Source organism: Manis pentadactyla, chromosome 17 (assembly GCF_030020395.1).
Source record: "Manis pentadactyla isolate mManPen7 chromosome 17, mManPen7.hap1, whole genome shotgun sequence".
NCBI lineage: Eukaryota > Metazoa > Chordata > Mammalia > Pholidota > Manidae > Manis > Manis pentadactyla.
The window spans coordinates 58999045-59071133 of NC_080035.1; the positions used below are offsets into that span (position 1 = coordinate 58999045).

A 72089-nucleotide genomic window follows, 5' to 3' on the forward strand; every position below is an offset into this window, starting at 1 on the left:
ACCAAAGGACATAGAAAAGTGTGTGGAAAATCATACACTAGCAGGTATAAATGAAAAATGGTGTAGCTATGTAAGTATCCAGACAAGATAGATTTAAAGGCAAAACCATTATTAGAGATGAAGAATGGCAGTATAAGCATTCAATTCACTGGGAAGAAATTAAACTGTTCTTAATTTATAAGCACCTAATGTCTTAGCCACAAAATATGTCAGGCTAAAAAATAACAATATCACAAGCAGAAGTTGATAAATCACCACTCTAGTAAAATAGTTCAACACAACCCTCTCATTAATTGTGTGATTGACTTCAGTATAGTTAAACATTTAATAATGTACATATCTGGAATCCTTTTTCCAGTAATTAGAGAATGGCCATATTTCTCAAGCCCTTGTCGGACACTACAGTCATTAAGTACACATGACAACAGGAGAGCAAGTCTCAAAGGTAATGAAAACATGATTAAGCATAGGTGTATTTATAGCATTAAATTCTTAAATCATAGAGGAAACAGAGAACGTTTGGTAAATTGCCTAACTTTTGACTTTAGAAAAGGAACAACACGCTCCACCCACAGGAAAAAAAGAAGGAAGCAAAATGGTTTTCCCAAAGCCTTTTTTTGGTACTAGGTAGGAGGTGTGTGGCTCCCGGATGGCCCCTGGTCCTGGTTTCTGCTGGGCAGTCTCAGTTTATGCCTGTTGTCTTCTGTAATCATTAATAATGCACTCTTGCATTCTCAAAGAATGTTCTGGTTAGGGAAATAAACACAAAGGACAACGGAGAATTGAGGCGGGGTAGAGGAGGCCATGGCACAGTGAAGGCTAATAGTAATGCGGGGGTTTCCCAGCTGGAGTGTTTACGACTTTGGAAGCCAGAAGTGACCATCCTGAGTGGGGAGTCCCATTCTCATGGACTCCAGTAGCTGAGCCAGATTCAGACGGCATCCTCAGATAGCCTGGCGAAGGTGGTCACCTCGGCAGGGCCGGAGCTGCGTTGCCCACGATGCCCCTGAGCACTTGAGTGGGTGCCTGAGGGGAGAGGGTTTGAGGTGGACTCAGGTTTGGGGTGGTGGCTGTGAGCCTGCGGAATCTGAGCAATGATGTCATCAGGAACTAGACCCTTAACAGGCTAGTCAAGGTAGAGGCTTGGATTTCAAATCCTGTATCAGAATTGACAGCAGGATTAAGTGAGGGGAGAATGGTATTTCCTCACGTATCCCTTGAAACAAAGCAGGTACTTAACTTTTTGTTTTTCTTGTCTATTTCTCTCCATTCTCTCTAAATCAAGGGCTTAAATGAGCACTACAGAAATAATTAATTTAGGACTTTAAGTAGAAAATCCAGAATTTGTTTAAGAGGAAAATATATTTTCTTAATTGGGGATGTGTGTTTCAGAGGACATAATTCTAGACTTCATTATTTACCATCTTAGAAGATGAAAGTAAATTTAGCTAGTAAATGTGGTCAGATGGTGTTTTCTTGAACATTATAAGGTGAGAGGTAAAGAAAGTTTAAAAGATGAGCTCTTATATTATTGAGATATACAGACTTTTTACAAAGGGATGGAGTGGGTAGGAAAAAATTGGAACCTATCAAACAATAGAACAATAAAATGAAATATATTTAAAAAATTGAACACCAAACTTCTCCAAGTATGTGAGCAAACAGAGTCTTGCCAAATAAAAAAGGGACAAATGAGAGATGCCTAATCCTGTTAATCTTCCATCAATGGAGAAGTTGGAAGGGAGGAAACATTTTCCTGGTTGCACTCAGAGTTCAGGAGCAGCTCCCGGCGACATGCTGAAGGGTGATCTGATCGAATTACTTAGACTAAAAGACCATGAAAAGAATTTCACACTCTGTCTGGCTAAGAAAACAGTTTTATCAAGCTCATGATCTTAAATGTGTTGAGATTTCTTTTTTTTCTTTTCCGTTTTCCCTGTCCTGCTTCGGTGTGCTACCTGGAAAAATGAAAGGCACTGTTGATGAGAGTCCTTGATTTAAGTGGAGGGACGTACAAGGCATGGCGTTAATGTGTTGAGTGCTGAGTCTGGGAAGATACTGAAAAATCTGAGCTTTTAAGAGGGTTGGCATATTTAAAATTTAGCATTTCTATTCACTTTCCCATGATAGTTCTAATTTTCATAATTTTATTCTTTTGGTGTGTGTGTGAGTGTTAAATCGATGTTCATAAACGGACACTAGACATTCTAGAAATGCCTTTAAAGTGTGTGCAAAATATATATTTGCATGTGTGCAGTTTTTTTTTCCTGGATGCAAGGAAGATGGTAGTTTTCAGATTCTCAACTTTTTTATGACTAAAAAATTGTTGAAACACATCATTGTGGGGTGTTGTCTGGCTGCACTTTGATTAGAAGCCTTTCTGCCTCTTGCCTTCCTGCTCCCCTGGGTCAAACCCATGTCTTTTCCCCCCACCAGTAAGTAGAGCTATCAGAGGATACAACAAATATTCACAGAAAGCTAGGAGGGAAGTTCAAGAGAAGGAAAAAATTCATCCTGATCAGTAGATAGGTCTTTGCTGAGAAGTACCTAGGAGCTGGCTGCAGCCTATCTGACCTTGACATTCAGAAGGAGCTCCCTCTCCTCTTACACAGAGACACACTTTTGTGCTGCTTAGACAAGGATGAATGCCTCTATCATGTCCAAGAAGAGTAACCATGTAGGAGGAATAAGGTTAGGATTTTTTTCTTTCTGAAATCCTGCAAGGATCAGAGAATGGCAAATGCATCCCCTTCACGGGCATTCCTGCCTGGGAATGTGGCTGCATCTTCGTGGCCAGGTGGGACTGGAGCAGTGTGGTCACCTCCACAGTGTGTCACTGCAGAATGCTAACTGAAAAGAGAAGCAGCAAATTCACAAACCAGAGCAAAGAAAAAGACTGCTTCTCAATCATCAGAAAGACAAAAATGAGAGTAATTACAGAGAAAGCATTAAAATAGCAAAAGCCCTCTCCAGATTATAAAACAAAACAAAGCATGTTTTCTAAGTAACCATGCTCTCTTCTCTAGCCCTCCTCCCTCACCCCCAGTCAGGGGAAGACTAGAGACCAGAGAGAGTAGGTGATAAAATTTCTCCTGTTTACAAAATTAGTCACTGTGAGCAAATCAACAGATCCCAGAATGGAAAGCAATTTTTCTTTTACCTTCCTTTAAAGCTATCAGTGTCTGAGTTTTATCTGTCTTCTACTTATGACCTGTCTTCTTTTCATTATCATTCAGTTTAAAATTTTTTTGTAATTTTCACTGGCATTTCCTATTTGACTCAGGTTATTTAGAAATACATTGCTTGAATTCCAACATATTTGCTTTTTTTCCCATTTCCCTTGCTGTGCTGCTTGTTATTGATTCTAAGCTAAATGTTGCCATGGTCCAAATATATCCTGTTTGTGATTGCAGTTCTGTAAACTTTGTGAGACCAATTTTATGACCTTGCATATGTTTAATTTTTGTATATGTTTCACCTGCCCCTGGAAATTATGCATAGAATGTACTTGCTACGAGACAGTGGGATTAATCACTATGTTTAAGTGTTCTGTATCCTTATGGAATTGATTTTTATTTGGCTTGCTAGCAGTTACTAAAAGAAGTATATGAAAATATCCTACTATTTTAATGGGTTTCTCTGTTTTTCCTTTTACTTTCAACCCTTTAAATATTTTTAACTTGTTATTAGTTGCATGGGTGTTTAGAAGTTTTACATCTAAACTTCTAAACTGACATCTTTATTACTGTTATTTGTTTCTCTATTTTCAGTAATGTTTCTTTCCTTTAAGTCTAATTGTTATTAGCATACCTATATCGGCTTTCTTTTGGTTGCATTTGCATGGCATTATTTTCTCATACTTAAAAACTTCTGTTTCCTAAAGTTTAAGGCTTTTTTTTGTATGCAGTTTATATTTGAAGGGTTTTTTAAATCCAGAATGATAATTTTTTAATACTTTAAATTAAAAAAATTTAATGTGGTTTCTGATATATTTGGATTTAATACTATTATACTATTTTCTGCTTTTCTCACATGTTCTCTATTCATTTTTATTCCTATTCTTGCTTTCTTTTTGATGAATCAAGATTTTTTTCCCATTTTTTTCTGTTAGGTAATTAGTTACATAATTTCTTGACTATTTTTGGTGGTTATCCTAGAATTGACAACATTAATGTAGATAATAATCTTGACCATTAATGTCTGAATGAATTACTACATTTGCTACTTCTAAAACAATAAAAGAAACTTAGAACTGTTAAAATTTATTTAACCTCTCCATTTGCTGTTATTTCTGTTATGTGTTTTATCTGTAAAAATTTAAACCCCAAACTATTATTGTTTTTAACAAATGTTTTCTATAATCAATATTCATATTAATTCTTCCACATATTTACCCTTTGGTTTTCTATTAACCTTTATTTTTTCCTTCATTTTTAAGCTTTGCCCTGAGGTCATATTCCTTGTGCATGAAATTTTTTTTAGTATGTCTTTCAATGTGATCAGCTGGAAATGAATTTTCTCAATTTTGTTTACAAATATCTTTATTTATAGACTTGATTTTTTATAGGTATTTTTGAAGGTATTTGAGTTCAAGGTAGGCATTAATATTCCCTGAACTTCAATAATTTATCCTATTGTGGGTTATGCCCCCTCCCCACTTTTTTTTTTGTGAACAACTCAGGTTTCAGCATTATTTTTCATCCTGTGAAGACAATGACTTTTTTTGATTCTTGCTTCTCTTAATATTTCTCTTTGTCTTTGATTTCATTTCATTGCTGTGAAGTGTCTAAGTATGGTTTTGTCTTGCCCTGCTTGAGGTTGGCTGTAATTCTTGAATCACTGAGTTGATATCCTTTATATAAGTTCTGGAAAAGTCTCATTCATTATTTCTTCAAATATTGCTATTGGCCCACATGTACCTCTTTTCTCCTATGAGACTCTAATTATTATTTAGACCTTTTAAATGAGTCCCATTTGTTTTCTAAGCTTCTTTTTTGAATTTCATTTCATTTTATCTCTGGCCATTAGCCTTCGACCTACAATTCAGATTATCGGTCCACCTTTTAGCTATGTCTGATGAACTCTTATTTTTAGTTCTTATTTTCAGTCCCTACATTTTCAGTACTAGAATTTTAAATTGATCCCTTTTAAAATATTTTAGTTTCTGATAAATTTTTTTCCCTTTTGTTTTATAGAATGTGTTAATCAAAAGTCATGTTTGATAATTCCAACATCCTGTGGGTGTATTCATAATGTTCATTTTTTCCCTTGGTTCCATCTTGATTAATAATGTTTTATTATCAATGAAAGTTGTGTATTTAAAAATTGTCCAAGTTCTAGATAATGTTATCTTCCTCCAGAAATGTTTTCCTTTAGCTTCTGGTAGGCAAGCAAAGTAAGAGAAAATTGCTTTAATTACATGATGGATCAAGGTGATTTAACACTGCATTTCAATCTTTGTAAGTCTGTTCTATTTCTTATTAGCCTTCATTCTGGATATAATACTTTAGGGCTTGTAATTGAAACTCGGCAGTGTTTTCCAGGTCCCCTCCACCTTGGTTGGTCTTAAACGCCAATTTTTCTTTCCCTCAGCATCTGGAAACTGGTCATTCTTCTTCAATTCTTAGTCTGACAGCAGCAGCTTTCTGCCTTTCTGAATCTTGACCCATCACATCCTTGCTACCCTTAAAACCCTCTGATGTTATCAAACAAGAGTTTTAAAAAGTTTTATGCAGTTTTTCTAGCTTTTTGGAGAGAGGATCGGTCTGCTATGAAGTATTGCATCATACCTTGGGTAGGAAGCGTGTGCTTTCCATCTAAATTACGTACAGATCAGTGTGTCTAGAATCAGTCGGTATAATCTCCCTTTTGAAGTAATACAGCACTTAGTTTTAAAATGTTACCTTTCCCTCTCCCACTGTATCTCTTCTTTCTTAGGTTTTTATTTAAAATTTCCTGAAGATTCAGGGCATATTTAAATGCAAACATATATGTTTCTCCCCACCTTGCTCATAACTTTTTCCATTTATATTATTGTTGCCTCTTTAATATTTACTTTTTTGTTTTTCAGTAGCATTTTTTTCTAGAAATGGTTATGAATGAAAAATGTCCTAGTCCTTTTAAAATATTTTAAAACATTTAATATTGTCACAGTTAAATCCTAGTTTAGATGGACATGAATTTTTTGTTCAAAATAGTTTTTCCTCAGAAGTTTGAAAACATTGTTTTATTTTCTTTTATTACTCATGTTGCTTTTTGTTACTCATGATGAAAAGTTCAATGTTAAATTTCACCCATTTTTTTTGGAGGCACTGTTTTTCAAGTTGGAAAGTTTAAAATTTTAAAGCATTTAAAATGTAATTCACATAGCATAAAATTCCTTTTAGAGTGTAGAGTTCAGTGTTTTAGCATATTTAGTATATATAGTTTAAGTATTATATATTAGCATAAAAATAAAAATATCTTTAGAGTCTTCATAAAATATTTAGTATATTCGCAAGGTCATGCAATCTTTGCCACTATTTCCGGAGTATTTTCACCAATCCAAAAAGAAACCCCGCCCTTATTAGTAACACTCCCTATTCCTTACTTCCTTCGGCCCCTAGAAACCCCTGATGTACTTTCTGTCTCTGTTGACTTCCCTATTCTGGGCATGTCATGTAAGTAAAAACATACGGTATGTGCCTGTTGGTGTCTGTGTCTGGCTTCTTTCAGTTAGCACAGTGTTTTCAAGGTTTATCTGTGTTATAGCACATGGCAGTATGTCATTCTTTTCTTGTGGCTGAGTAATATTCCATTATATGGATAAACCACATTTTGTTTATCCATTTATCATTTCATGGGCATTTGGACTGTTTACATTTTTTGACTATTATGAATAATGCTGCCAGAAACTTTCTTGTGTAAATTTTGTGTAGAGATAATGTTTTTAATTTTCTTAAGTATATACCTAAGAGGAGAATTCTGGGTTATTTGGCAAACTGATTTCCAAAGCTCCTGTACCATTTTACATTCCCAACTGCAATCTATGTAGATTCCAACTTTCCACATTCTTGTTAATGCTTGTTATTACCTGGTTTCGTTTTTGTTTTTTTTGCAATCCTAGCATGTGTGAAGTGGTATTTCATATATCTTCTTTGCATTTCCTGAATGGGTACTGATGCTGAAGAACTCTTCAGGGGTTTATTGGCCATTCTTATAATTGAATTGTCTGATCAAATCCTCTGCCCATTTTTAATTGGGTTATTCATCATTTTATGGTTGAGTTGTAAGACTTCATTATATATTCTGGATACTAGACCCTTATCAGATAAATGATTTGTAAATACTTTTTCCCATTCTGTGAGTTATCTTGTTACTTTATTGTTAGCACCTTTTGACAGAATACTTTTATTTGATGAAGTCTATTTTATCTGCTTTATCTCTGTTTGCTTATACTTATTTAAGAAATCACTGCCAAATATGGGGCCATGGAGATTTGCCTTTGTGCAATTTTCTAAGAGTTAGTTGTAGCTCTTACATTTAGATCTTTGAACAAGTTTGGATTAATTTTTGTGTATGGTGTGATGTAAGGGTCCATTTTCACTGTTTTGCATGTGGCCAGCTATCTGTTTCAGCTCCATGCAGTGAAAAGACAAATCCTTTCCCATTGTCTTGGCACCTTTGTGGAAAAAAAAACAATTGACTGAAAATTTCAGGACTTATTTCTAGATTTTAGATTCTGTTGCATTTATCCTTATGACAGCACCACATCATATTTATTGCCATAGTGTTTTATTAAGTTATGAAGTCAATGAGTGTGAGTCCTCCAACTTTTTACTTCTTTTTGAAGATTGTTTTGGCTATTCTAGATCCCTTGAATTTTCATATGATCTTTAGAATCAGCTTGCTAATTTATGCAAGAAAAAAAAGGCAGCTGAGATTTTGGTAGTATTGAGTTTGGAGAGTATATCATTTTAATAATAATAAGTCTTCCAATCCATTGATGTGGATTTCTATTTATTTAGTTTTCAATGTATAAGTCATACCGCTTTGTTAAACTTACATATTTTTTAATGGCATTGTAAATGTGAAATTGTTTTCTTGATTTCTTTTCAGAATGTTCGTTGTTATTTTGAACAATATAATGTTCATTATATTGCATGTAAATGCAGTTGATTTTTGTGTGCTGATTTTGTATCCTGTCACACTGCTGACCTGGCTTATTAGCTCTAAAAGTATTTTTGTGGATTCATTAGGATTTTCTGTGCACATAGTCATGTCATCTGTAAATATAGTTTTTTAAAAGTATATATTTATATATATTTATTTAATTTTTCCAATCTGATATGTCATTTATTTTTCTTATTTAAGTGCCCTGGCTGGTTGGGAAGTCTTAAAGATATTTTTTCTTTCTCCTTATATCTTTGGCAGTTTATCAGCATGTGTTTAAATGTGGAAATGTGGAGTGTGTGTGTGTGTGTGTGTGTGTGTGTGTGTGTAAATCAGTCCTCTTTCACTCAGTGTTTTCTTGGACATTGCAAGGCTTGAGCATTTCATTAGCTTTCAGACATTTTCCTCTTCTTCCTATTTGCGACCCCTCTTAAACACATGTTGGGCATTAAAAAAATTATTCTCTTCTGTTTCTTTCTTTTCTCTCTTCTTTTGCATCTCTTTATCCTATAATCCTGCTTCTACTTCGGTGTTCTGATTTTCAGCTCCGAGTTGCTGTTCTGTCCATCAATTAAGTTTGTATTTTTTCATTTACATTTAACAAGAGTTCTGAAGTTTTCCTTTCTGTAGCAACCTGCTTTCAGTGGTTTTTATGTCCTTTGAAATCTCTCTGAGGATATTACTTACAATCATGTTGAAGTTTTCTTCTCCTTATATTTTTTAGATCTGTCATATATTGAGTTTTTCAATGTTTTGTTTTCTTTTTTGATAACATTTTAAATGGGAGTCTGACTTAAACAAAATTAATAACTGCAAGTGTATTTCCTGAGACTAAATATAATTATGTTTGCCTGGTTGTTAAAGCAGCTTCGGATTACAGTAGTTTCTTTCTCGTGATTACTCAGGGGATTTGTGGGGATTGTGACTAAATAGAGTTTATTCCTAGTTTCTTTTCTGGAGAGGGTGGTTTCCACCCCTGCAGACTGAAGTAAGATCCTTAATACATTGGGTCTAGGGTTCCATTTGGAGAAAACTTAGTGTCACTGGGTACAGAGAGTGGTGCATGGCTCATAGGCTACATCCTAATGAACGACCACTGCATTGCATATTATCTACTCCTCATAGCTCGTTCTGCCATTTTGGGGGATTATTCCAAAATTTTGCTCAGAAAGTTCTTTAAAAATTTTTTTTTAACATTCTTACCTCCACGGAGTTTGTAGATTCTTCAGCTGACTTGATCTTCACTTTCTTTCTGTTCCCATTTGCTTTATGCCTCTTAAAAACTATTTGCATCTGTGATCTGCTGATAGACTGTTTCTTGTTTTTTCCTCCATTCTCATAAACTGACATTTATGTTCACTTTTTGTACATTTTTTTTCTGCCTTTGAATGGAGTTGTTAGGTGGGAAAGAAGAAAGCATGTTGTTGAGCCAGCTATCTTGAGTGAGGTGGTATGCCTACACCTTTTCAACGCATGTTTTCTGTGCCAGAAAGGCACGGCTGTATGAAAACACTAGCCTGGCAGGTTTGTAATTAATTACACCTAAAAATCTAAAAATCACCTCCTGTATAACAAAATAAAAGTTTATTTGCAGATGACATTGAAGTATTCTTATCAGAAGTCCCTCAATCCTGTCACAGTCTGTCCAGTTTCACAGACCTGAACAAATGGGCTTCTCACCAGATTCTTCAGAGAGAACATGTGAGCCCAGTGGAGGAATATTTCTACAGTGCAGCTCTTCATTTACTGTTTTTACTTTCAGAAAAAGAATTATTATAAAATATATATAATTCTAGTCACATTCTTTCTGCTATAACTGGTCACAATTAAAAATATTGTTTACATGACGGAACAAGATTCTGTGTTGCCCTTAGAGATGCCTTAGAGAATAACTGAGGGCACAGGTCCCGCCGCAGAGAGATGGCGGCTCTAAGGCCCCCGCCAGTGCCCAGTCTTCACAGAACCTCTGCTCCTGCCTGGCAGAAGCCCTGACGTGCAGACCTCCCTCCCTACAGTCTCTGTCGTCATCCTGTCCTTGGGTGTCCAACCACAGTGGCTTGAGGAGCCACATCCATAAGCCACCATCCATGGGAAGCCCTGTTTCCTCACTTTTTTTTCAGGGTCACCTTCTTTGCTTCCTTATAAGCAAAATAAATGATTATTAACTGTTCAGTCATTGGTTTGAATGGCTTGTCATGCAACAGTAGTAGCTGGAGCTCATTATTTTGCAAAGACATTTAATTGGTTTTGTTTAAACGTCCCCCTTCTAGGCTATGCCCAGGGATGCCCGTCCTGTCAGAAAGGCTTGTGAATGTGTTGCCTTCAATGAGCAAGGCTTTGACTTCTGAATGTGTCTCCCTCCTAGAAGATGGGCAGCGTTTCCCTTCCTGTCTCTCCCCTTCTCCTTCCTCCCCCCCCTTTCCCCCGTGTCTCATCTCTCTCTCTCTCTCTCTCTCTCTTTAGAATGCTGACTGATTTAGCCAGCTCAGGAGTTACCTCTTGTTCATTCCTGATGAAACAAATTATAATCAAACCAAAAATGTGGAGAAATCTACCCAGATATTTAGGCTTTGAGTTTTTGTTTTTAATTTCAGTGCCCAAACTTAACTGATCCTGGCACTGGTGAGGCTAATTTTTTACAAGACAGATTGAGACCAGACACCACAAAGCCTAGACATGTACATCTTGTGACCCACTTAGACTGCCCACCTATGCATTGCTGTTGGCAGATTCTATGCAAGGAGGACAGGAAGAAAGAATAGAGTATGTGTTGCATCTGGTTGTTTATGTACCTCTTACAGCTTAAATGCTCCAGAGTTATGGAAGGGTGAAAGCCGAAGTGGGGTTCCCTGGATTCCTCCTGGATTACTCCCATCACATTCAGGATGGGGCACATAATTGATGTGCAAAGGAGAATATCCAGGGTAATTATTTCATAGGGTCAGTCTTCACACAATTCACTTCATAATTTTCATCGATGGAAAGGGCCTTGGGCCAGGTTAAGAATCCTGTTCATGAATTCCCTGATACTGTTTCATTGCAGTGCTGTGAGGTAGGCTTTATAGGCATTAAGGATCTATGACACCTTTAGGAATAAAGGAGAATTTATTTTTATTAGTCAGTTCTGATCAAGTTTTGTTTCTCAAAACCCAACATGCCAATAGTCCTGAAGCAAAACAAAAGAAAAAAAAGGTTTTAGACAAAAGAACCAAGACCTCACTTAGTATTAAGCAAAGCAAGGAGAAAATTGGAATGGACAAATGATGAAGGGGAGCTAAGCTGAGACTTTTCATGTTCATTTCTATAATTTTTTGTAAAAGGAAAAGGGTTGGGGCTAAGAACTGGGAAATTATGAGAAGAATTACTGATCTGGGTCGCTGGAATGAAGAGGCATACATTTTCTTCTTCAGTTAATTATACTTCTTTTTAAACTTTTTTAGAAAGAGAGAGGGTTTGAAGGAATTAGTTCACATGATTGTGGGGTCCAGCAAGTGTTAAGTTAATACTGCAAAGCAGCAGACTAGAATTCCAGGGTCAAGTGGATACTGAAGTCTTGGCTCAGGATTCCTGAGGGCAGCAGACTGGAAAGTCAGGCAAGGATTCTATGTTGCAGTCTTGAAAAGAATTCCTTCTACATCTGGGAACCTCAGTCTTCTAGGTCTTCAACTGATTGGAAAGGGGCCCACCTACATTATAGAGGTTAATTTGCTTTATTCAGTGTGTATTGACTTAAATGTTCATCACATCTAAAAAGTGTCTTTGCAGAAACATCTAGATTGGGATTTGGCCAAACTGCTAGGCATTATTGCCTAAGTCAATTTGACTCATAGTTAATAACCATCACACTAGTCTTTAGAGGGGGCTACATTCAAACCATCCTAGAATTGTGATCATCTGTTCAATTTCTAAAACCTTTTGAGAAAGTTACATTATAGACTTTCTTGCATTCCAGATCGAATTTAAATTTCCTCTGTTAAGTCTCCATCCTAACGTTTACTTTTTAAATCCACTTGTCTTTGCACTCTCTCTAGTAGAAATGGACAATAGATAATTTATCCAGTTCCTATTAAATTAATATGCTTCTATAAGCAACATAAAAATAATCCTCCAACAGATGATGTTGATATGCTGGGAGGCGCCAATGACACTGTTTACACGGCTTTCCGTCTGGCTTGAAACGCTCAGGTGTAGTTTGCTTGAAACAGTTTTGTTGAGGTATAGTTCATGTATCTTACAAATCATTCATTTAAAGTAAGTAACTCAGTGACTTAGTAAATTCACAGAGCTGTACAGTCACCACCACAATCAGTTTTAGAACATTTCCTTTACCCCAAAGGAGAATTCCTGTATCAGTCACTCCCCATTTCCTCTTGATCCCCTCCTCCCCAGCCCTTGGCACCTCTAATCCACTTCCTATGGATTTGCCTATTCAGGATATTTTATACAAATGGAATCTTATGATTAATATTGGCCATTTGTGACTTGTCAAGCCTAGTTTTAAAATTTGAACTTCGTTAAGTCCCTCAAAACATAGATGATTCTAAGAGGATAACTGAGAGGAGGTGGAGCAATATTATTTCTGAAAGTGAGTTACCACTACAGTGGACCTGGATATCTGATTTTCTTCTTTTTTTTTTTTTTCTTGTGTTTTAACCTGATCACCATCAAAGTCCTTGTTTGGTGAATTCTGGATTAAGGCCCGATTGTCTGACACCAATGTGTGACTCATTCGCGTTCCCTGTAACCCAGCCTCCCTCCTCTTGGAGACCTGGAGATGGTCTAACAGCCTCCTGATGAGGGGCCAGTTGCTTCCTAAAGCAGCGCCGAAGCTCCGGGCTGGTCTTAGGTCGCTGACTCTCAGTTCCTGACCCCAGTCCTGTGGGAGCTACGTCTGGCACATTCTCATTTCCATTTTATACTTAAATTGTCATTATAGACTTTCAGCTCATTGTAATTAATTCTAAATATAAAAATTGTCACTCAATTACTTATTCTCGATGAAGTTGTCCTATTTCCTCCATGTTGTCTTACTTTGTATTGGCTATTTACACCTATATATTATCCCAAAATGATTGTCAACATTTATTGGTAAAATCTGGGTTGTATCTGTAATTATTTGCTTTGAATACAAAATGATAGTTCTCTCAACTGATTTTCAGAGAAAGAACTTTTTTTCATAATCATGAAGCAATCTCTTCCTATTATGTGTAGATATTTAAAAAACTAAATATGGCAGTCAAGTAGAAACTCATCAGTATATAACTAATGCTATAATACCATGTAAAGTACATGAAAGATACTTCTTAGTATTAGCTTGTGTATACACACATATATATCATATACTATTAGATTATATATACATACATATATGATGTGATATGTATATTTTGGGGGGTTTCATTTCCCTACAACCACCTCACTCTTTTTTGAAGAGGATGGGTGTATAAATTATAGGTACATAGTAATAATTTTCCTACACATGGCTATCCAGAAACTTTATTTCCAACTATATTTTATCAGTCAGCCAATACCATGAAAATGAATACACACAATACGACTATGAAGTCATATACTGGTGACACCCCCGTGTCTGGAGTATAAGTAGGGGAGTGGACTAGAGGATGTATTATTTGGCTAATGCATTGATATAATGGTCGAACTTTCTGTACATTGATAGTTGTGCTTATTAACATATCATCTCATTTTATTTATGAAGAAACAGCAGTGGATATATAGGCTATAGATCCTAAAATCTTTGTTCGTTTATGTGTTCACTCAGTCACTCCTTCCTGAATGCCTACATTGCCCCGGGATCTGTTTGGTGCTGGAAACCCAGGCTGAACTGATGGAACTTGCCTTCAGAAAACGTACAGTCTCCTGGGGGAGGTGGGCATTAGCCAAACATTCGGGCAAATCAATGCAAAACTGCAGCTGCTGTAAGTGCTGAAAGGGAGAAGCATGCAATTTTTCACCGTCTTTGACCCAGGGAAAATATAACACATTCTGGCTTTAAGCGAGTGAGTGTTGCTTGTTTTATTTTGTTTTTAAAATGTTACCAGCTGGTACAGTAAAACAATATTTTTTTCTTTTCAGCATCATATTGACAAGGTCCAGTCAATTCTGTTGGCGTTCCTCCCTTGATTGACTGTAAAGATTGCATTTTCATGCCAGGAGAAGGGCAGAACGTGAGAGGATGGAGGGCAGGAGAGGCGTGTCACCATTTGCCCGGACGGGAGTAGTTGCGCTGCAGTCCTCCCTTCGTGTGTGCTGTTCCCTGTGAGGGCTGCGGGTTCGGCTCAGCGATCAGCCCCAGAGCACGTCTTTGGACCTGCTTGTTTCGGAGGGCGGAGGGACAGGCAGGGCCTACTTAGGGCCTTGGTTGTGTGGCAGATGGCCACCTGCCCTGCTGCCCTGGGTTTGGGCTAGTTCTTTTTTTTTTTCTTTATAATGTAATATATGAAGCAACAAAGTAGCTTAGGAACATATATATTATTTACAAAGCTTAATAATAGACTATATGCCTTTCAGCTCTCCACCAACTCAGGCTCTAAAACAATGCAAAATGACATTGGATCTACTTAAGTTTTCATCCCTGGCGACATCTCTCTGCCTTTCCCCAGAGATAACCGTGCTGCTGTTTTTTTGTCTGTATCCTTCTCTTGCTTTTTACGATGACAAATGGTTCTCTCAAAAATCTTGCTTAGCCCTCTGCCTTTGTGTGTGCTTTATTCCCTGGATGCTTGTCACTCTCCCACTCCCAGGGGGTCTCTCGGAGAATATAAGCTCAGTCTTAAAAGAGGGGCAGCATGATTTTGAAAAGGGAAGTTGTGAGAGCCTGCTCAGCAATTCTCTGGGGACATAGAGCATAGAACAGTGCACAGGTTGAAAAAGGACATAAAAGGCAAGAGGTCATGAAGTTTAATATTTCAGAAACTTGGCTAGTAAGACAAATAAAAGACATAAACAGATAGCATGGCAGGAAATGGTGAAAGCTCTAGAATGAGGCAAGCCTGGGTTTGAATCCCAGGTTTTTCAGTTAGGAGCTGGGAGGCCCCAAGGAGTTGATGTACCTGCCAAGCCTGGGTTTCCCCAGTGGGAAGGGGGGTTAAGGATGCTTCTCTTGCCGGTTGTGAAGATTTGGAACCTAGGAATCCTTCACTAAATATCAGTTTGTTTTCCTTGTATAAGACCCACTTAAGCCAGAATTCCACTCATTGCCTCTCTTTCTCATTTGTCTTTTGAATAAGTTAGGGTCTTTGTCTTGAATTTGTCATGTTTGACTGTTTGCACTGCCAGATCACAGTATTGTATTAATTTTATCCAATTCTTTCTTCCTTAGCAAAACTTCCCCCTAAGTCTTAGATTTTTAGTTTACTCTGTCATCTTGCCTCTTAGTTTGGTTTAATCTTTTTGGCATTTTTGCTGTTTCTCAAAAATAAAATCTTAGTGTTCTCTTACATCCTAAGTAACCCACAGCAACGATGCTTAGAGCCTGTGTATTTCAGCAGGAGTTGGACAGGCCCTGCAGCATCCGATTGGCCCGCTGGGACCAAGAGCCCGGCAGGACCTGGTCATACTTTTCCGGTCAGTCACTGTGGTCTCAGGCTGCTGTGAACTTGATCTGTGGAACGGTGTGGCTATATCTCCTCATGCTGTGTTTTATAGAGAACTGTGGCTGGTCTACCTCTCCTACCAAGCCTTGCACACAGTGAGCTGATCTACTGACCTGGTAGGTGACTGACTGATGTGGAAATCTGAGATTCAGAGGAGGGTGCAGATCTGACACACAAAATGATGATTATTTCCTATTTGCAACAAGAGCTGCATTAGCAAGAGAAAAGTGAAAATATGGTGATGTGTCAGAAAAATGTTGGCAAGAGACTTGGGGAATAGAGTTGTCCTCAATATGTTTTCTCATATGTAGTTGTACTTGCATCAGCAAATTCTTAACAAAAAATCAGTAGATGACAAATTTTGTTGGTCAAATGTCAATATTGATAAAAATATTAGAAGGTGCAATAGTCTTCAAGGACATGTGTTATTGATTCATTTTATTGAGTTTCTACAGGTCTGTTAGAGCTATTCCTTGGTGGGTGTTTTACATCTAAAAGCACAATTAAAATCTATTAATAATATCTGTTCAAATAAAACATCTGCAGATAACAGTCTCAGGGTTTCCTTCCAAACCCTGAACACACAGGTTTGACTGGGTTCATGTGCAACTTGTCTTACTTAGGCACCTGGCAGAAGGTTGAAAATCAGTTACCAAGGGTAGAGGGTAGTAGGAGGGAAGACACTGGGCTTTCAAATAAAGGTCAGATGAAACTGGAAGCCTTAGGGATTTTTTGAAGTAGTTCTAAAGCCGGGAGGTTTCTTACTGTAGGTGGCCCAGGGCTTCCTGGGGATTATAGCACACTTACGTAATTTAACTCTAGTTATTCGAGGAAGTGTGCTGCTTAGGAAGTAAATACACCACAGGTTGCAAAAACTTGAACATATAGGAACCTAGAAAATTAAATATTCAAATCACTAGTCAGTTTATGGCCTCACTGAAGATGCTTGGACATGATATACGATATATCACACTTGCCTCATGGAGGTGCTTCATGTGAGGTGATGCATCCACTCTGACCTGTACCCTAACCTGGGTGTTTCCTTTAGGGGGACTATGTACTCCATTAATGAATATCCTGGAATGCATAATTTCTCAACAAAGTTCATAGGAATTTAAGAAGTTGGGGAGAATGTAAACTGAATCAATACAGGAGATAGATGAAATGAGTATCTACAATAGGCTTGGCAAGGACGAAGCATTTACTTCTCTTAAAAGCATTGATAGTTGGCAGAGTAGGTGACTGATGCTCAAGCATGATGCAGTTTTTCATCTTTATCCTCTGTCAATATTAGTGCCAGAGACATGGGCTAAGACCAGAAGTTAGACTAAATTCTAGCACCAGCCCGCCTCCAAATTCCTTGGTTTCCTTAATTTTCTTTTCCATCATATGAAAGTTGAAGTACATCATTTAATATTTTTTAAGAAGAACATCTCAAACATTACTGAAAAGCTACATATTCCCAGGCTAGTAAGTGACACTTAAATGAGATAAATTTTTCTGAGTCACTTGGCTTGCTGATTGACTGTATGTGAGCTATGCCCAAATCATGAATTAAAGCCATGCTCCTCTGAGCCCAGGCAAACAGGGGCTCAGGGCATATCCCTTGGCTTAATCATCAGAAACCTGCCCAATATGTTCACAGTTAGATTTCTGACTATGACGTTCAAATACTAGGCAATATGGTAGAAAACTATCCCTAGAAGTAGTCAGAGTTGGAAAAGAAATCTACTTTTCCATCATCAGCTTCTGCTTTATTTAAATCCAACCTTTTCTAAAGGTTGGATAGATGGTGAAGTATAACAAGGAATTAAAACTATGACTAATGATATGAATATAATTAAGTAATATTGATTCAGATTCAAATTACCCTCTTTATGAGGTTTTGGGGTTCTTTTTCATATTATAAGTGCTTAGAATGCAGAGCATGTAATCTTGACTCTCACCTAGTCCCTTCTGCCATGTCTGCCATATCATGTTTTCAATCCCAGCCTTTTTTTATTTTTTATTTTTTTACCTCTCGGGGCCTTTCACTTCTGTTTCTTTCTCTTCAACCAATTGTCTCCTACTCAAAAAAATGGCCCTTCTCACCTGAGATCCAAACAACATGCTGTGTTATTCCATTAAGACACTTGCAGCCTTAGATGACATGTGATTTTAATATCCCAAGAGAGGAATCACCTCCTGAAAACTGTTTTTGAAAAATGAATTTCAAGGAAGTTTACTGTGTTGTTTGATTTAGTCATTGACTAAATAGGATTTTGATTATATTCTCCTTTAGTTATTTTACTTAGGGGTCGACATGGTTAAGTTAAGTTAGAATTTCCCTTCCTTGAACAGACTCAGTCCTGAAGGGTGAGCCAGTTATTACGATGTATTGAACCTGATGCAGACACAGCATTGACACCATTCACTCCTTTGTTTTTAAAGTACGAAATTGTGCACTTATTATTCATTTTGCTATATGCAGTTGACTTTCTGAAGATGTATTTGCTCAAAGCCTTGATAAAAGTGAAATAAAATCTTGCTTCAGTTTAGTCAAGTATCAAGCTAATTTCTAATCAAGTTTCATTTACAGCTGTATACTATAACGATATTCATGTGACTGATATTTTATAGGTGAAAGATGATAATTTCACCAAAAGCTAACAATTGCTGAGAATTTCTGATGATCAGGGATTTTATACTCTTCCTCTTTTCTAAAGCTCACACCATATGAAGTGGGTGTATGTTACTCTCCTAATTTTCTGTTGAGGGTTTGAAGCTTCGTAAGTTCAGAAACTTGACCAAGGTCACACAGGTAACAAGGGAGAGAGGAGTTAAGCCAGCCATGCAGAATGTATGTCCTGAAAGCAGTTCTCTTCTCTTGCTCCTCAAACTTTGATTTGGGGACCAGTAGCATTAGCATCTAGTGCTTAAATGGAGGCAGAGGACCTCAAGTAGGGCAAACAAGGCATGGTAGTTTGCCCAGGACATCCCCAGTTTCAGCTCAGAAAGTCCCTTGTTCCAAGAGATTCTTCCATCGCAGGGAGACCCAGGTGGTTTGTCATCCTCATCTCAGCCCCTGTCCTGAACCCGTGAATCAGAATGTGCACTGCATGTGTCCCCCAGTGACTGAGAAGCACATGATGCGTGGGAAGTGTTTGCTCTTTAAAGTTCCCTTCATTGAATGACTCTTTCATAAAAAGATTTCTAGAGAAACGAAATCTTGGAACCAGCTTGCGTTTGTTGCATTGACAATGGCTCAACTGACCAAGTCATACTAGGTGCTCACGGAGATTAAAATTCTGATTTTTGTCTCCAGAAATCCACATCTCCTGAAGAAAGAAGTTGCCCCATTCTCCAGCAGAGACATTAAACTATTCAGTTACCATGATTTGAACTCATAATGCTGCAAAAACTGAAAAAAAGCCTGTTGGATTTTTCCATCTGATTGTAGCAAGAAGGATGTAGGTTGTCAAAAAATTGTAATTTTAACTGAAAAGTGACATATAAATCTATTGATAGGGTACAGAACATAGCTGACATCCGTATTGCCGGTCTCGGGTTGTATTCTCACTGGATTAAGAAGCCGTGTCACTTTATTAGCAGAAGCCACACTTGTCATATCCTAGTTTAAATGGTATGGCTTGTTTAATAAGCCTTTCATATTTCACTTATACACTTTTATGCCTAGGATTTCACTGATGAAATTCTCCCAGCATGTGCGATCTCGGGGGACATAGCTAGAATACTGAGAAAGTTGGCAATGACTATTTTCTATCTTATAGCATAGATTAAAAATGGTTAGACCTGGAAGATACCTTGGGGAAAACATAGCCCATTTAATTTATGAATTAGGAAATTGAGACCTATCAGAGTTGAACAACTTCCTGTGGCCTTCCAGCAAGTTCATAGTACAGAGAGGCCCGGAACTTGGTGTGGCTAAGAATAGATCTGATCATCTTGGGCTTGCTTTGAGTGTTCCTCTTGTGACTTGAAATAAAATTCATAGTTGTTACACTGAAAGAAAATTTTAGACTCTTACTGAAGAATTATATGGTCCCGAATGTCTGGGAAGTGAAGGAGGAATCTGACATTGCAGAGCTCCAGCGATTATTTGCTCCCCTTCCCACCCAAGATCAAGGTAACAGAGCAGCAGTCAGCCAGTTGTTTAAGCCTCTGAGAATTATGTTCCACATTTGATTTAATTTTTAATCTTAGGAAAATTAATTAACTCTTCTGTATCTTTTATTATCTGTAAAGTAGTTTCAGAAGCAGTTCTGTCTCTGACTAAAATGATTATCAGAAGGAGGACATGGCTATTGTGTGCCTAACATATGGCGCTGCAAAGCAGGAGGTAAGGGAGTCTTCCCGTAATTATGTAAATTCTCCTGCTACAGAAGAAGAGGAGGATGTAAGATGTGGAGTCTGAGGCAGGCCAGATCAGTAGCATTGAGAGAAAGAAAAGGAAAAAGAAACTACAATCAAAACTTAAGAGTCTTCATATCAAACTCAGAGAGCAGAATAAGAGAATAAAGTGTTGAAAAAAATAGCAAAGTAGTAACAGTTTTAGATTTTTAAAAAGGAGCCTGCAGACTTGATAAGGAAAGTAAGAAATGTTTAATACACTGCAGTAAGGATGAATAACTCATTCATATGCTTGGAGTAAAGAAGGACTTTCATTTTTTCAACAAACATTGATCTTTAGGAAGATTTAGAACAGAGGTGTACAAGGGTCTGTAGAGTAATTTTTGTCTGGAAAACCTTGATTAGAAAGCCAATGGAGATGACAGAGAGACATCTTAGTAGTCAGAGATGCCAAGTATGAAAGCATATGATGTCAGTTTTAGGAGTGGCCAAACTAGATTTAATTATGAGGGAAATTTCTGGAGAAGAAAATAAAAACTGCTGGCTGAGTGCCACCAAAATGCCAGGACGGAGCAGTACGATAAGGCTGTTTACATATTATTTACAAATGAAATGCTTGTTAAATACAACAGATGCCTATGATGAAAAGACATCAGAAGGCTTATGTCAGTTGAATAAGAAACTGGATCATCTTTAGGTGTAAACAAGGGACATATCTATATATCTATATCTATATAGATAGATATATGAAGGTAAAATTTTGACTTAGGGAATCTAGAATAAAGGGTTTATTTTGCAACTTCCCCATGAACACCTGAGGACTTATTGGGAAGCCATGCCTTGGCTTTATATGCAGACCCATGTATGATTTAGGTAAGGGGGTCCTTCTCTGTTCTCTCAGTGCTCAAGGTAGGGGCAAGGGGACACAGACACTTACAATTATGAACTTTGGACTCTCCAGGTAGAGATGTTTAATATAATCAGTATCAAATTTAAGGGACATTCAGATATTCACCTGAAGAGGGCAGTATGGCGGAAATTGCATCAAAATGGATTTGTCCAGAACTTTCATACTCAAAAATGGGAAATGACTAAATGCCCATTATTAGTATAGAAGTTTGCCGGAGGCCTGCAAAGTGTTTAAGAAAGAATATTTCCTCTTTACAATAACCCTATAAGGTAGATCTATTATTATCCTCTTGTTTTATAGATAGAAGCTGAGGCTTAGCAAAGCCAACCAACTTCATCCTATTAGAATGACAGCAAAGAGGACTTGGATGTTAACCTAGCATGTTTGAATCCAGAGTTTGTATGGTCACCAGGCTCTGCGAAGTTGCGCAGTGTAAGAACACAGACTCGGAAACTCGAGTGCCCGGGGGACACTGGCAGTGTCACTCTGGCAAGTCAGCTGACCTCTCTGGGTCTCAGTGTCCTCATCTTTAAATGGTTTGTTATGAGGAGTCAATTAGTTAAACGTATGAAGTCCTGGTTTGCAGTGATCATTTAATAAAGATTAGCTACAGGTACTTTCCAAGTCTGAATAGGTGGAAAGCAAATGAAAACTAGAAAAGAGCGTATATCTGGGCAGTTATTCCTTGCTCACAGCTAACTATCCAGTAGGCAGGTTTTGACTATTTAATAGAATTTACATCAGTGTTCTCACAAGGCCACTCCAAATCTGTCCCTTATACTCAACGTTTACAGTAGATGCCTGCTTTTCCTGTAGATTCTGCTCACTGGCATCTCTGATTTACATGCCAAATACTGCTTTGATTCTATCATGTTTTCCTAAAAATTCTCCAAGTCTCTCTAATGCCACTAAAGTCCTAAACACACCAATCGGCTCATCACAGGACTAAATTTGTCTTTCCTACCACATTTCTTAGGAGTCTTCCACATAAACTCCGCCCCGTCAATGTGTTGATTAAATCTTGAACATGGGTGGATCAATCCTGTTGATGTTTTTAGACACGCCTCCCCTTGCATGCCTGTCCATACCCACACCATTTTCCTGACCGCTTCTCCACTGTCCTGCAGGGAAGCTCCTCTCTTCTTCATTTTCTAGAGTGTCTCATCTTGATATTATACAAAACAGGGCCTGCCATGTTTAATTCTGTGTGTTGGTATCTTATCTCCTCCTCTTTGCCTGCAAGAATTGAGCATAAGTAAATAACCCAAGACAAACTGTGGAAAGGGGGAATAAAGAAGAATCTTTAAAGCTAATGAAAAATAAAAACTAAGCATGTGAAATAAGCAGAGGTAAAATCAGAAATTCATCATGATTATATAACTTGTTGAAAATATGTGGTTGGCTAAAGAAAGCCCAGGTCCAGAATTGAAGAAGTTGAATAAGGAGGGAGATGCCTCTTCCCTTATTCGAGGACCCAGTGATTAAGAAGATGGAGGAAACACCAAAGGGATAATGCAAAGAACTCTGTGTTTCAGGAAACAGGAATTGAAAACAACCTGTGTGACTTGTGTGGGAAACACAGAGAAGGGTAAATTAGAGAAAGCGCACAAAGCAGAGCCCCAGGGCTCATGGCTTGGATCAGTTCTCTGAATGGCAGATGTTTGCTGGATGCAGGACTGCTTCCACACCAGAATGATGTCCGTGTGAGTTATCAAGGGGTAACTTGAGAAGTAAGGCTTCGCGTTGGCTTCATGTCATTTCTTTGGGCTGTGAAAGAAAGAAAAGTCACATTACTGTGTATTTTTTTCCACCTTGTGTTTCCATCCCACCATAATGAAGAGGCCTTGGGCATCTCTGGGCAGTTTAGGACTAGAACCTGCAACTTCCCACCCAATTTCCTCTTAAAGATTATCATGAAAAGAAATAGGCAGATAGAGAGGCTTGTGGGGGCTGTGTTGTCCCCCACACATGCGCACGAGGAACCGTGTGTGAGCTTTATCTCCATTCCTGGGCACTACAAGATGAATGTTCTGAGGGGACTTCACTGCATTACAGGAAAAGTGGGCCCCAGCAGGGCTTGCCAAAATAAAAATTACACATGAAACAAAGTATTTGGAGTCTTTCTGTAGAAAAGGAGAGATAATATCCATACCATGTGCCATGAGAATTCCCTTGTAGGGGAAAATATATAGCCAAGTGAATTGGGGAAAAATTATTCCCCACTAGGAAAAAAAAAAAATTGTTGCTATTGTGGCATGGGAATTTGCTTCTTAGAGGAGCAGTTTGCTTTGGGAAGGAGGAAATTTAGAGAAGGGTAAAGAAACCCAAGAGCTGGGTGGGTGATTCAGCGGTGGGAATATTTTGGTGGGAAAAATATTTGAAAAAAATAGAAAGAAGGCAGTAAGGGATACAAACAGCGATTTAGAAATAGAATCAGGCCTTGGAACTCGAGCTCACCAGGGGAAGAGAAATTACCTGAATAACAGATTAAAAAACAAATGAGGAAGGCCTGCTTTAGTGATGATGGTGACAGGAGAAGCAACTGCAATGAACCTGAGCAGCACCGGGCATCCGGGGGGCTGTTTCTTCATCTCCCAGGAAGCACTGTTTAGAAGGCTTCACTAGGGTAACCTGGTATGGCCTTTTATAAGGGGCTATCTGCTCGGTGACTTTCCAGGGTGCTTGCTTGGAGAAAACAGGTGAGCTTTTGATGGAAGGAATTTGCTAAATCAATTAGTTCCAGGATTTCTTGTTTTTTCAAATATATGTGATTTAAACAGGTGTTTCCAGTTACACACAAAAAACGGTTATCTGAGGAAGCCCAGGTCAGTCTGGGCAGGATGATGGTGTGTATCCTGCGCTCTGGGGACCTTGCTTTAGCCGCTGTTCCTACCCAGGTCCTGTCTGGCAAGTGGTCACTGCTCAGAAAGTGCTCCTGGGGGGAGTCTGGTAGCTCCACCTTTAGTGTCATCGTGGGAAGGAGGGACAGGAGGGAGAGGGAGGCTCTGTGTGGCACGCCCCAGTGCAGGACGTATCGTTTCCTCATCTTCATTTTTTCCTTTTTCTATCTTGACCGACGAGGTACATGGGCAGGGATATAACTGCTTTTGCCTTTACCTGTGCCTTAAATTCAGATTTCCTTTGCTCTCAGCCATGTGCTCCTCAATAACAACTGCGCTCACTTTATTCAAGGCACACTGAGCACATTTCCCTGACCCTGACTGCAGTGCACATCATGGGAGAAGAATGTGCAGAGGACTTACAGGCCTTGTCCCCGGCACACGTGGAAGCCCGCTGCCGTTTGGTGGAGATGCAGGCAGAAGCATGAGGGGGCCAAATGGACAAAACTTGCCCAGACGAGAGCCTGGGTGGCCACACCTCCTTTTTTTGTGGCCCACCTTGCCTCGGGAGTTCCGCTGGACTGTCCCGCTGCCCCGAGCTGCTCACGCTCCCTCGTGGGTGAACTCTGGGGTGCATCCTTCTCTACAGGGTGGTCACCTCCCACCTCTCTCTTTCTGCTCTAGCTCACCCTGCCTGAGTTGTATCCTGTTCTCTGTGCTCTCTTCTCCAAGGAGATAAACTGGTAAGAGAAGAACCATGCATATTAAGCCAATAGTATATTTTATGTTGTGAAGTTTACAGTCATTTCCATATGACTTTGGCATTTGTAAGAATTCGGGCCATTGCGGGTGGTGGCTGCCATCCCCCTCTTGTATAGGTGTTGAGCCTTGACCAGGATGTCTAACATGAATTGCGTGGAGACAGAGGCGGGGCTTGACAGAGACAGAGCCCAAGTTGTATGATTTTAAGTCCAAATGTATGAACCCTCCCAGTGATGTTTCTTCACCTTAAAAATCTTGAGACACATACTTAACCACTTAAATATTTATCCTGAATGGGAGGACCTCAAGCTAGCTAGCTGGGATGGTCATTTTGTGATTGGGAAGACACAACCAATAATTAAATCTGAGTTTCTAAGACCCTAACTTTTAAAAGGGAAACTAGGAGGTAAAACAGGTGGTGGTGGTTAGATTTCTTATTATATCTGAATCAGGAAATCTTTGTACAGGGCAGAATATTTGATTTTTGACAGTATCATAATTTGACTTGATAAAAAGTTGGGTTGCCTGATAAATCTATGAGTTATGGGAAAATGTGATTATTGTTTAACTGATAATAAGTAAAATAAAAAGGTGATATAGTTCATCTGAGCAAGGCAGCAAATTATTAGCAAATATAAAAGTAACAAATTTGAAAGTAACTTCTGGGAGGTCATAATAGGAAATAAATATAGTGGTGAAGCCATTTATTGTTATTCAAATAGTAACTGGGCTACTGATGACAGGCAGATTTCTGTTTTCAAGGAAAACATAATACACGGAGCATTGAGAGCTCAATATTTGTTTGGGAGAATAAGTTATTTGGGGAAGAAAAAATTCGAATGGGAAAATGACCCATTAAAATCTTAGCCACATTTAGAGCCAGTCACAAAGAAAAAAATTCTACATAAGTCAGGACGGAAAAACATTTCCAAGGAAAATCAGTCTCCAAGGGAATAGGGAGGAGGGATAATTGCCCTCTCTTTGAAGCAAATAAAACATGATTCGGTTTAATTAGAAATTCCTTGCTGTATGGGAATGGCTTTGGGGAGAAAGCCAGAGCCATTGCTGGGGACCACACAGTGCTTCCTCCTCCTCCTCTTCAGGCCAGAGACATGGGCCATTGACTGACAATAAGCAGCCTCCCCTGTTTGCAGGCAGGTGGCTGGGTGCCTAAACTCACAGGCATGCAGAGGTTGTACCATAGTTCGTTGCAGGAGACAGCTCCAGTTACGGTGCACCGACAACCCATGTGCCTGGGAGCAACGCCCCCAGCACCCACTGCCCACCCCTCTGTCTGTGCGCCGTGAGGACTTCTGGATTTCTACACCCCCTGGGTTGCTATGAGCTAATCTTCCCTCCTGCTGTCAAAGGGAGAGGGCATTGGGCTCACTTGGAAACTTCAAAACTCAGCTCATTTCTAATAAGTTCAAGTTTTATGGTTTAAAGAACTTTTATCAGTAAATAAAGGTCAACCATCTGGCAACAATGTGTCTGTTTGGCTCTGCTTTGGTTGTCTACACAATGTTGTAAAAATATCACAGTCTAGTATGACATTAGCAGAGTGTGACATCTGGGCTTATACAAAATACAAGAGTTGGCAAGGGGACTAATTTCCCTTCTGAAAAACTGCCATGGCACAAAGGGACCAAGGACAACCGGATGGCTGAGCATAAAGCCCTGGACGTTGCTGTCATTGAGCCAGCAGCATCCTCCTGACTGTCCCCCTGCAAGGGGAAGGGGCCTGTTTGCACCAGAGGGTCATGATGCTGGATTGCCATGGGCCTTTGAGAAATGGAGCCTGTTTTAGCACAAGAAAATTGTTCTCTAACCTGCAGTGCTAGGTGGTCATGCATTCAAGAACTAAATGAGGCTGCCTAAAAAAAAAAAGGTACTGTAGGTATGGCAGTAATAAAGCCGGGCAGCTTCTCAATGGGTTTAGATGTTAGAGCATTTACTTTGAGGGTTGAACATGTATAATTAAATTTTGGCACTTCTTTTAGGTGGTAATGATTTTTGTTAAATTTCTCTTTTGTATGACCCCTTTTATGAGTTCAAGACAAATGCCATATTTATTTTTTCCCCGTTCGGCTCTGTGGGTGCATTTTAATGCACTGTAAAATCTACACGATAACATGTCACTAACAGAAAGAACACATCGTCCAGACATGACCGTTGTGGCAATCTCTGTTAAAGCTGATTTTTTTCTTTTTTAAAGAAAAGAGAGAGGAACAAATTTAAAGAAAATTTCTCTCATCTTTGGGCACTCAATTTTTGTGAAGATTCAGGCACTGTTAGTGGCTGGTGGTATTCCTAAGGGGGAAATTGCAGTAGCAATTTTTCACAGGGATTAAAAAAATTCCCTAAGCTTTAAGAAGTTTTATCTAAAGCTGTAATGTCTGTTTAGGTATAACTAGGATGAAAAATGTTTAGTCAGGAATCCCAAAATTATTGAAATCATGAGAATGCAAAGCTTTTACAAAATTCTGCACCATCGTAATGGAATTCACTGGTGACGCATGGAGGTGGCATGGAATCCCCATTGCTTTTTGTGGTAAGTGGTGTTGGCCAAGAGGAAATACAAGCTTCCTCCTGTGTGCCCTCTGCCCATTGCCGCCTGATTTCCTTACTTAAGGTTGAAATAGCAAAATTGTTGCCAGTCCCCATCTGCCCCCCTGTGAGGACCCAGAGAACATGCAGGCAGAGCTGATGAGGAGGAAGAGAGCAAAGGGCACCCTCCTGCCCTGCCAGGGCACCCAGCGAGCGGCCTCAGAATGAAGGGGAGTGCAAGCGTTCAGCATTTCCAGTTTTCATCCCAGGAGCTCCCAGCGCAGAGGCTCATGGGCGATGAGGCAAGAGGAGGCCTTGCCTGGAGAGTAGGTCCCAGGCTCCCCACAGCTAGTGCTTCCTCAGCAATTACCACCCCCCAGCCCAGGGCCGTTTCTCATTGATTCTCATTCCTCTTGCACTGAATGATTCCCTCCCAGCAGTCAGAGAGGATGACTGACTGTGCTTCCAGCATTTAAAGGTGTGACTTCCGGGCCTGGGAAGGGGGCCTGGTGTCAGGGTGGCTTTTGCGTTGCTCCAGTTCTTCTCTCTGGGAAACTTGCTTTGCAGAGAGCCGCCTAACCCTTCAGTTATGATGTCCTTATAAAGATGCAGCACTTTCGTCACAGCCTGGAGAGGCCAAGGGGTGCAAGGGGTGCCTGCTGCAGTGAGATTTCCATGCCCCCTGTTTGAAGAGGCTACATTCTGCCTTGCTTTCCCAAACTTAATATTATCCTTCCATTGGGGGTAGTCTCAAGATAGAACAAGGTCCTGACATAACTCCCAGGGTGGAGTGTTGATGGGCACTCCTGGGGCACCTGGAAGCTCCTGGGAAGGGACCTGTGTCCTGTCCTGGGCTCTAAGTCTGCGTGGCATCTCCACGTGCCTGCCCTTGCTCTGCTTGGGGGCCGCTGTCAGCTGCCAGCGCAGGGCTCTGCCCCAGAACTGAGAGCGGGCTTAAATGAGAGCACTCCTTCAGCCTTGGCCAACACCCTGAGGCTCAGGCTTGAGATCATGTGCAAATTGGGAGCTGAGTCAATGGTTTGCAAGGAGTAGCACCACATGCCACCAGGAACACGCTCCCCATTTACTGCTCCCCTTCCCTTTTTATTGAGACTGAGTTTCTGTACTGTAGAGTTAATGATTCGCAAGGGCACAGTTCAGTAGTCTGTAGCACGTGCATAAGGTGGTACCACCATCACCAGAGTCAGAGCATTTCCGTCCCCTCGGAGCCAACCCCTGCCCACCGCACCTGACTCCCATCCCTTCCCCAGTAGCCATGGGCCTCTCCATGTAAGTATATCTGGATTTGCCTGTTCTGGCACTGCATATCAATGGCCTTTGCATTGACTTCTATTAGTGGCATCATGTTTTCAAAGATCATCTATGTGGCAGTATGGGTCAGAATTCCCTTCCTTTTTAAGGCTGAGTAAAGGTCCATCGTACATACATACCGCGATTTGTTTATCCCTTCATCCACTGATGAACATCTGAGTTATTTTCACTTTTTGGCTATGGAGTAATGCTGCTAAAAGGATTTTTGTGCAAGTATTTGTATGAACATGTTTTCAATTTTTCTCTCCCCTTTTCATTTCTTTCATGGGCTAAAGTCCCAAGACTAGATCTCTGCTGCCTTTTCTTTTCTTTCATTTCTTTTCTCTTTTCTTTTCTTTTCTTTCATTTCTTTTCTCTTTTCTTTTCTTTTCTTTCATTTCATTTCTTTTCTTTTTTTCTTTTCTTTTGGAGAAGCAGTGTGTGTAGTGGAAAGAATATGAACTTTGTGGGGGGACATATGCAATTATGTGCAATTTCCTGCTCTGTTACCTAATCTCTCAGCCTCAATTTCCTCATTGGTAAAATGGGTATGAGTGTACCTATTTCAAAAGGATAATGTCAGTTAGGTGAGATGTTAATTCTTATGTGGATGTAAGTTCCTGATTCTCTGGCCTCGTCTTTGTTTCCACTGCTTCAACCGCGAAAAGCTCCTGTGTGTTTTGGCCCCAACGGAGCCCAGAATTAGAGGTCCTCCCACACTGCTGTCCTAGGGCCTGCACTGCCCTCCCAGACTCCCTGAGCTGACCTCCGTCATGAGTTGTTTTCTGAGCTGCCTCCCCTGGGGCTGACCACTGTGTGAATGGAGGCTGCTCCTGCGTGCCGTGGCCTCCGTTAGTCAGGGCCCCTCTGCCCCTCAGAGCCGGCTGAGAAGCAGGGGCTTTTGTTCATTCCCTCCCTTTAAAAATGATACAGTGGTGATTTGAACAACGGAATAGTGTCTTGTACCCCAAACTTAAGAAATAATGAAAGGAAGAAGGAAGATATGAATACATACTTTGGAAAAATTTTTGTGGGGAGGGAGGCTGGACCTGTGCCCAGTGCATATTATCACATTTAATCCTAACAACACTAGGATAGGGGCCCTTCTTCCACAAGGGAGGATTGAGGCCTAGAGACGTCAGTTAATTTGTTGAACTAAGTGGCAGATTTGGGGTCTGATCTTAGATAAATTTGATGTGAAGGCTTCTGTCCTTCCACAATAGAGGGGGTTCCAGAGCCGCGCTCTTTATTCCTGTCCTCAGAAGCAGGTGATGGTTTCCTCGACTTCTTCAGGGTCACAGTGTGCTTGCTGGGCAATCCCCAGGTCTCTGCAGCAGAAACAAAGGCTTATTCTTGCTCACATGGCATGCTGGGGATAGGGTTCCTCTTCCTGTCTTCTTCACCTTGGGCGTGTGCTGAAGGAGCAAACCATTTCGGGGGTGCCCCTTGCTCACGCCGAAGGAAGCACCATGGCAGGATCATGACGCCTATGAGAGCTGCTGGTACCGTGTAAAATGCATTGCCTCTGCTCACAGACCATTGGCCGCAGCTGGTCACATGACCACACCTCATGTCAACATTGTGTGGTGTATTTTCCTCCCACAGGGAGAACTGGAACTGGTAGAAAAGAATGGAATATTCTGACCAAATCATGTAGTCTTCATGTGTGATGTCCGCATTACCGTGGAGACATAAGAACAGTAGGAATTATGATCCGTGCCTTCCTGGAGTGCCCCCTGCCTCCGTGCCCCCCATCCCAGGTGTCTTGCTGCCTCTTCCTCCTCTAACAAGCCTCCAAGCATGAGTGCGTCCCAGCATGCGTTCAGGCCTCTCCTCTCTTCTCTCAAACTCCAGATGACCTTATCCAGCATGGCTTTAATTACCCTCAACTTGCTGGTAACTGCCTAATTTATCTTTCAAGTCCTGACCTCTCTCCAGGCTCCAAGTACCTTATGTTATCTCTGCTTGGAATTATAATGTGCAATTCAAATGTAATATGTCCAACATGGAACCTCTGATTCCTGTCCATCCCCACCCTGGTTGGCCATCTTCCCTGTTGCCATAAATGGTTCTACCCTCCACCCAGTGATTCAGAGCAGAAATCTGGGGTCCCTCCCTTTCGCTCACTCCTGTGTCAAATCCATCAGCAACACATGTTTACAGCTCTCACATCATTCCCAGAAGAGTCCTCATCCCTCATTTATAAATGCCAGCATACTAGCTCAAGCTGCTATCTCACCTTGATTACTGGAGCAGTCCACTAATTCGCTTCTGTACTCCTTTTCTTTTCTACCTAAAACTCTTCTTACCAGTCAGAATGATTTTACAAATGTAGAAATTAGGTTATGCCTTTTCTTCCGCTGAAAACCTTCTCAAGATTTAACATTGCCTTTAGAAAAATAATGAAAGTTCCATGTCATGGGTTACAAGGCCTTGTGTGATCTGGCAGTTGCCCAGTATACTGGGCTGACTAGTGTTCCCTTAAAATTCATGACCACCTGGAACCTTAGAATGTGACCTTGTTTGGAAATAGCTTTTTTGTAATTAATTATGCCATAATTAGTTATGTAAAGGTGAGGTGATACTGGGTAAGCACGGGCCCTAAGTCTATGACTGGTATCCTCATGAGAAGATGAGAGACACAGAACCATGAAGGAGATGCACAGGATGCAGGGCAGGTGAGGTGGAGGCACAGAGGCAGCCATGAGCCTAGGGGCACCACGGACTGGCTGGGACCACGTGCAGTTAGGGAGAGGCATAGACCAGGTTCCCTCTCGGAGCCTCCAGTATGAAGCAGCCCTGCCAACATCTTGATTTTGAACCCTGGCCTCCGTACTGTGAGAGAGTAAATTTCTCCTGTTTTAAGCTACCCACTTTGTGCTTATTTGGTATGGTGGCCCTGGGGAACTGACATAACCACCTCTTCTCGCCTTGTCTTACTCTTGGCCTCACGCAGTGATGTCTCACTGGCCTTCGTTTTGTCCCAAAGCTGTCTGGTCTTGGGGTCGTTGAGCTTGCTGTCCTCACTGTATCCTCGAGGCTGTTCCTGGGACTGGAGTCTTTACGCCACGTATGCGGCCGCTCACACTGCTATAGCCTGTCATGTTGCTTCTGCATGTTTACAGCAGCATCTTGACTTGGATGTATTCAGGAAGTGTTCACAACATTTACTTCTTTGGTGTCACCCATTTCTGTACCCAAGGCCAACAGCAAAGTATTCATATGTTTGGAGCATCTTTCAACAGTAAGGTTAAGTTGGTTCCGTGTGGGTCAGGTAAGATGGGGGTGTGTGGGGACAGAAGGGTGGTTTTTTAGTTAATGAAATTCATGAAATTACAGGATGAACTGATCCCCTGGGGTCTGTTTCCCTGACTTTAAAAACCATTGGCAATAAACTCCTCCCACTGTGGTAAAACTGAAAAATTTCTGGTGGAGAATCTGGTAGTTCTCCAATTTGGATGAAAAGTCCAGATATAAGGATATTTTGATTCAAGGACACAGGTCTTGGGAAGTGACAGAACTGGTGAGCCTGTGAGCACTGAAACACTGATCACCAACTACACAGAACTCTGGCGACAGGGGAGGAATAGCCACATGGTTCCAAATACCGGTTCTCTGTCCTCCAGCGTGGTTACACCAGGCTACAGCCTATATCTGTTCTCAGGAAGAAAAACTTGGAAACGAACATGCAAACCAAACCGCATGTTATTTTTAGCTTGCAATACATATTTATGTGATTAAGGTTAACTAATTTAGCCAACTGCCTATAGTTCTCATTTCATGGGTTTATGTGGCTCTCCTCCCAGAATATACATTCTAAAACTGAAGAGTCCTTCAAGCAGTATATAGATGAACCCCAAAACGGGGTTCCAGTTTGTAACTGATTGTTACAGCTTAGTAGCTGGTTTCCCAATCAGACCAATAAATCCGCAACATTAGAGGCAGAGAAGGAATCTTAACTATTGACTTCAGGAAACAAAAGATAACCTCTTCAGTGGGGTCATACGTGCTTTTATGACTCACACACACATAACCTCTCCCAACAGGGGCTCCCCAAAGTGATTATTTGTACCCTGGGAAGTTCTCTGTGATTATACTGAAGTCTTGAGCTTTGTGACTTTACCACAGGAGCAATTCTTAGCCCACGGCTCTGCCTAGGTATGTATTGGGCATTCGTTTCAGAACCAGGAGAGTCACTTTGAGGACCTCAATGACGTTCTCTGGGGATTCAGGCAGTAATGTTTTTGTTCTCATCGACGGAATGTCACAAATTCAAATTCTTGTTTACAGTGCATGGCGCCAATGTGGTGAGCCTTGTGGGTATATCAGAATTGTGCTTTTTAAACTTCCATAAACATGCTTTCACCCTTTTTATTCAAGTTATCTCCCCATAACAATTGGGTGGGAATCTTTACCCTCTTCAGCTGACAGGGACCCAGAAGTGCCTTACAGCTGACCAGCCCCCAGAGCCTAAGGGCCTTGGACTCCAGTGGCTTCCAAATTTGTCCTGAGTCTGAAGAGTGGGTAGGGTATCAGACAACTTGCACTAGAATAGATTGGAAAGTGCACATTAGAAACTGATTCGTTGAAGCCTATCACAAGCCTCCTGCAGAGGGCTTATCTTCATAAAATCCTATACATTAAGGTAAAATCTGAGGCCCCTTTTAGAGATGACACATTTGAGGCAAGGGAACATTAAAAATTTGCCTAAGGGTGCCCAGATCTGGTAAGTGGTAGAGTGAGGCCAAAGGAGCTGTACATGAATGTCTGGGCTCACTTTTCTGGCTGCCCCAAACCCTGGGTCCCGAGTCAGCCAGTGTGAACGTGTTCACTGTACATGCAGGTCCCCATGCTGTCCCGTCTCCGAGGAGCCAAGAGCAGAATGAGGTTCTTTTCACTGGTGCCTTGGAAAGCAGGTTGCTAAAGGCCTAGAGCCCATAGAAAAGAACAATAAAAAAAAAGAAAGAAAAAGTTAGTATTTCAAAGATGAAACGTTGTTTGAAACAACCAGGTGCAGGAACAAATTCTTTGTAAAAAAATAATCTGCTCCACCAGATTTTAAGAGTGGAACATGTGAAAATGCAGAATTATTTTTACTATAAATCTGCTACCTCTGGGGGCCCCCATAGTGGAAATGGCAGCATAACATGCATCCTCTTGGGGGTGTGATAGATGCGCCACACTGTGAAAGTGCATTACCTGTTCTGGAGTAGAAGGCGGCCCTTGAGGCATCGAGCCTCAAGAGGGCAAATTTCTTTGCCTTTCGTCTCTACATTCTGTTTCCCTTATCAGCTCGCTGTTTCTTTTCTGAGTTCTACTTCAAGAAGGAGCTAAAGCAAACTTAAATCATGCAGTTCAATTTAAAATTAGCAATGTTATATTCTCAAAAGTTTTTCTTTACAATTGTTTTCTTTCTTTGAGAAATACTGACTTAAGTCAAAAGCTCCCCTTTATTATTATAATTTCAGCCCTTTGGTTTGTTACGTTCCTTTTCTAGATGCTAGAAGATACCTTAATTATATCTTTATTGAGCCATTACTGTCCTTTTTTAGGAAAGCCCAGAATGTCACTTTTGATTGGCCTGTGGATTGACTGGCCCTCAAGCCATACATATATCTCAAATTTCTTTTCTGTCTGCACAATTCTAAGTGCTCAGAGTAAATACACAATAAACACTGACATAAAATACAAGTCTTCTCTTCAGGATACTTTCAGTATCATTTTCTGCTACTGTTTTAGAAAATTTAAACTTTCAGAGGTGATAATACATATGCTTAGTATCTTGACTGTAGTCATGGTTTCAGGGGTATATGCCTATGTCCAGACTCATTAAAATGTAAATCTTATACAGTAGATATTTGTAGTTTCTTATAAATCATTAATATCTCAATAAAGCTGTCTTTAGAAAGGAATTTATTCTCTAAAATCTATGAGAAGGAAGGAAGTTAATTGGAGGGTTACTGCATGGAACTTGCGAATACATTGATGTTAACGGACTTACACAGAAGTCTAGCTTTGAGATTGTAGGATTTCCTTATACCTAAATTCAAACTAAGGCCCTTCTGCAGATTGCTGTTAGTCAGCAGGACAGGAAGGTCCTTCGGGTACTCAGGGAGAGGGACTTTGGATATTCAGCAGCGGAGGAGGGCTGGCTTGTGGTGCCTGCGGTTCACAAATATTATGGACTAATAATATACATTTGCAAGGGATCACAGTATTTGTCCAAACAGCAACTAAGGGCCTGTCATCTTGTGGAGGCTTTAACTTTGTTCTCTTCACCATCAAAATGTAACGTTGTCTTATGACCCATGGGCAGATACCCTCATTACTACATATATGGCTATATCTGTTATGGGGAAGAAAATAATTTTAACACCTTCTGGCTTAAGAACGGTTAAATCTCCCTTTGTCGCAATGGCTAATGTCCTTAACTTAATATTAAATAATTATTCCAGCATCAAAGCTAGTAGATGGCAGAAGTGATGAAGAGAAAAATAAAACTGCTGCTGCTGATGGTGATGACTATGCAGGTGTTTTCATTTCACTGCCAACCCCCAAATAACAGTTTGGGTTTTGAGGTTGCATGGAAGGAGCCCTGCTCAAGCCATCTCACCCCGGGCAGTGGCAGCATCTAGTGCCTTTGCCCTGATGTGCAGAGGGGTCCCTCCGGTGGGGGCAACGTGGCTACTGTCCCCAAACCATGGTGACTCCATAACATACAGGCTCTCATGTAAGTATAACTCTAGTCTCTCATTTTGTCCTCATACCCTTGTCCCTATTTTCTCAGTCATCTTGTTTCCCTAAATCTACCGTGACTTTTGAATAAACGTTACCATATATCATCCTGTGTGATATCAACCAACCTGAGCATTTTGGACAAGTTCACACAGTTCTAACTCAAATTGCAATTCAAACCCACAGTTCTTTCCATTTCACCACAGCAGACTCCTCAACTTTGGTTTGGTTTGGCCGCATATTTAGTTTGTTTGGATCTGGATTGGGAAGCTACTTAAAAAAATCTCTAATATCTAATTTGTTTTTCTTTCTCCTGACAACAGTATTCGTGGAGAGTTCAGCATATGCATATGAACTCACTGAACTGAGATAAGGGTTTTTGTGTGTAACAGAATCTCTTCACTTTAATATATATACACCTCAAAGATGCATCTGTTGTAAATTAAATGAAACATTTATAAGAATGAAGAAACATCAAAATCAATTCCCTGAAGAAATTAAAATAGTACCTACTGAACTTTTTGACTCCATAAACCACCCCTAAACCCATGACTTCTATCCTCATTTTATGAACACCCTAGAGATGGTCTCTTTTGCAAACCAGTCTTAAATGGGGGAGTCCCAAGGGCCCCTTTGAACACCCTTCTTATGCTTTGGAAGCATGATTCATGTTGCTAAATGTCAAATTGTTATTTCATCATGTGTCTCACAAAATACTACATTATCCTGATGACTCACTATTGTCAGTTGGAGGTTACCTCACATTTCAGTTATTTCAATGCTGGCGGTCTGTGCATGAGGCTTTTGCTTTCATAATTTTTCTCAATTTACTCAAGCAGTTGAGAAAGGTCCAGATGGAGATGAGCATAGTGAACTTTAAGCGTTTGTGTTATGAAATGGTGAAACGTTTGTGTTTATGCAGGAAAGAAGGCTCATCTCTTTAGACACAGAGAAGGTTGTTTCCCTTTCTACTGGAGGTGCCAAATGGAATGAAATCATGGACCTCTGCATTTCCCTGCAGTAGTTAAGCTGATGCGGCAGATACTTTGGTTTTAATTACTTACGGATGAGCCATGTGAAATGCCTGCCAAAGGTAGCAAAGGGAAAATAATGGCTAGTATTTCACAACTGACCTTGAATCCAGCTTGGATTGAAATTAATTACCCAAGGTTTTCAAATCTCAGCTTCTTATATTGGTGGTAATGTTCTTCTTTGGTGATAATGAATAGCTCCATTGTCTTACCACAAGCTTTGCTTATCACAAGTATTTATTTCACAGAGTTTGGTTTATCTGATCCTCGCAGGGAAAACATTATTAATTGACCTGATTTTTTTTCTAATTCCTGCATATTGTGTTACGCTAACATTCAGCCTTCTGACATTCCATTAAGTCCAACTATTATTTTATGGAATGATTGTTTGTAAAAATTAGCTCAATTTTGGGCTGACCTCTAGAATATTGTGCCATTCAGAGGGTTCAAATAGATTGTCTCATATCCTTTTCTTGTGTTTCTATGTTGTCAATCTATTATGCATTATGCGTGAGTGACTGGCTAGGGGAAATTGTTATTCCTATTGATTCTCATTAGCTGTCTGTCTGCTAAGGAGAAGAGGATGTTTGGTTAGAACAGGGATGATGCCAACTCCTGGAGATATAGTCCAGTCTTTAGAAAACATGTGCTTTGAAGGAGCAGTGGCTTCCTCTATTATTAAGGGCCTATTTAGTTTCTATATACTTCAGTATCAACAGAGATGTTGCTTCCATCATTCGAGATGCTGTTCCCTGTGGTCACAGGATCAGTGCGTGCTTGGGACCCTATCATTGGTAGCTGGGGGCAAAGGTTCCACAGGAGGAAACTTCACTGACAGAAAAATTGAAAGTGCCACACTGGAATGCTGAGAGAATTTGTTTATAATAAACAGTAATTAAACAGGGATTATTGGGGTGGTACCTTTACAATGTGAGAGTAGAAGTTGTGCCAACACCTTATAAAAGTCCCAAAGGTAATTCAGCTGAAACATTGGGTCTGGGCTGAAGAACAGGCTTCAATTCGAGGGAAGATGTAGGTTTGTTATTTGTTGAATTGAAGAACCCTTCATAATCATCTTTTTGTTTTTAAGGATTTGGTAAAGCTTTCTCAGGGCTTAATGACAGCTCTGCAGAGTCTAAGGCACTGTTCCTTATTGTTGGGTTTTTCTCATAATATTCCTGTTCCTTTGCAAAGAATGTCATTAACGAAAATATTGCGTAGTAATTTAAGTTTTGTTTTTTTAATTCAAATCTGAGGCAAGATGGCTGCACTGAAAACCCCTGTCAGAGAGGTCCAGGTGTCCCTCTGTCTTTGCCGTTGACTTCTGCCCTTTTGTTTCGTCCTTCCAAAGTACTGGCCTCACCTGTCACCTGAGCTGCTCACTGCAGCCTATAAGGCAGCAGGTTCCCTGAGGCTCGGTGGCCATTCAGCCACGCCCATTCTCTTCCTTCAGAGCCTTGTTGACCCTAAACTCTCCGTATTTTAGCATCCCAGAGTTGGTTTGCCTAATGAATGCTCCCTGATGTGTTAATAGTAGTTCAACATTTATATGGTCTTCTCAGAACATTTCTGTTCAATGAAAAGGATCTCTAATAGTAAGACCCCATTCAGTGGAAAGGGGGGGCAGTGATAGTTAAGGAGGGTATCTAGGTAGGCACCCTGTTTCACTTACACATACACATTACAGGTGCCCCAAAGGAATAGTATAAGGACTCAGTTCACATGACTTGAAAAAGAAAAGGGGTCAGTGGAAGATAGAAGGACCACATCTGCCCATCAAAGCATAACATTGATTTTCTAGATTTTTATTTGGAACATGTAAAAATCTTTTCCTCACATGTTGTTAAAATACCATTTAATTAAAGGAACTAATAGCTGCGAATGAGTCAAAGTTTCATTTATTTAATATTTATTTTGTACTTCCTGTATTCCAGGGACTTTTTAGTGATTGGGATTACAAAGGTGGGTAAAACAGCAAATCCATCCTCAAAAGGGTTTTTAGCTCGGGAATCAACTGCTCCTAAATTTATTATTTCAAAAACTCATATTACGTCCTATTAAGTAAATCAGGCTTAAGTAGTCTTAAGTATACATAAATGGAACATCCATTTTAAAGAAAAATCCAACGCATGTGTGATCCATGATGACCTTTGGAATTCTCTGTTTCTCAGTGGTTTTTCCTTGATTTGGAATATGACCACCTTTTAAGGGAGAGAATTCCAGAAGGGACAAAGGCTTACCCATACAGAAAGAAAGATGTGGTAGCCTCCCAACCTCCATCTCCCAAACAGTCCATTTATGTTTATAAGCTCTGTTGAAGAGCATTTTAATCGTGGGCAGTTGATTGTACCTGAAGACAGAAGAGAAACTCGACAGACTCTAAGGATGGAGATTAAGTTTTCTCTCCAGTCTTATGGGAAGAAAAATAATTGCTCATGGGTAGAACATTGCTAGGGAGAAGGAGATGCGCTCTCAAGACCAGAGGTTCCCCCAGAGAAAAGAGGTAGGGAAATTAAGAACAAGAAAGGGAAGAGTGAGGGGCACTTCAGGGAACAAGTGTACAAAATTCCTAAGTCAGAGGATGTTTGAGAGTGGAGAGTTTGGCCAGGGGAGACTGAGAGGCAAAAATGAGCTTAGAAATTAGAGAATTCTCTGCTTTGTGTTTTCTCATAATTGGACAAATATTCGTGGAACACACACTAATGCTTTGAGGCTCTGCCTTCAGATTCATACTGGGTATCAAAAGTTTTCTGCTAGATTTACTGATCTTTAAACTTAGTCCTAAAATATTCTATCTCAGTGGATAGCTATGGGATGGCCCAGAAAAATGAATTTGTTCAAGGATTCTTAGTTGGGATTTAGGCAAATAGAAATAGGACTCTGACATCATTCCCTATCAGCTCTCCTGTAAATAAAATCACCCAGGATGCACCATGACAAGAGCATTTTTAACACAAGAGACACACGCATGTGTTGCTTTAAATGGGAGTGTAATTCACCATGTACCATTGTGGAAATTGCCTGAATATGGGAGTCAGGCAGATCTCACTTCAAATCCAAGTTCAGTAAGTGACTAATTGTGTGACCTTCATAAATTGCCATAATGGACACATTTGTGCTACTTTCATTCAATTTTTCCTTGGCAAACTAAGAATAACAGCATGATTTCCTCCCCTGTGATACTAGATTCTCCTCTTCTTCAATTTAGGGGAGCCATTATTTACGTAGACTTCTTGCCCTGAAAAATTGCAGTCAGTGAATTAATTCAGTTACTGTTGAGAATAAATGTACAGGTAGTTCTACTATGTCAGTGTCACAATTTATTGGAAAACCCAAAGGGATTAACTGGATTGCTCCTGGATGCATTGCATGGCTCCTAAAATGCAGTTATTGAGTTTATTTCTCCAGGAAGCAATGCCTACCATTAGGTAAAGGGAAAAAAGAAGAAAACTTTTTGTTTACATATAATTTTTCTCTTTACAAACAATTGCATATCGCCAACAATACTCTTTACTATATTTTGTGTTCCTCATTACATCATTCTTCATGCTTCGAGAAGTTTTACTGGCTTCTACTGCAGTGTTCCTCTTTCCTATCTTTTCTTGCTCTTTATACTTAAATTTTTCTGAATAACATGTCAAGGAAGGAATATATATTAAATAAAGGACAAATACTAAACCAATATAAAATACATATTTGTTCACCTAGTGATGCTTTTATATATCATATATCACATATAAAATATCTTTGGATTTATGGCTAAAATGCAAAAGGAGTAGGAATGTTACAAACTTATGACTTGAAATAAAAATTTTTCTGTATGAACCTATTGGCTACAGGTCAAAATTTCTTAAACAACAAGCACAAATAAGAAGTCAAAACCATAAAAAAAGTTGCAAAACTCTTGAGCAGTTTGAAAGCATAAATTAAACAAAGAACAGTTACTGTTCATTTGGCCTTCTTTGGTAATTAATGGCCCATCTATGTGTTCATGAGCCTGGGGAGAGAAATCAGTTACCCATAGGGGTGCTTGTTCAAACTGAACCACATTCCTCATTTGCATTGTCATTTTAAACATTAGCTTTCATGAATTCTATTGGAAGTGGGACATCAAACATACAGCTAATTCTTCCTCTTACAATTTTTCAGAAGAAAAAATAATAGAAAATACAATAGTATTTTGTCCTGAAGACAATATAAAACTTTTAATGGCATACTCTTTAAGGTTTAAATTGATCCCCCAAAACTTTCTTTTCTATATCTTAAGTAACAGAGATCTATTCAGGTTAAAATATCACATCTTTCCAGTTATGTCAATGTTGAAGTCAGTATTTATGTGCAAATGTCATCAAGGGAGGTGGTAGGTCATACTGTACATATGGAGCCATCATGTAAACGAGAATACTGTTACAACGTGATTTGAAGTCTGAAGAAACTGTTTTGTTAGGAAGGACATTGATTTCTCAGTTGTCTTCATCTAAAATATATTGTACTTGAAGTGACATTGTCTCTATATCAGTTCAGTCATCAATCCATCCATCCATTCATATTTCCATTCGTTCATCTATTGAGTGACTCAGTGTGGGACATGGAACAGAGACTCATAATGAAAAGATGAATAAAATAAAATCCCTAATTTCAAGTTGCTTAGACCTCATGAAGAAAAGGCAGAAGTATAAATCAGTCATTACAACAGTATGTTGTGATAAGTGCCACGTTAGATGTATGTCGTCCGTGAGAAAGACTTTGGAATGAGCACCTACATTTACTTGGCTGATGGAGGTTGAAGATGGGAGAAATGAGAATCTGAATCCCTATTAGATGGAATTTGAATTAAACTGGTGACTACAGAGGATGAGGGACTAGGACAGAGGAATCTGAAGAGCAGAACTACAGCTTGAGAAAGCAACACGGACTCAGTGTAGGCAGTTTGAAATGGCTGAACGACAGGATGCATGTAGCTCTGGGAAATGAGGGTGGCTGTGTCACGGAGGAACTTGTAAACATACTAAGGCATTTAGACTTGAGCTTGTATACCGGCCTATCTTAAACTTAAGTAGCATATGGATGCCTTTTAAAGGAAAACAGCCTCTAACACTTCCATTGTTCACTTTATTTTTATCATATTCTTACTTATATATTTACACAAGTACAAACTCCTTATATATAAACCTCTTACATAACCCAAATAAATTCATAAGTTAAAAATACAGAGACTTATAAACTATCACAATTTGAAGCTGGAAGTGTGTTTTGACATTGGCATGCTGCGCTGACACTGACGTGCCATGGTGTGGCTCAGGGCACTCACCCCGTCTCTCCCTTTAAATGATGGGGAGACCTTCGTTTGTTTATATACCATGCTGGGATGTGATTGGGTTTAAGACATTAAGTTCCCCCGTGTCCTTTATCTTCTTAGCCACAAGGAACGTAGTGTCAATGGTCACTTATGAGACTGTTAACACTGACGGCAAGTCAGGCTCTGCAATCTGGTGGCACGGCTGTACCATCTTTATCATCCTATGCTTATATTTATGCTTATACTCATATTTCAGATTATCATTGAATAAATGCACAATGTGTAAATTCATAGACATGTTCAGGACCCCTGAGACCATGGCCAGAAAAATACCTTTGAGAAATACTGCCAGAGATAATGAAGGGGCCGCTGAAGGGTTACAGGCAAGGGAGAGATGTGGACAGATTTCCTTTAGGACAGCTCACTCTAGGAGAGTTAGAACACTTCCAACAGTCTAGGCAAAAGATGATGAAGAGTATGCAGCAGCCATGGGAACGGAGAGGAAAAGACAGAGTTGAGAGTGATAGAAATTTAATTGATAGGACTTGGTCTCTGAGTGGCTGTGGGAGGTAAGGGACATTGAAAATTCAGGGTGTTTCTCATGCTTCTGTGGTTGCCTGGGTAGCAGGGGATACCCTGGCTAATAGGATGTTAGAGACAGAGTTATCTGGGGGTGGAGAACAGTGAGATTGGCTCTGGATATAATCCATCTGAAATGCAACCGCTCTGATGGGGTAGACAGTCTGAAATACGAGAGCGGGCTTCGGGGAAGGAACTGGGCTGTGGCGGAGGTGTGGGCATACCCGTGCTCATCTCAGCTGGATGAGATTCCTCCTGGGAGAGCAGAAGGAGTTAGGGGAGCCAAAGATGGTCTCCCGGAGGACAGGGAATCGCTTCAGCATGGGCAGATGGAAGGACAGCTCCCAAAGGAGACTGATGGCAGCGAGAGAGAGGAGGAGACCCAGGGGAACAGGTGTCGCTGGTGACCCCTGACACTGCGGGGTGTTGTCTAAATTACTGCAGGCAGCTCCTAAATTATTTTTCTGCTTCAAGGACTGGTGTCTTCAAATCCATTTTCATTTCCATTGCTGTTGTGAACATTTTGAACCTAAAATATTCCTTCTCCTTCATAATCCAATATGTTTAGTGGACATCCATGCCTTTCTCACTGATGTCAAACTTGTGGTTCACTACAGAAGTCACATTTTGTACCATGTATGTTCAAAAACATGGATGAAGTCAGGTGACATTGGCAATATTGCAGTGGATCCTCCTGACCGAAGCAAGGCTCATGTCCTCTTACTGGATTCTCATTTTTGAGTGTCCTAGGAATCAGCCCTAGGATCTTTTTTCAGTAATGTTCTCTTCCATGGTGAATTGTATTGCTGATTTCCAAATGTCTTCACTCCTCTACATATTCATCCATCCATCCATCATCTATCAATCACACTGAATTCTAAAATGTATACCCAATTACCTGCTTTTATTTTTTACACTGCCAGCTGAAGGGTATTAAAAAAAAAATCAGATCATATCACTGCCCAACCTGAAACCCTCTAGTAACTTCCCATCACTCTCAGAATAAAATCCAAACCCCCGACCATGGTGTGTAAGGCTGTATAAGATCTGACATCGCTGGGTGCCTCGCCTTTCACTCATTGTGGCCTCGCCACCCCGGCCATCTTCCACTGTCCTGCCGTGAGCTGAACTTCTCTGTGTCCGTCGAGCATGCAGGGGGCTTTGTTGCCCTAGGGCCTTCATCTCGCTGTTTCTTCTGCCTCTTCTCTCAAAGTTTCACTCATCTGCTTTCTTCTCATCATTTCAGTTTCACTGCAGAGAAAACTGGACATGCCTCCCTACCTGGGCATCACCCTGCCTCACTCTGGTCACTGGTCACACCACCTGATTCTGCAACTTCAGGGAGGCTGGAGGGAGGAGCATTTCCAGCGTTTGGGAGCGTGGAGAGCAACAGAAAGGTGGGGAGGATGGGACAGGACAAATCTGGGTTTGAGCCTGACCCTGCCTCTCACCGGTGTGGCTAGCGTCTGAACATTTCTGAAGCTCAGTTTTCTCACCCACAATAGGAAATGCTTATCTCACAGTTTTAATGAGAACTAAGTGAAAACAAACTTAATTTTCTCACCTACAAGAGGAAATGATTATCTCACAGTTTTAATGAGAACTAAGTGAAAACACATATGAGCATCTAATGTGGCTCAGATCCTACACATAATAACTGCTTATAAAATAGAATTTCTTTTCTGTCACCCTCATCCCTACCCCCTTTCTCATTTTCCTGGGGGATTGTCAAGAATGTCATATTAGATATCACAGAGATTGCGGCTAATGTCATAATAATGTTGGTCCCATTCTCCAGTTTCTTATTATATGAAAATTAACTGTAAAGTCTGCTATCTAGGACTGAGAAAAGTTTGGAAAAAGACTGAACCCTGTCCAGGGTGTTCTACTGGTAACTTCTGTTAACCCTTGAAGGAGACTCCAGCAGCCTTGAATCTGGAGCTCTTAGAGCAAATACCAGGGAAACCTTTGCTGAAGTTATTCTCAAGCTCCTCGGAGCTGGTGGATTAGCCCTATTAACTTCAGTCCTGGCCTTGACCTTGAAGCTTTCTATTCTAAACCACCTATGAACTGCTTTTAGACAACGAGGTCTACCTGGCCACCATTTGTATATATTAAACTAAAGGTCATTAAACCATAGCCCGCAGACCAAATCTGGCCTTCAGCCTCTTTGTGTAAGTTAAGTTTTACTGGCACACAGCCACACCTATTTATTTACTTACTGTCTAAGGATACTTCCGCCTACAAGAGCAGGGCTGGGTATTTGCATCAGAGACCATATGGCCTACAAAATCTAAAATATTTACTATCTGGCCCTTTCTGGTGAAAGTTCCCAGCTCCTGTGTCATACTGTAGTCCGACCCTTTGCATTGTCCTCATCATAACAACAGAACACCTGCTGGGAACCTGCTGCATGTCTGTCTCCGGACTAGATGCTGAGAGTGGACAGGCAACCAGGGATGCTCCTGTCCTCAAGGAGCACACAGTCTAGATCAGCATTTCTGCTGGAGATAAAGTACTCTTACCCACCTTCTCTCCTTGGTCTGTACTCAGAGGATAATACTCAGGAAAGTAACAATAAACACAAAGATGCGTTGTATACAAGATCTTCCCCACCCACACCTAAAATTGTCCTGAATCAAGTCTCTGGCGTGGCAGCATCAGTCGTGGGAATAGTTCTTAGGGGAAGAATACCTTCCTCCTTCCCACCACCAAGATTCTTGGCTCCACATGATTGCACCCTGGGCTGTGCTAGTCATTGGTATTCCAAAACCATTTGCTGTTGAAGATAATTTGTCTTTCCAAACTAAACAGAAAGAAGAAGTCTCTTCTTTCTATGAAACCTTTCATGTCTCATTAAAAAGTCTCTAGGTTACATTGTGCATCAAGTGCTGCTTATAAACTCTTTGAAATATGTAGAGTGTTCTCTTTTGTTCAACTATAATAGTAGCATGTTGGAGATTACAAGGAAAAAACTAGTAATGGGGGCAGATAGGCGGCTGAATTCAAATGAGGTTTCTTCCCCAGCTAACAGGATGTGTGTGAAAGTGAAATATGCAAATGAGACTCAAGTTGGTGAGCACGTGCGCTCTTTTATTTACACTAAAAAGTCACAGCAGAAGAGCATGTGTTGATAGATCAGATCAATCCTCGAGAAATGACTAATGTATTTGCTTTTAAAATGACTCAGTTTGTGATGAAAAAAGCAAATATATAATGACACAACAACTTGCGATTCCCAAACGACTTCCCCTGCTTCTCCATACCTTGACTTTATAACAACAAATAAAAACTTAGGCTTCCCCCCAAAATTTATTTAAGTTATCATTATTTAACTTATTTGTGAATAAAATTTTTAGTGTACATAGAAAAAAAAACAGACGAGACGAATGAAGCTGTATTCAAAACAGTGGATTTTGTGTATTTGTACATTCACTTATTAAAGATGTGAGAGCTTTCAGAAATTACATGAGGATATTTTCTAATTCTTATTTTTTCCCCCCTCAGGTTTATTCATTATCTTTCCTTTACCAAAAATTAGAGATTTCTTACTTCAGTTGCACCGATAAATATTTTATTATTATCCTTAGTATTTTTATGCTCACAATTCAAGTTTCTAATCCATAAAACGGAGTCAATGTTGAGATTCTCCTCTGCTCTAAAGCTGTGTAGTCTGGAGAAAATCCTGCACTTGGCACACATTTTTTAGAAAGGGCATATGGGGCATGAAGCCTGAGGGGAACTCGGGCCCACCTTTCCTGAGCCTCTGGCCTCTCGGATCTCAGACGCCCCCTTCCCCACTGTCCATCGCCAGCTCTGGTCCTTGACCCCGTCTTCCGCAGTTGCCTTCACTCCGGGTGTCTGACTTAGCTCCGTCCAGGGCCCTGCACCGGCTGCACTGCTGCCTTCTCTGTCCCACCGAGTGACAGAGCCGTCGGGAGCCTGTGATCTGCGGGATGCAACGCCTGGAGGGCAGCAGGCCATCGTCCTCTCCCTGCCTCCCAGCTTTCTCCAGGCCCGTCCAGGTCTCCCTAAATTCTCCCCCTCTCTGCAGCGCTTTATACGCTGGAGACACAGGGCTCTTCTCTGAGGCCCCCTTTCTGCTCATATGTCCACTTTCCATTTTCTATTTCTTTTCTACATTCTTGACTGCGGTGATGCTAATGATTCTGTCCCTGACGGCCATCATCTATGGAGTGTCTGCTATATCCCGGGAGATGTGATGAATTACGGACATTCAGAGCGTTCTTTTAATCTCCCATTGAGGTAGATCCCACTAGACCCAATTTAGAGTCAAGGAAACAGGCTTAGAATTCAAGTGTGATTTCAGATGCGCCCGTGAAGCTGAGTTCAGGAACCGTCTTGAGCCCAGGCTCTTGTGCCTCAGCCCTGCGCCGCATTCTGTGCCACGCTTCAGCCTTCTTCTGAGACCCTTGAATCCACGTGAATTCCCAGTCCCCGCTGTGATACCTGATTTCCGCACATCTGTCCTTTGTCTAGAGAAACCTCAGGGCGCCTCTGTGCCTGGACGGCCTCCTTTACTTTCCTCTGCAAACACCCCGCTGGAGGCCGCGTTGTTTTCATGAGCATTTGTGGCTCTTTTCAATTCATGTCTTTGTTGCATGATTCCTGTAGCATTTTGGTGGCAGAGCTGTGTTGGGTACAGCTGGAAATGTAAACCAAATGCAAGATACGTTCCTCGGCCCCTGGCTGGGAAGGCAGGACCATCACATGAAATATAAACCAGACACAGAAAGGGCTATTTGCTCTAAGATGTTTGGGAATTTACTTCTAATCTAGAATAAGAATGTTTTCTGGGTTTTCACCGCCCCCCGCGCCCCACCCAGTTCTCCACTCCACTTCCTCACGGTTTTGCTCCAGCTTCTTTTCCTCCTCTTCACCTTTCCCTCCACCACGGAACCGGGGTCCCCACGCTCCCTGAGGGTAGGGAGCTGCTGTCCTGATCCCCCGCAGTCTCCCGGTGGTTATTAACAATTAATTTCCTAACTTCATTTTAAAGTAGTAGATTTTTTTGTTTAAAGTCCTCTTGGTGCAGCCCCAGCGATAGGAAAAATAATGTCCTCCTTTTTGAAGGAGGAAGGATGAGGCATATGTGCAATCTTTTTTTCCCCTTTTTACCCACAGAAGGATAAGATTGTGGTCAGCTAGATCATTGTTTCGATTTCTTCACCCTGTTCTCTGGCAGTTAGCAACCTCAGGGGGATGGTGGGGGAAGTAAGAGCAGGAGGGAAAATGCTCTGCACCCTCTTTCTATAAATTTAAGCCCATTTCCTCTTGTCCTTTCTCAGGGGTAAGTTTATATTTCCATTTTAAATATGAGCTCCCAAAGGGCATTAAGCATGCCATTGTTACTTAGCTGCAGATTATTTCCTCCAGTAGGATGCTGCGCTCACATAACTGATCTACAGTCATAGAAAGAAAATGACGAAAACTGCATTCCAGTGACTGTAAGCTAATATTTTATGGACCACTGCAGGGAAAGTTTTGACCACTGTTGTAAATCATACCTAGAACACACATAACTCACGGTCGGTATTGACAGTATTGTGAATATATCGTGCCACACGAGGCGATTGATTTGAACTCTCCTAATTGGGGTTTGGTGATAATTAGGCACAGCAGGTTAAGATTTACCTCTGCACTCTGTATGAAATGAGGACATTCATAGCCAAGAAATCGATAATATAAACAAATGTATGGAGTCGTGTTTCCCTTCTTTGTGAACACAGTTTTATAGAAGTGGACTATACTGTTGTAAACTTGTGCTGATGATTATATATATATATTTTAAACATGGAAAATTACAGTTTGATTTTGAATTCTAAAGTCACAATATTTATAATACATGATGTAATTAAACCCTATTTATTTATTAATTCCCTGTTATGAAAACACTACTTTAAAATCACTTTGTTATGATTTAGTACAAGTTAGTGAGACAATACATTTTTTTTTTCCTTCTTTTATTCTTTTTTGGTTCTTTTTTTCCTCTTTCCCTTTCTTATAAAAGGTGCTCTAAACTAAACCTATCTCAATATATTAGATGGTTTCCTTTTTCAAAGCCTTGCAACTTGATGGTAGCACAGTTTGAACCAACATCTTCATGAACATATCTTCTCTGTTTGATGGAGGGAAAAAAATCTTCACTTGTTTCTTTCACTTTGACCTTTCAATGGAAGGGTAACTCATTCTGGTTTCCCAGCGGAGCTCAGCAGAAAACACCTTTTGCTTTGGTTTGGGGCTCTCGATTTTCCAAACCCTGGGAGGGTAAAAAGTTACCTTTTGCTGATTAACAGAGAAATGAGTAAATGTGTGCCTGGAGAGATGGGCTGGCAGAGCTACGTACATTTTAAATGAATTCTGATTTTATTAAATTCATTTGCATAGTTGAAGAATGCATGTGGGTTGCACAGAAGTGCTGAATCCTTTTTCAAGGTTCTTCATCCTCATAATTTCTGCAGTTCTGTGTCTGTGAATGTTTAATAGATTTCCCCTCTTCCCCTCACTCCCACCTTCTTTTAATTGATGGTTCTAATTTATTTGTACTGAGTTAAGTCTCAGGAGTTAAAAAATGCCCGGACCCATTTATCTGGGAAGGTTCTTGAGAGAGAATCCTCTTTTTTTGAGGAAAATGCCTGTTTTCCTCCTTGCTTGCCACCAGTAATGTCCATACTGTCAAGTTGAAGGCAGGTCAGCCCTGCTGGCTAACTTCTTCTATTGACTAACGGGGACTGGACCCCAGCAGCCCTGTCATAGGCATTTTTGTGCAGCTATAGTGTGTTGGACAGGATAGACAACTGCTGGCTCTTTTATCATTTGCCTCTTTCTGACCAAATCCTGCATTTTTATCTATCTGAAAAATTATTATATTTTTGTCTACCAAGAAACTTGGGCTGCTGTACAGAGGTTATCTTACACAATCAAAACTCTCAGAGAAAATAGGTCTAAGTCAGGCAGCAAAGCTAAGTGAGAAGCTGCAAAATGAGTGGTGCGATCGGAACGTGCCCAGGCAGCCCAGGTTCAAGCTGCTCTTTCTGCCCAATGCGAAGGCTGTTTTCAGTGTTCCCACACCCACTCTCCCCTGCAAAGTAGCCCAAGTGGCCAACTTATTTTGATTGTTTACTCTCTGCAATGGACTAAATGTTTGTATCAACTGCCCTCATTCATATGTTGAAACCCTAAACTCAAGGTGTTGGTATTAGGAGGTGGGGCCTTTGGGAGGTGATTAGGTCTTGAGGGTGGAGGCCTCATGAATGGGATTAGTGCTCTTCGAAGAGGCCAGAGAGCTAGCTAGCTCTCAGCCCTGTGAAGAAGCAGCAAGAAAACGGCCATCTGCAAATCCAGAAGTGGGTCCCCACCAGACACTGAATCTGCCAGCACCTTGGACTTCCCAGCCTCCAGGACCACGAGAAAATAAGAATGTCATTTAAGCCACTCGGTCTGTGGTATTCTGTTAGAGTAGCCAGAACTGACTAAGACACTCCTTATGATGTATGTTATATTCCACCTGGAAGTCATGGGAGTAATGCTAGGCTGTGTATGTGGATTAAACTCTTGTTCACAGTTATTTAAGACATATTCACCAGTGACAGTGTATACAGGGCTACAGCCAGAGCACAGGAGTTGGTTTTGGGAAAGCCCAGCCTGACTTAATGCTCCACCAACTGTTGACAGTGGGTCAAGGTGGGTCGTTTGGTGCCCTAGATTCATTATTCATATGGTGGACTTGTTAATAATAGTAATAATAATAGATATGACAATGAAGGCAACAACCATTTATAAAACCTGTTGACTGCTGTGCTGGACGCTTTATTTGCCTCATCTCTAATCCTGAGGACCACCTGTGGGGTAATAGTGCCATTTATACGTGATAAAAATGCTCAGGACTTCACGACTATTGTGCAGCCTCACCACCTGCTCTGATATGTGTCATCCATGAGGGAGAGCATCGCACATGGGGTGTAGTTTCCAGTGTTTGTTGAAATGACTAAAATGAGCAAAGGCATATGTATATCTATGGAGGAGGAGAGGGAAAGATCATGGTCAGGTTTCTGGATTCTTCCTTGGTGATTTGCCTCCCCTAAGCTTCTGAATCCCACCAGGGCTGCTAAGGAATAGTTCTGTTTTGCATTTATATCCCTCCTCTCACTTTTCCCCTACAAGGAGAGAAGGTGTGGATGGCTCTTGCAGTTAAAGTTTTCATCTCTTGTATCACCTCTAATTCTATGGCTTAGGGCAGACAATCAGTGGGATTCCAACATTTAATTCCATGAGTACTATGTAGTCTTGGGACTAATATGTGGCACCCCAAAATAATTACCACAGAGGAGTTCATTTCCTAATCCCTCAGCCTAGTGAAGACAGTGCCAGGCTTTCTGTGTCTCTGCTTTCCAAAGAAATCTAGGGGCTGCCTGTCCTCAAGGATAAATTTCAAAATGCAGATTCTAGGGCCCTTCCCCAGACCTACTCTAGCACCATCTCCAGGAGCCCCAGGGCTGCTGTTATATAAGACCCATTACTTAGGATTCTGAATTGCTCGTGGTGAGGCTTACCTGCTCATGGGGAGTAGATGGGATGACTTTTGAGGAGATTTCACCCGTTTCATGTTGAAGTCCGGACTAGCTTTGCTTTGTGTGTGGGTGCTAAGAGTTCTGCAGTCAGATTCCGTATCCGGAGGAGATGGAGAAGTGGCGTCTTCTCCATGTAGATGTCCACTGTCCCCTGTGCCACATGCCTACGATGGTTGCACGTTTTGTTGTTCCTTTCTGCCATTGTGCAAGTTCTATGCATCTACTGCTTATTTTCTAGTTATTTGGCACTCACAGTGGCTGTGAGAGTTGTTTAAAAAATCCAGTCTGAGATTTTTTTTTTATGAGACGGCATCTCTCATATTTATTGATCAAATGGTTGTTAACAACAATAAAATTCTGTATAGGGGACTCAATGCACCATCATTAATCAACCCCAAGCCTAATTCTCATCAGTCTCCAATCTTCTGAAGAAAACGAACAAGTTCTTACATGGTGAACAAATTCTTACATAGTGAATAAGTTCTTACATGGTGAACAGTACAAGGGCAGTCATATCACAGAAACTTTTGGTTTTGATCATGCATTATGAACTATAAACAATCAGGTAAATATGAATATTCGTTTGATTTTTATACTTGATTTATATGTGGATCCCACATTTCTCCCTTTATTATTATTATTATTATTATTTTTAATAAAATGCTGAAGTGGTAGGTAGATGTGAGATAAAGGTAGAAAACATAGTTTAGTGTTGTAAGAGAGCAAATGTAGATGATCAAGTGTGTGCCTGTAGACTATGTGTTAATCCAGGCTAGACAAGGGCAATAAAACATCCACGGATGCAGAAGATTTCTCTCAAAACAGGGGGGGTGAGGTTCTAAGCCTCACCTCTGTTGATCCCCAATTTCTCACCTGATGGCCCCCCTGCGACTGTGCCTGTCTTAGGTTGTTCCTCCCTTGAGGAATCTTCCCCGTCTCTGGCTAACCAGTCATCTTCCAGGGCCATACAGGGAAATGTAAAGTTGGTAAGTGAGAGGGAAGCCTTATTGTTTGAAAAGGTTAGCTTTTTACTTCTTTGCAGATTTATGCCCTGTGGCTTCTATGCCCAGCATTTGTCTTGAGGTATCTTTAGCACTTGGAGGAATCATGATACTCGGTAAATTCGATATGAGGCACGAATTCTATTTAAGGGTTGTAATTAGGAAGGAAGAAGAAAAGCTATAGAGGTAGCAGACAGACGAAAACATGAGAAGATTGATTATTTCTTTGACATATCTTCTTGTAGAGTAATTTAAGCATGTATAGGTTTTAAACTACTAATTAAATTGTGCACACACATTAACATAATAGGAATACAATTACATAACCAAAGCAGACCTATAATTACCAGCCATCTCCAGTGAGGCCAAGAAAACCAGTTAGGCACCTTAGGCATTTGTGAAAATTTGTCTATGATATGATGGATATTGTCCAACTGTACTTGAACAGTCTGAGAGAAATCAGACAAATTAAAACAGCCCATTTCTTGGAACTGTTCACATCCCATATGTTCTTTTAACAGTAAATAGTCTGTAGTTGTAAGATTTTGGAGTGCTGCAACTTGCATTTTTCCTAATTCTTGGTTGAGTTCCAACAGTATAGATCCAGTCAAATTTGTTGTTTTACTGTCTGCACAGGCCAGCTTAGATATCTCCTTCTTCATTCCAATGGCAAGTCCAGGAACCGGTGGGATGAATGCAGCTACAACTGCAGCAGCGCCAGGATCTTTGTTGAGGTTTTCTGATGATCATCTTCTGGTATGAATCTTCCAGGGAGTGCAGATGTTGGAAGTTCTTCTTCATATCGTATCTTAGTTCATTTTCTGGGTAGCCAAATTAGGCTTTGATCCTCTGTATTAACACAAACAGACCCTTTGCCCACACTTTTGCCCTTTATACCATTGTGTAGAACTCACTGGAGGTCACCACACAGGAACTGCTTTATTTATTTATTTATTTAAGAGAAAGGAATATTATCAGAAAAGTGTACCATCATAGCTGATCATCTGATAACCTTTAAGTGATCAAAATTAAGGATATTTAAAGCATGCATTAATTATTGATTTACAGTTAGTTTTATCCTATCATGGAGTAATCCCCCTTTTCTTTCTTTTTTTTTTATCTTTAATCTACACTTACATGAAGAATATTATGTTTACTAGGCTCTCCCCTATACCAGGTTCCCACTATAAACCCCTTTACAGTCACTGTCCATCAGCATAGCAAAATGTTGTAGAATCACTACTTGCCTTCTCTGTGTTGTACAGCCCTCCCCTTTCTCCAACCCCCCCAGGCATGCTGATCTTAATACCCCCCTACTTCTCCCCCCCTTATCCCTCCCTATCCACCCATCCTCCCCAGTCCCTTTCCCTTTGGTACCTGTTAGTCCATTCTTGAGTTCTGTGATTCTGGTGCTGTTTTGTTCCTTCAGTTTTTCCTTTGTTCTTATAGTCCACAGATAAGTGAAATCATTTGGTATTTCTCTTTCTCCGCTTGGCTTGTTTCACTGAGCATAATACCCTCCAGCTCCATCCATGTTGCTGCAAATGATTGGATTTGCCCTTTTCTTATGGCTGAGTAGTATTCCATTGTGTATATGTACCACCTCTTCTTTATCCATTCATCTATCGATGGACATTTAGGTTGCTTCCAATTCTTGGCTATTGTAAATAGTGCTGCGATAAACATAGGGGTGCACTGATCTTTCTCATACTTGATTGCTGCGTTCTTAGGGTAAATTCCTAGGAGTGGAATTCCTGGGTCAAATGGTAGGTCTGTTTTGAGCATTTTGATATACCTCCATACTAATAGTTGAACTAATTTGCTTTCCCACCAGCAGTGTAGGAGGGTTCCCCTTTCTCCACAGCCTCGCCAACATTTGTTGTTGTTTGTCTTTTGGATGGCAGCCATTCTTACTGGTGTGAGGTGATACCTCATTGTAGTTTTAATTTGCATTTCTCTGATAATTAGCGATGTGGAGCATCTTTTCATGTGTCTGTTGGCCATCTGTATTTCTTTTTTGGAGAACTGTCTGTTCAGTTCCTCTGCCCATTTTTTAATTGGGTTATTTGTTTTTTTGTTTGTTGAGGCGTGTGAGCTCTTTATATATTCTGGACGTCAAGCCTTTATCGGATGTGTCATTTACGAATATATTCTCCTGTACTGTAGGGTTCCTTATTGTTCTATTGATGGTGTCTTTTGCTGCACAGAAGCTTTTCAGCTTAATATAGTCCCACTTGTTCATTTTTGCTGTTGTTTACCTTGCCTGGGGAGATATGTTCAAGAAGAGGTCACCCATGTTTATGTCTAAGAGGTTTTTGCCTATGTTTTCTTCCAAGAGTTTAATGGTTTCGTCACTTACATTCAGGTCTTTGATCCATTTTGAATTTACTTTGTATATGGGGTTAGACAATGGTCCAGTTTCATTCTCATACATGTAGCTGTCCAGTTTTGCCAGCACCATCTGTTGAAGAGACTGTCATTTCGCCATTGTATGTCCATGGCTCCTTTATCAAATATTAATTGACCATATATGTCTGGGTTAATGTCTGGATTCTCTAGTCTGTTCCACTGGTCTGTGGCTCTGTTCTTGTGCCAGTACCAAATTGTCTTGATTACTATGGCTTTATAGTAGAGCTTGAGGTTGGGGAGTGAGATCCCCCCTACTTTATTCTTCTTTCTCAGGATTGCTTTGGCTATTTGGGGTTTTTGGTGTTTCCATAGGAATTTTTGAATTACTTGTTCCAGTTCATTGAAGAATGTTGCTGGTAATTTGATAGGGATTGCATCAAATCTATATATTGCTTTGGGCAGGATGGCCATTTTGACAATATTAATTCTTCCTAGCCACGAGCACTGGATGAGTTTCCATCTGTTAGTGTCCTCTTTAATTTCTCTTAAAAGTGATTTGTAGTTTTCAGAGTATAGGTCATTCACTTCTTTGATTAGATTTATTCCTAGGTATTTTATTCTTTTTGATGCAGTTGTGAATGGAATTGTTTTCCTGATTTCTCTTTGTGTTGGTTCATTGTTAGTGTATAGGAAAGCTACAGATTTCTGTGTGTTAATTTTGTATCCTGCAACTTTGCTGTATTCCGATATCAGTTCTAGTAGTTTTGGGGTGGAGTCTTTAGGGTTTTTTTTGTACAGTATCATGTCATCTGCAAATAGTGACAGTTTAACTTCTTCTTTACCAATCTGGATTCCTTGTATTTCTTTATTTTGTCTGATTGCCGTGGCTAGGACCTCCAGTACTATGTTAAATAACAGTGGAGAGAGTGGGCATCCCTGTCTAGTTCCCGATCTCAGAGGAAATGCTTTCAGCTTCTCGCTGTTCAATATAATGTTGGCTGTGGGTTTATCATAGATGGCCTTTATTATGTTGAGGTACTTGCCCTCTATTCCCATTTTGCTGAGAGTTTTTAACATGAATGGATGTTGAACTTTGTCAAATGCTTTTTCAGCATCTATGGAGATGATCATGTGGTTTTTGTCTTTCTTTTTGTTGATGTGGTGGATGATGTTGATGGATTTTCGAATGTTGTACCATCCTTGCATCCCTGGGATGAATCCCACTTGGTCATGGTGTATGATCCTTTTGATATACTTTTGAATTTGGTTTGCTAATATTTTGTTGAGTATTTTTGCATCTACATTCATCAGGGATATTGGTCTGTAATTTTCTATTTTGGCTGGGTCTTTGCCTGGTTTTGGTATTAGGATGATGTTGGCTTCATAGAATGAGTTTGGGAGTATTCCCTCCTCTTCTATTTTTTGGAAAACTTTAAGGAGAATGGGTATTTTGTCTTCTCTGTGTGTCTGATAAAATTACGAGGTAAATCCGTCCTGCCCGGGTGTTTTGTTCTTGGGTAGTTTTTTTATTACCATTTCAATTTCTTTGCTCATAATCGGTTTCTTTAACTTTTGTGTTTCTTCCTTGGTCAGTATTGGAAGGTTGTATTTTTCTAGGAAGTTGTCCATTTCTTCGAGGTTTTCCAGCTTGTTGGCATATAGGTTTTCATAGTAGCCTTTAATAATTCTTTGTATTTCTGTGGAGTCTGTTGTGATTTTTCCGTTCTCATTTCTGATTCTGTTGATTTGTGTTGATTCTCTTTTTCTTTTAATAAGTTTGGCTAGAGGCTTATCTGTTTTGTTTATTTTCTCAAAGAACCAGCTCTTGGTTTCATTGATTTTTGCTATTGTTTTATTCTTCTCAATTTTGTTTATTCTCTGATCTTTATTATGTCCCTCCTTCTGCTGACTTTAGGCCTCATTTGTTCTTCTTTTTTCAATTTTGATAATTGTGACATTAGACTATTCATTTGGGTTTGTTCTTCCTTCTCTAAATATGCCTGGATTGCTATATACTTTCCTCTTAAGACTGCTTTCACTGTGTCACACAGAAGTTGGGGCTTAGTGTTGTTGTTGTCATTTGTTTCAATATATTGCTGGATCTCCATTTTGATTTGGTCATTGACACATTGATTATTTAGGAGCGTGTTGTTAAGCCTCCATGAGTTTGTGAGCCTCTTTGCTTTATTTGTACAGTTTATTTCTAGTTTTATGCCTTTGTGGTCTGAAAAGTTGGTTGGTAGGATTTCAATCTTTTGGAATTTTCTGAGGCTCTTTTTGTGGCCTAGTATGTGGTCTATTCTGGAGAATGTGCCATGTGCACTTGAGAAGAATGTGAATCCTGTTGCTTTTGGATGTAGAGTTCTATAGATGTCTATTAGGTCCATCTGCTCTACTGTGTTGTTCAGTGCTTCCGTGTCCTTACTTATTTTCTGCCCGGTGGATCTATCCTTTGCGGTGAGTGGTGTGTTGAATTCTCCTAGAATGAATGCATTGCAGTCGATTTCCCACTTTAGTTCTGTTACTATTTGTTTCACATATGCTGGTGCTCCTGTGTTGGGTGCATATATATTTAGAATGGTTATATCCTCTTGTTTGACTGAGCCCTTTATCATTATGTAGTGTCCTTCTTTATCTCTTGTTACTTTCTTTGTTTTGAAGTCTATTTTGTCTGATATTAGTACTGCAACCCCTGCTTTCTTCTCACTGTTGTTTGCTTGAAATATGTTTTTCCATCCTTTGACTTTTAGTCTGTACATGTCTTTGGGTTTGAGGTGAGTTTCTTGTAAGCAGCATATAGATGGGTCTTGCTTTTTCACCCATTCTGTTACTCTGTGTCTTTTGATTGGTGCATTCAACCCATTAACATTTAGGGTAACTATTGAAAGATATGTACTTATTGCCATTGCAGGCTTTAAATTCGTGGTTACCAAAGGTTCAAGGTTAGCCTCTTTAGTATCTTACTGCCTAACTTGGCTCGCTTATTGAGCTGTTATATACACTGTCTGGAGATTCTTTTCTTCTCTCCCTTCTTATTCCTCCTCCTCCATTCTTCATGTGTTGGGTGTTTTGTGCTGTGCTCTTTCTAGGAGTGCTCCCATCTAGAGCAGTCCCTGTAAGATGTCTTGTAGAGGTGGTTTGTGGGAAGCAAATTCCCTCAGCTTTTGCTCTCTGGGAATTGTTTAATCCTGTCATCATATTTAAATGATAGTCGTGCTGGATACAGTATTCTTGGTTCAAGGCCCTTCTGTTTCATTGCATTAAATATATCATACCATTCTCTTGTGGCCTGTAGGGTTTCTGTTGAGAAGTCTGATGTTAGCCTGATGGGTTTTCCTTTATAGGTGACCTTTTTCTCTCTAGCTTTCTTTAACATTCTTTCCTTGTCCTTGATCTTTGCCATTTTAATTATTATGTGTCTTGGTGTTGTCCTCCTTGGATCCTTTGTTTTGGGGGTTCTGTGTATTTCCGTGGTCTGTTTGATTATTTCCTCCCCCAGTTTGGGTTAGTTTTCAGCAATTATTTCTTCCAAGATACTTTCCATCCCTTTTCCTCTGTCTTCTTCTTCTGGGACCCCTATAATACGGATATTGTTCCTTTTGGATTGGTCACACAGTTCTCTTAATATTGTTTCATTCCTGGAGATCCTTTTGTCTCTCTCTATGTCAGCTTCCATGCGTTCCTGTTCTCTGATTTCAATTCCATCAATGGCCTCTTGCATTCTATCCATTCTGCTTATAAACCCTTCCAGAGTTTGTTTCATTTCTGCGATCTCCTTTCTGGTATCTGTGATCTCCTTCCGGACTTCATCCCGTTTCTCTTGCGTATTTCTCTGCATCTCTGTCAGCATGTTTATGATTCTTATTTTGAATTCTTTGTCAGGAAGACTGGTTAGGTCTGTCTCCTTCTCTGGTGTTGTCTCTGTGATCTTTGTCTGTCTGTAGCTTTGCCTTTTCATGGTGATAGGAATAGTCTGCAGAGCTGGGACGAGTGACGGCTGGAAGGACTTCCCTTCTTGTTGGTTTGTGGCCCTCCTCTCCTGGGAGAACAGCGGCCTCTAGTGGCTTGTGCTGCGCAGCTGCGGCAGACAGGGCTTCTGCTTCCTGCCCGGCTGCTATGGAGTTAATCTCCGCTGTTGCTGTGGGCGTGGCCTGGCTCGGGCAGCTGCTCCAAAATGGTGGAGTCGCGTTGGAGCAGGAGCTGCTGGGAGGCTATTTATCTCCGTAAGGGGCCTCCCTGCTCCCTGCAGCCCAGGGGTTAGGGTGCCCAGAGATCCCTGTTTTCCCTGCCTCTGGACTAAGTGTCCCACCCTGCCCCTTTAAGACTTCCAAAAAGCACCCGCCAAAACAAAACAACAACCAAAAAATAAAAATAAAAAATATAGTAAAAAATAAAAAATAAAAAATAAAAAAATAAAAAATGGCCGCTCGTTTTTCTTTATTCTCCAGCAGCAGCCTCAGCCACGTGCTCACCGGTCTTGCTGCCCTGTTTCCCTAGTATTGGGGACCCTGTCCCTTTAAGGCTTCCAAAAAGCACTCACCTCAACAAAACAACAACAGCAACAACAACAACAACTAAATGGTCGCGCGCTTTTCTTATGTCCTCCGGCGCCAGGCCTCCGGTACCCACTCACTGTTCTTGCTGCCCTGTTTCCCTAGCATCCAGGGCCCCCTGCGCATACACTGTGTCTGCGCTCTGGCCCGGATGGCTGGGGCTGGGTGTTCGGCAGCCCTGGGCTCCGTCTCCCTCCCGCTCTGCCTGCTCTTCTCCCGCCGGGAGCTGGGGGGAGGGGCGCTCGGCTCCCGCGGGGCCGGGGCTTGTATCTTACCCCCTTCGCGAGGCGCTGGGTTCTCTCAGGTGCGGATGTGGTCTGGATATTGTCCTGTGTCCTCTGGTCTTTATTCTAGGAAGGGTTGTCTTTGTTATATTTTCATAGATATATGTGGTTTTGGGAGGAGATTTCCGCTGCTCTACTCCCGCCGCCATCTTGGCTCCCCAGTCTGGGTTTTGATACACATGTTTCCTTGCTCATTTGAAAACTCCCAACAATTATAGCTTAAAGGATAAGGACATGCCAAAAAGTGTTACTTATGGACTCCCTTTGAAATGAAATCACTAAAACACATCTTGTGAGGTTGATCTATCAGTCCGACAAAGGTATCAAGCTCCCTTCCTTGCTTCTGCTTCTGCCCTTTGCAGTGGTTCCTTGATTACTCTGCGAAGGGCATGTCTGGTAAGATTCAGGTCCCACCTCCTATTTGCCTCTGTCGGTGATGAATGAGAAATTCTGTCCTTTGTGCTTAGACTGTGTTGTATATTATAAAACCATTCTGCTTTCATTTAGTACATATTTGTATACATTTAACTTCTTACCCCAGAAAAGCATCCCTTAGGAACAGACCTTTTTACATTGGTGGTTCCTATGGGTTCTATTTATTTTATAATGTCATATTCTCTTTCTCTCTTGTTCTGTACATTTTCTTAAAATGATATACAGTGTCAGTGAACCATTTTTATGTGCATCTCTCTCTATCTTTGGAGACATTTTTAATATTACAAAGAGATCTTATTTCCAATATTAAAAAATCTTTTCTGTATTCATAAATGGCTTAAAAATCACCACTGATATCTGTGGAATTTTAAAATAATTTCCATTGCTTTCAAACAAATTCTCATTTTTCTTTGTGCTTAATTTTTTTGTGTCATCATTCACATTGGGAAAGTTTCTTACAAGGACTATTTTCATTCCAAATTTTCCCACACTCTTTAATATTTTCAAGAGCAAGTCTATTAAAGTAAATTCTGAAGGTGACTCTGGGAAATGTGGCAACCTGAATATAAACTTCCTTACCCTCGACTACTAATGCTGGATCAATTTGTTTTTCTTGGGACACGGGGCCGCTATGGCAGGGGGCTGTGTTTGGCAAAATCTTAGGCAATTGAGGAAGAAACTACTTCCAGCTTGGCAGGGGTCTACGCTAACTAGCTTTGACCTCACATCCATTTTCTGAGCTTTATGATCTCACAAAGCCAGGGTGAATTGAACTGGAAGATTGAGGCTGTCCTGTCTGTATTTGGGACACTGTGGGGACACCAGAACAGGGTGTTTTCCTTCAAATGCTTCAACCTGAGCTTCAGAGTCTATTTTATCCACAGCCTATAAGGGTAGGGATAATTTTAAAAGGATTCACGTAAAATTGAAGGACATATAAATACATTTCTAAAAAAAATAAAAATCCACATAATTGGGTTCATCCTTGTAAAAGTTCTTACATTCTCAGGTAAAAACAGTTTCTACTCTGTTTTTCTAGACTAGTGATTCTCAAGAGGTGGTAGTTTGTGCCCTAGGGGACATTCAGCAATGTTTAGGGAAGACATTTTTGGTTGTCACGACTCAGAGGCACTGGGTGGTGGCACTGGCATCTAGAGGTGAAGGGCAGGAATGCTGCTAACACCCTACATTGCTGGCAGGAAGCGCCAACTACAGAAAGTGACCCAACCCAGTAGGTCAGTAATGCCATGGCTGAGAAATCCTGTGCTAGACAAAAGACCAGCCCCCTCCCCCCCCCGCCACACACACGCACACACACAAAGTGTATCAGACTGGCATTAGATCCTTTGTGGGTAAGACTGGAGGCTACAAGGAGTGGTCTAGAATTCACAATTTCAGAGCAAAGGATTGCAAAGGAAAAATGCTATTTCTAGCTAATACTTGTCACCCTCATACACAATTTAAGGAAAATGATAAAAAGAAATGCAATTACTATATAACAAATTGACCAGATAGAGACTTCAAGATGGTCTCTTCATTTGTTCATCTCTCAGTCTATGATACAGTCCAAACATAAAAGCTAAGGTCAGACTGATACTTTTTAATGTAATAACTCTTGAAACAGAAGGTTCAGCATTTCCTAGAAATGCTGATAATTTCTGGAATTTTTTTAGCAAAACTAGGATAGGAGGAAGCAGCGATAGGAGGGGATAAAGGCATTTCAGAAATCTAGGGAGAAGGAAAGAAGAGTAGGCGACAGAGAAAGCAAAACGTTTGAAAAGCTCTTGTCATAGGAGATGTGATATCCAGGACCGGTGGTGGAGAAATAAATAATTTAGAAAGACATTATGGGGAAACACAGATTATTTTGTTCACAATCAGTCTTACTGACACCTATATATGAAGTAGTAGGCATTATTAGAAATGTGTAGTAGTTGTTTCATATTAGTGATGGGAGAAGTGGGGTGAATAGCATCTTATCCAACAACCAGAAATAAAGGGGGGAGAAGCCTGCAACAAGGAAAGGAAATAAAAACTTGGGCCGAGTAGGCAGGCAGACAGCCACATATGTGTCAGTGATTAAACCACAGCAAAGGGACTGACATCTCTTAAAAGGTAGGAATTCTTCAATTATATTAAAAACAACTGTTAATATTTGTGGCAGAGATGGCTACATAGTGGCCAAATCTGTTGGCTTTCTTCCTAGATGCACAACCAGATTGGGACTGAAGGTTCTTCGAAGCTGAGTGTGTTCCTGAGGCAGAGTTTACCCAGTGTAACATGTGAGCCAGCGTGGTCAGCCTCGTCCTGGTCTTGACCATGAGATTTCTCCCATGTATGGTTTGCTCTCTTCCCATGGGTCCTGGCCACACAAAGAGAATCCTGCTAAGGCTTTGAAGGTGACACTACAAGAAGGAGAGATGGACAGAGCCTGAGAACTCTGAATGATTGTGTGGTTGGGTGCCCACTCACCGTATGAACTGAACTGGTGTGTTAGTGAAACAGACTTTTCTTATGTGAAGTCGCTCAGATTTTGGTGTTTTTGTTTCAGCAGTTAACCTGTTTCACTAATGCAAATATATAACTGATTGTCCTTCTGAAGCCACATGGTCAGGATCTTCCTGGTTATGGCCGACTATTTTCTTGGCAGATTTAAAATAAAAATGCCATAGTTGGTGGAGATGATGGAAAAGGGGCACTAATAAACTGCTGTTGTGAGCAAATTATGCAGTCTTCCCAAAAGTCATTGGCATCCAAAATATCAACAGACTAAGTGGTGTCCATTTCCTGTGAACTGGTAAGTTCACATCTACGAATTTATCCTAAAATAAATGCACAGAGAATTAAAAAAAAGGAATCCATGTCTGACTTTATTTAATCATTTTAAATAAGATTATAGAAATACTAACACCCTAGAAGTATAATAGGAGACTGGCCAAATAAGTTGCCATGTCCTTAAGATGTACTAGTTCAGAGTTATTAAAATCACATTGCATTTGAATATTTCTAGTAGAAAAATTCCAGGTAATATTGTTGTCTGACAAATAAGATACAAAATAATATAGTAGCATATTGTCATACTGGACATAGATGAAAAAACACGCCAAAGGTTTTGATTCTGTGTCTGTGTAAGCTTTTTGTGAGTCCTAACTTTTTGGAGATGAGCAGGCAGTACTTTTGAGGTTTAAAAACCTAAGGCAAATACAAAAACTGTATGATCAGTTTAGACTATTCAGAAAATATACGGAAGCTTTAAAGAGCTCAACATCCAACCGTCCTTCTTACTGTGCTAGGAATTCAATTTCCGCCCAGATCATGATCAACCAGTCGTGTGATGGTACTGGGTCTTCACATGGTGGGTCTCATCTTCCAGGAGGGTTGGATTTTAAAATCAACACCTCATGGAAAAATTGTGTATAGATAAAATTACCATTAAAGATACCTTAGGAAGGTGCCATCCAAGTGGTCTTAACAGTTTTTCTTCCCATATTACATCAAATCTCTGTTCCTTAGTTGAGTGGTTGACTTGTGTTTAGGGACTCTTTGAGTTTAGGGTGGCAAGCTGATCATAATGTAAGCGGCAGAGGATCAATGGGAGCATGAATGGATTCCATTTCCCGTCTCACCGTCACTCAGGACGGGCACTCAGTGAGCAGAGCGGTGCGAAGAAGCACCCGCGTGCCCTCCATTCATTCTCTCTCTCTGACCAAGCGCATCCAGCAGCGTCATCAAACATTTCCCGCACATTTGCTTTGATTCCATTGTGCTGTTTTCACCATCTAAGCTCCATTACGTAGAAGTCTGCATTAATTTGACAGTGTATTTGGCCCTGGTCTATTTTGTTAAAAATGTGTAGAGCTGGCCTCTGCTTGTTGAGAACATGCATTTTTAAAGAGACATTCTGACCACTTTTTTCAGAACAAGAAGTCACTTTTGACATTGAAGACTAGGCAAGCAGCATCATTCTTGCTAGACGTTTGGTATTGGGGACATTTATTATTCTCTAAAACTTTTCATCCTGTCCTCACAATTCATTTTTCCCTTGTCTCATGCATCCACTGACTGAAGTGACTAAAATTAGGAGGCATTGCGTAGAATACCCAGCAGAATATTTTAGGATCATGTGCACATACATTCAAGTTCATGCATGGGGAGTGCTTTTTTTTAAATGGAGAATACATTGCAAAGTGTTTAATGAGGTGTCAGAACTGGGGACTTGATACAGCCTTCTGTAATTTCACACCCATATTGCATATATTTTTTGTGGAGAAAATGAAAGGTTCCAGCTGCTATTGCATAGATGCCGAAGCGTTCAGCACCCTTATAAATGGTATCTGCCTTCACATGGAAGAGATTAGGGTGACCGCTGCTGCAGTTTCGTTGGACGGACGTGGGGTAGGTGGTGTCAGGAATCACATTGCCCTGGAGTCTTGTAAGAGTACAGGAGGCCACCACCCATGGAGGGACAAGGTTCACAGGTTCTTGTGAGACACCGTTTACTTAGGCTGGCTGAGTTCATTCAAGAAATAAGACAAAACACATTCCTCCCTGCAAACTCATTCATAATGTTTGCCTACCCATGACACTACTCTAGAAGTATTTTAATGACAAACTTGATTGAAGTCATCGGTTGTGGTGTGTTTCCATGATAATGCAACATTATCAAAGATACCAAAGTATTACCTTTTGGTCACTGTTTTGGTCATGATGGCATTGAGACAGACCAGCTCAGAAGTAACAGTTGAAACTTGTGTAGGTGAGTTACCAAAAGACATCAGCAGAGGGGATGGGAGTGCTATTCCTAAGTCCAGTTTAATACCAGTTTGAAATCTGTCATACTAGCTACAAACTAAGAGCCCCTTTAAAAAAATTGTGCACATACAATAGCAACGCAGCTATTTTCCTCCAGGAATGTTAATCCAAGCACCATAGTAAAGTTGTAATTATCACAAGTCATTTTGATGTTCTAAATGATATTTTGCCTTTGCTTTTACAGAACAGCCCTCTGCAACCTTTCTCAAAGAGCAGTGGTTCTAACTGGTATTAGCTTCATTGCTATCAGCTCTTGACATAGTGGTTTCCTCTACAATTTGGGGTTTTATTTTTCAAAACTCTTGGATCCCCTTGAAATGCGTCTGGAGTATAGAACTTTTTATGTAGCGGAAACCTGGATGGGTTGTGATTTCAATAATGAGAAGTCTGGTGTCATTTCAGGTTTCGTATTTTTGTCATGATGTTTTCTTTGTTTTAATTGTCATTTCTCTGGTTGTAAATCAGGGCATTTGCATATCTCTTCCAATCTACTTGTCTTCCATTTGGTGATTCAAAGCTTGTGTGGCCCGTCTTCCTAGGATGTCAGATGGATAGCCCTGGAGGAGCCTGGACCCTCAAAGTCTGTCTTCTGAGGGATAATGGTGGTTATCAGCTTTGATAAATTTACTTTGGGAATGTTAATATGATCTCTTATTTTCTACCCTGAAATTGCTCTGGATTATAAATTTGTAAGCAAAGATGGTGATGAGTTCTTCTGACTTTTCCTTTACAAACCTCTAGGGTAACATTTGGCTCTAAATTCTTCTACCTTAATTAGTTTGCAGCAAACTAAAACATTAATCCACACGAGAGGACTCCACTTCCGTACTTGTTTATGGGCCTCCAAACCATCTGTAGAGCTGAGAGTTAATATAGAGTCTAGCTGTTAGATTAACTTAAGGAATATAATGCGCAGTGAAAAAGAGCTCAGTAAAATACGACTTGGACTTTATGATTTAAAAAAGTAGCATTTTGAGTTCCCGGAATATGGGGTATACATTATGTTCCCCACATTTAAGCAGTTGCTGAGACCACTCCTGTCATTCTTACTGTCTTGATCTACCCACTCCATCTCTTTTCTGATAGTCCTCCCAGAGGAGGAAATAGCAGTCCAGGTATTTCAATTCTGCATTACTGGCCCCTATACTAGGATCCTTTCAACTTCTTTTCCTTCTGTGAAGAGTTTTGTATAAGGCAATGAAAGATGTTTTTCTAGGACATTTCTTCACTTTCACGCTACACATGAGAACATGTTCCACACCACTCCGTCTAGCTGTTTACGTTATGGCCCTGCGCAAGTACCTGTCACCCTCCCCTGGGCAGTCTGCTGGTAAGATCACACAGGCAGGCCTGTGGTTTGCACCAACACCCTTTCCCTCTGACCGCAGCTGCCTTCTGGAAGCACTTCCTTCTGTGTGCACCTGCACTTCATAGGTGTGTAGACATTGCACCCCACAAGTCTGGTCTCATTTCATCCCCCACCTCTTGCTGCACACAGTAGAGTCTAGGCTGCCCCTTGTTCCTAGAGGTGTGCACAGCTCTAGGAACATGATTGCACCTTCTGGAATGGATGATGGCTGGGGGCAGGTCCTGGTGGCACGCTCTGGGTCATGTGGGCAGGGTCTCAGCTGGAGTCCTCACTCCACGGGCAGAGCTCAGAGAGCAGGTGGGCCAGCCAGGGGCTCCCTCTGCAGTGTGGGGACCCAGGGCAGGATCAAGCTTGCTGGTCTCTAACGTCGATGCTGCTTCTGCTTTTTCTTAGGCATGTATACACAGGGAACATGTGACATGTAAACTAAGACTAAAGAGAGTAAGGCTAATCATGTTGCTGGAGGGGTGGGGATTACAAAGAGGAGAGGGAAAGATTTCCAAGCAGAGGAATAGTCACGTGAGAAATCTTTGAACTAGGATGGAACCTGGTGGTTCAAAGATCAGAAAGAAAGGCAGGTAGTTAATTTTGCTGAAAAGGAAGGCAGCAGCCAGATTTGGATTTTGGGTTTTATTTGAAGTACAATGGGAACCACTGAAATATTTCAGGCAGAGAACGACATTATTAGATTTGCATTTCTATAAGCACTACCTGTTTGCTGAATGGGGAACATAGCTTGGAGTACCATTTACAATAGAGATAGAAAGACGTTGGCAGATTAGGGAGACACAGGAATAGATTCTGTAGGATTTGTTGACATACTGAAGGAGAAGGGACAAGCAAAATTTCATCAGTTTCTGGCTTGTGTAAATGGGCTGATGAAATACACTGGGAAAGAATAAGCATTTAGAAAAGTGTTAGAACTTCAGTTTTGTGAAGGGTAAGTTTGATTTGATTATAGATCCAAGCGGCAATGCTATGTTAGAAGCTGAGTGAACCAGCATGAACTCCAAAGAATGGTCTGCTCTGAGTTCATAGAATGGCACGGAAAGGGCCATATGGGACTGCCCCAGGGATGGGATTCCAAGTGAAGAGGTCACAGTCAAGGAGCAACCCTGAAAAAGTGGAAGTTTGTAAGATCTAGAAGAAGAAGAAGAGCTGACAAAGACAGCTGTGAGATGAATGTCAAGATCATACATCCTGGGAGACAGAAAAGAATATTTTATCAAATGAGGGTGGGACTTTCTGTTCAATGCTGGCAGCAAGTCAAGTAAAATGAGGAACAAAAGTTGTTTATTGGATGTGAATCAGAGGTCATGGTGTCCTTAGAGAGATTCTGTTTCATAGATGTGATGGGTGTCTTATTTGAGTGAATGCATCCATGAATGAGATAAAGAAGCATAGATAACATATATAGTACAAACCTTTCAAAAGCTTCACTGTGAAAGAAGGAAAGGAAAAGCAACATTTAGAATATAATTTTCTTGTTTCATTTTTGTTTTTATTGGGAAGACCAAGTTTATTTTAATGCTGGTAAAAATGATTCTTATCTCTAGGGGAAGGTTGGCAATGTAAGAATCTATACAAATGGCAACAGAAGATTCTAGAAGGGATCCTCTATACAGAGAATAGGCTCTAGTGGGAGGAATGCATTCTTCACTGGAGAACTGGGGTCTAGACTCTGGTGATTTGTAATCTGGTGGTGGACTGTTGAGGCCATCTCCAGCAGATGGTTGGAAATTCTCGGTGCAATATCACCTTCTGAACAAGGGCTGGGCGGGCAGGCTGGAGATTTGATGAAATTGAAGCTGTATTGGTTTAAGTCATTGTGGGGAGGAGAAGAGACAACAGTATTAAAAGCCCAGTTGAATGTAATGAATCTAAACTTACTATGACACCAGTCTGCTTAGTTACATAATTTCCTATAGGGAGAAACTGGGGGCTTGATAAGCATGTGCAAAGGAAACATGAGAAGCAAAGGAATTTGGAACATTTACAAACGCATTATTTAAATGATGGGCTGAGTAGAAAGGAAGGTATGAAACTGGTGTTTGTTGGGGAGAGAGAAAACAGAAGGGTTATGAGTGAGGATTTCAGTGAGATCGAAGCACAATTTTGTGGAGGTACTTGGGTGTGTAAGACAGCAGCATGGGAAATTGGGGCTGGCAAGTAGAATATTTTGATCTATGATTTAAACAAGAAGTGGTCCAGGATTTGTTGGTGAGAGAGAATGGCTACCATAGAACAAAGAGAAGGTTTGCCCCAGTAGCTGTATTACAGAGCCATTCTCTGTGCCTGGCATTTGAAGGCAGAAGTTCTCAGTTAGTTCCTGCACCTTCTTTCCCTCTGCTAAGACACAGCCCATCATTCATTTGACCTGCCTCCCATCCAGAAAGCTTGCCCTGGTTTCCGCTCTCCAACAAGATCTCTACAATCATTGATTCACCCTTCATTTAACACAATATTACCAAGGACCCAACACACATGGGAAGGATAACAGAATGCATTCCTGCTGAATAAGTGTTTATTTTGACTTTGTGACCTCACTCTGTGAGTTCTTTCAGCGTGGGGCTGTGTTCTGACATCATGGGTGATAGACAACAAGTACTGTGAAAACTGAGTGAGGTTTTGTGGATCACAGTATTGCAGGAATTCAGGGCCATCGCCAGGAGCTGGGCCATCATTCCAGGCATGTTCTCAGTGGCTTTTACCACAGCTTGCTGGGTTCTTGACCTTAGGGTCCCTATCAAGTGTTCCTTACAACCAAGGCTCATTCAGATTCCTATCAAGTGTTTCTTGTGATCAGGGCTGGAGAATGTAAGTACCAGAGACCATTGAGCAGAGTTCTTCTAAGGAAACAGTTTTTACTCTACACATGAAACTTTTGTTTGGATGGAAACCCACTTTTAAAGCATCTCCTGGATAAATGATGAGCGAAAGACTTTGGCGCTATTCCCTGCATGCTTGATATCCAGACTTACTGTCTGATCTTGTGTATGTATCAATGAAATGAGACCGTTAATAGTACATGAAAGGGTATTTGTGAAACCATGTAACTGTGATACCAATTATGAAAACAAGAAGCACTCCATAAATGCCTTACACAGGAATAATTGTAAGACTTAATTTGGAGTGACTTTTCCTTATTTGCTCAGTAAATTCTGTTTAAGTATTTGCCACAGCATTAAACATCCTAGAGTAGCTACGCATGGTCACCACCTGTTTTATATACTGAGTATCTCAATTACAAACTCGCCCGCATGAAACATTAGAGTCTCACATCCATGTTAAAGCTAATGTTTAACTGGAAAACACATCAGTTCAATTTATCTCTTTGATTTTATGTAAAGCCCGTGTGTGCTGGCACTTTGCATGCCATTAACGGAGACTGGAATCCTATTCTTTTTCAAAAGTTCATTTTCTTTTTCAGGACCATGAAATACCAAACTGAACTTGACCCCGAACAAGCTCTCAGTTTCAAACTGGTTTTGAAAACCATTTAAGAATCACGTGTGAGTCAATTTCATGGAAGGAGAAGGAACTTTGTAAATTTCTAAGTCCTCTCTGAATTGCTTATCTGCATCTTCAACAATTCAGTGATGCAGCCCTGGATATACCATGACTTGAGTAATCAGCATAGCTTGTATCAGCGCTGCGTCACCGTCCCTCCAACATGGCCCATGTGGCTGCGCTACCATTGCATTTGCTGCCATCTAAGTTGTTAAGTGGACAAATGGTCTCTGGCTCTTCACAGGTCTCTACATACACATTCCTGAATCAGTCAAAATTCACAAAAAAATAATAATTTGACTAGGCTTCTGCAATTAGCATACTAAGCAATACAATTATGTTTACAATTGAAAACATGTCTTAGTTATACAATAAATAGGGGTTGGAGTTGGGGAGGTGGATACTTGGAAGTAAGCAGGGGCCCAGGACAAGTAGGGAGATGTTCTAGGTGAGATTGCAATGCCTGAAATCTCTGTTTGGAGCGTGGCAGGGAAGGCAGTTGGGGTGAGGACTTTTCTGCAGCAGTAACTGGGGCAGAGAGGATGTCTTCTGTGACCCTAAACGAATGGAGTTTTGCTTTGAGAAAGTTCTGTCTGCCAGTGCAGAAGTAACATGTTATGGAATGTTTACGAATCATAATTTATCTCAGTTATTGCACTATAAAGCAGAAATGTATGAATATGATCATCAAAATTTATCTCTTCAGGTTTTTATGGAAATACAAGGATGTTTACCTCATTTTAGAGACACAATTTTAAGCTCCAAGTCAAAAATTTGTAGAAATTCTGATAAGTTTATGTACATTTTTACACTTACTTTACTAATTCCATGACCATATGTTGAATGTTACTGTGTGACTAGCCTTGTGTGAGTCAACAAAAATACAAGAATGCATAATATTTCCCCTTGGGAGGCTCTGCTCAGTTTGAAGGATGGACACTGAAAAGAAGTATTCCAAAAATTAACTGCAGGGTAAGCACCATGATAAAGAACACGTGTTTCTCTTTCCCTTTCTGTCTGTCTGTCTCTCTCCTCCATTCAGGAGTTCTAGTTATTTTACAGGACTTCTTGGAAAGATGATGGTATAGTGAAAAGACTTTGGAGTCCAACAGACTTGGGCTGGGCTCTCACTCTTGCATGGAGTTAATTTCTTAATTCTGGGTGAATTATATTTTATTTCTCTCAGTCCCGCTTCCATGTCTGCCATGGGCTGTTGTGAGCATAAGTGAGATCATTTGGGTACCCAGGGTGTCAGCTGATTGCATTAACACCCCGCCTCTCACATTCAGACCTGAGACTTCCCTTCAGTGAAGGCGAATGTGAAAAGGGGCTTATTTCCTAACTCCAGAAAGGACTCTTTGAAATCAATAAAGGCACAAATAGGTATTTTATTAAACTTCCTGTTTCTCACCTTTGTGAGACTTTGTTTAGTTTTTCTGTGTCTTGTCCTTTTTTAAAAAATAAGGTGGTTAGAGTGGATGGCTTTGAGAATGCTTCTATACTCTATTACCTCCCTTTGTGCTCACGCTGAGAAAAATGAGGGTACAAAGCAGAAGAGTGAAAAAAAATGATACTCCGATAGATTTTTAAAAATTCACACAGTGAAATAAAAATAAGACTTTACAAGAGATTAGCATTGACTAATGATCCCATCCTTTTTCCTGAGCAGAGAACACACCTGATGGACAGGTGTGGGTACACATCTGGGGCCAACAGAGGCCCTATTAGAAATCAGGACTCTTCAGGAAAATCCAGGGGCAGTGTTTCTTCTTATTTTAGTGGATGTGTTTGGGTAAAACTGAAAGGATATATTGAAAGAGCAGTTGGATTATTGCCATTTGATGTCTAAAAATAACATGAAGGCCAAGGTAAGCTTGTCTTGGTTTTCTACTTCTGAACTGAATGAGCTACAGTGAATGGCCAGGTTTCATTATCAGTGGGACAAAACCCTTTAAGTTGGGTATCCTTCCTATCTTTTGGAAAGATAAAACAAGAGCCAAAATGAATGAACCATAAAAAGTCTATGGGAGGGATCATTTAAAAGGATCCTTGAGCTTGATTAAACATCTGTGTGGCTGTTCTGGGGCAATACAACTTGATATATAATGGGAGAAGCAATTCTGTGGAGGATTACCACCACATATATACCTATACATTTAAATATCAAAGACAAATTCAAAGATGTTGTTTTTCTTCTTCATTGTATAAATATTTCTTGTTCTTTCTATTTTTATTTATTTCTTGTTCTATCACAATAGAGCTCTATTGCCTCTAAGCAAAATAACTCCAGGGCAATTTTATATTAAGTATTCTTCATAGTTATTTTATACAATATAATTTTAAAAACAAGAAATATGTATTATATTTAAAATTAATTCATTTTGTAGAGCAAAAGAGACTCACGTTTCTCAACTTCTCAGGAAAATATTTCTCAATTCATGATTAAAATATTAAAATCTATATTATCAGGGAGACTCCAGTGAAAGATAGACACATCTATGCTAAGACAGACAGCGAAATGTGTTAGGTACTGGGATGCATTCATTCATTCTTTCATTCAATTTGTCAATGTCCTACTATGAACCGGAAGTTAAGAGAGCAAGGACGATGATGACAGAGGTCCTGATTTCCAATGGCCACAATCCACTGGGGTGAACAGCTCAGTACTCATAGAATAGTGATAATCACAGGCAATGGGCTGCACCACACAGGCTGCACACCCTGATTTTTATGGAAGGACAGGGGAGATTTCTGGGATGATCTCGCAGCTGGACTTATTTTCTTGGTGAGGAGTTTCTAGAGGTGAAGCAAAGGGCACAGATCAAAGAGGAAGCAAAGGAGGAAAAGACATAGAGAAATGAGATGGAGCATTTGGAGATCCATGAATAGATTGTTAGGTCTGAAGAGAGTTGCAAGTCGGGGACTGGTAGGAGAGAAGTCTTAGGAGAGACAGGCAAGGTGCATCAGGGTTTGTCTTTGATGAAATGACAGGGTCTGGATTTATCCTTGTATCTGGAACAGCTAAACCATAGGAAGAAAACATAAAAAGAAGAGCTT

At 40.5% G+C, this 72089-nt stretch overlaps 1 long non-coding RNA gene across 2 annotated transcripts; it reads left to right on the forward strand.

Moving 5' to 3' along the window:
- The first annotated feature begins 19213 nt into the window (after positions 1 to 19213).
- On the forward strand, positions 19214 to 24627 carry LOC118916732 (uncharacterized). 2 transcript variants are annotated; one of them, XR_005026509.2, is made up of 3 exons: positions 19214 to 19890; positions 20010 to 20103; positions 24159 to 24627. It is a non-coding gene; the product is annotated as an uncharacterized LOC118916732 (long non-coding RNA). The 2 variants fall into 2 exon arrangements; XR_008994563.1 differs by having other exon boundaries at positions 19216 to 19890; positions 20013 to 20103.
- The last annotated feature ends 47462 nt before the right edge of the window (positions 24628 to 72089 follow it).